General features: G+C 45.6%; 2 protein-coding genes across 2 annotated transcripts; both read left to right on the top strand.

Annotated features, from left to right (window-relative positions):
• The first annotated feature begins 12,131 nt into the window (after nucleotides 1–12,131).
• Nucleotides 12,132–13,775, top strand: ITPRIPL1 (ITPRIP like 1). The gene has a single exon (XM_065891625.1). It carries the CDS (start codon nucleotides 12,132–12,134, stop codon nucleotides 13,773–13,775), a length of 1,644 nt encoding a protein of 547 aa, XP_065747697.1.
• A 5,751-nt stretch (nucleotides 13,776–19,526) lies between these two features.
• NCAPH (non-SMC condensin I complex subunit H) lies at nucleotides 19,527–55,398 on the top strand. The gene is made up of 18 exons (XM_065891143.1): nucleotides 19,527–19,545; nucleotides 28,937–29,117; nucleotides 29,262–29,352; nucleotides 30,053–30,145; nucleotides 30,466–30,604; nucleotides 31,082–31,206; nucleotides 37,861–38,050; nucleotides 39,132–39,223; nucleotides 39,973–40,178; nucleotides 43,950–44,098; nucleotides 44,726–44,832; nucleotides 45,402–45,524; nucleotides 47,957–48,067; nucleotides 49,499–49,672; nucleotides 50,638–50,751; nucleotides 51,981–52,069; nucleotides 52,561–52,636; nucleotides 55,339–55,398. Exons 1-18 carry the CDS (start codon nucleotides 19,527–19,529, stop codon nucleotides 55,396–55,398), a joined length of 2,139 nt encoding a protein of 712 aa, XP_065747215.1.
• Nucleotides 55,399–71,665: the final 16,267 nt, after the last annotated feature.

The following is a 71,665-nucleotide window of genomic DNA, read 5'->3' as shown; positions in this document are numbered from 1 at the left end:
AAGCCCGTGTGCAGCAACGAAGACCCAATGCAGCCAAAAAATAAAATAAATAACTTTATTTTTAAAATATATATATTGCTCAGTTTTGAGAAAACGGGTAGCAAGCACAAACCCAGCTGTGCAAAGAAAGGGCAATGTGGTCCCGATAGATGGAGGCACCAGGAGAAGGTCAGATGAGGCAGAATGTCTGCATGAGAGGCTGGCCTCAGCTTCCCTGGGCGTCTACCAAGCAGGCGAGGCCACAAGGAGGCCTAGAAGCACAGGCAGTTGGGCAGCCAGCAAGGTGGTGGTTTCAGCTTCTTGAAAAGGGGTACAGGGAATTCCCTGGCAGTCCAGTGGTTAGGACTCCGTGCTTCTACTGCAGGGGGCCTGGGTTCGACCCCTGGCCTGGGAACTAAGACCCCACAAGCTCTGCAGCCAAAAAAAATGAAAAAATAAAAGGTATGAAACTAATACTCAACAGAGTATATAGTAGGTGAAGTGCTCAAAGACTGGTAGAATTCAACAAAAAAAAAAAAGAAAGAAAAGGGATACATGGGAGGTTGTGTTTTCTTTTTAAACCTTATATGGCTAAAACCCTCTTTATTCCTACTCTCTTGTTTGGTAATTTGCCTGAGCATAAAATTCTAGACTTGGAAACCATTTTACTTCAGAAATTTGAAGGCATTGTTCTTTCATCTCTTTGCTTCTAATGCTGTGCTGAGAAGTCTGACACCATTCTTTCTGATCCTGTGTATGTGAACTGTTTCTGTCCAGAAACTTGTAGAATCCTCTGTTTGTCCTGAGGGTTCTGAAGATACCTTGGTGTGGGTTTATTTTCATCCATGTGCTGGGCACTCAGCTTCAATCTGAAAACTCATGTCCTCCAGTTATGGGTACTTGTTTCATTATTTCTTTGATGAGATTTCCTCCTTTCCTTTTTCCCTGTTCTTTCTGGGACACCAAATTGTCATATGTTGGACCTACTTGGCTGACCCTTGTAATTTTTCTCTACTCTTTTCCAGCCCTTTGCATGTTCACTCTAACTTGGGGAGATTTCTTTGGTTTTATTGTTACGTCTCTCTATGGAGTTTTTCATTTCATTATCAAGTTTTTAATTTCCAAAAAATCCTTTTGGATTCTAATTTGTTTTTAATTGAATATAGTTGATTTACAATGTTGTGTTATTTCAGGTGCCTAGCAAAGTGATTCGGTTATATATATACACACATACACATATATATTCTTTTCCAGATTCTGTTCCACTACAGGTTATTACAAGATATTGAATATAGTGCCCTGTGTTGTACAGTAGGTCCTTGCTGTTTATCTGTTATAGTGTGTACCTGTTAATTCCAAACTCCTAATTTATCCCTCCCTCCCCGGGACTCTAATTTTTTAAAGGGTATCTTGTTCTAGTTTCATGGATAAAATGTCTTCTCGGAAATCTTTGAGGGTATTAATGAGAGTTCTTTCATGAAGCATTCCTCTCACTGCTTTGTAATGAATTCAGGATTAATTGAAATATGTAATAGTGGTTCAGTTAATTACATTAATCTATAGAATATGATATTACAATGATTACATTTATAGAAAAGACTAATAACACAGGATTATCATGGTACATCTTAGAGCAGAAACAGCAAGTTATCCATCTATCCAACCCTCTATCCATCCATCTATCCACCTTATTTTTTGATGCATTTTGAAGTAAATTACAGGCACCAGTATACTTTCCCCTAAATACTTCAGCATGAACACCATTAACAGTATTTCAATATTTGCTTACCGTTTTTTGTTCATTTGAAATGAAATTTACATGTAATGAAACGCACGGACCTTAAGTGTAAAATTCTCGGTGTTTTGACAAACTCATAAATCTGTGTAAACTCAACCCCCCACCAAGGTATAGAACATTATCATTACCCCAGAAAGTTCCCTCGTGCCCTTCTTAATCAATCTCTGTCCCTAGGGGGATTCACTGTTATGATTTTTTTCTACTATAGGTTAGTTTTACCTGTGATAGTATTTCAGGTTGGTTTTTTTTTAAATTAATTAATTTATTTTGGCTGTGCCGTGTCATAGTCGTGGCACAGGGGATCTTCGTTGTCGCATGGGGGGATCTTTTAGCTGCAGCATGCAGACTCTTAGCTGTGGCATGCATGTGGGATCTAGTTCCCTCACCAGGGATCGAATCTGGGCCCTCTGTATTGGGAGTGCAGAGTCTTACCCGCTGGACCACCAGGGAAGTCCCAGGATTTGTTTTAAAAAAAGAAGAGAAAAAGAAAATTTATGTTAACATGCATATTGTTTTACCATATGCCAGGCATTGTTCTAAAGTGCTTTAGAAATATTAACTCACTTACTTATATCAATACTTTGAGCAAGGTAGTAGTATTTTCTCTATTTTACAGATAAAGAAAACTGAGATGTAAAGTGGCCAAATAGCTTAGCCAAGGCCTCATGACTGAAGAATGGGGGTAGGGCCGGCCCTACAGCCACACTGTTAGCGACACTTCGGCCTCTGTGTGAACATCCTTCAGACCTATGTCAACTTCAAAACGCTTACAGCAGTTATCTTGGGTGGTAGGGTTGTGGGTGATTTTTATTTTCTTCCTTTTGCTTACCTGTATTTTCTAAGATTTCTTCAATGAACATATATTACACCTCTTGCTTGTATACCTAAAACTCCAAAAGTTATTTTAAAATATTCCTGATATGGCCCAACACTACTCTTTTCTAAGTCATGACACCCCTCTCACCCGATTTCTCTTCACACTCACAGCCAAACCCTTGAATATCGCCAAGCTGAAGTATGGTCACATTCTGCATCACAGACACAGTGTGTCTTCCCAAGGTTCACTTTTGTGTGATATTCATGTGATCGATCATTTCAACCAACAGACATGCAAACATCAAACATCCAGTGTCACGTGAGAGCCATGTCTGTTAGTTGACAGATGTCACCATGGGTGGGTGAGAGGCAGGAAGTGGCTAATTCAGCGTGGTTTCTGAATGTTTGCTCTTAAAATGAAGCATAGAGCAAGAGGGAGGAAGTATGGAGATATATGGATATGTATAGCTGATTCACTTTGTTATAAAGCAGAAACTAACACACCATTGTAAAGCAATTATACTCCAATAAAGATGTTAAAAATAAATAAATAAATAAAGTCACAACTTCTACCTGAAATAAATAAAAATTAAACATAGAATTTCTCTAAAGTGTAACATGTTTGCTTAAGATGTGCTCTGCATTTTGAAATTAATACTTTAAAGTGTTAATATAGATAAAATTCATTTTTCTTTTTTAAAATTTTATTTTGAAGTAATTTCAAACTTAAATGTACCCTTTATTCACATTAACCAATTATTAATATTTTGCCACATTTGTTTTTACTATTTTCTATATGTTTCCTTCTGAAATAACTTAAAGTTGCATACATCATGCCCCTTTAATCCTTAATACACCAGTGTGGATTTCTTAAGAATAAGGACATTTTCTTACCTATCCATTTTCTCACCTAACAGTAATGTAATACTATCGCCATATTCTAATTTTGACAGTTATCTCAATAATGTCTTTTATAGCACTTTTTCAGCTTCCAATATCCAATGCAGAATTATACATTTCACTAATTGTGAATTTATATATATAGTGAAATATATATATAGTGAAATATATATAGTGAAATATATAGTGAATTTATATATATAGTGAAATTATCCATTTCACTAATTGTGAAGAGCTATTCTTCTCTCAGCATTTTTTTTTTTTTTTTTTTTGGCTGCACCATGCAGCTTTCAGGATCTTAGTTCCCCAATCAGGGATGGAACTCGTGCCCCCTGCAGTGGAAGCTCAGAGTCCTAACCACTGGATAGCCAGGGAATTCCCTTTTTTGTCTTTCTTGACACTGTCATTTTGAAGGGTAAACACCACTTATTTTGTAAAATATATTTATATTTGATTTTATGTTTCCCCACAGTACGGGTTATACAAGTTATGCACTTTGGGCAAGAATATTATGTGGGCGATGTTGTGTCCTTTCTATGTCCCAGGAAGCACATCATGGTGATGTTAATTTTGATCTCTTGACAGATCTCTCTGCTGTGAAGCTACTATTTTTCCTTTTGTAATTAGTAATCAATTTGTGGGGAGATAGAATGTCTTTGACCAGTATTTACTTGATAAAAATGTTTATGCATTTTTTGAATGTTTGTTTTATTCAAAGGCTTAAATATTTAAGAAATGTATAAATGGCTGAAAATCTACGAAAGAACTCTAAAAAACTTTGGGAAAATGCTAATGAAACACGAGAAGAAAAAGTAAGTAGATCAGAATATGGAAAGAAAACTCTGTAATGATGAAGAACAGAACATTAGGAGAGAGAAGTATGGTAATTAGCAAACTGAGAGCAAGATGGGAGAACAAACTGGAAATATGTGTGTATAGGTGAGATCCTTGCTGAGGACTTAGATCCTGTTCTCATACCTTTCATTGTATCTGATCCAAACATACTTTCCATGGTTATAAAATATGCTCAAATAAATATTTTTGAACGAATGAACAATTCATCATGATAGACTTTGGACAGAATCTGCTTACATCTTGAAATCTCCATTTAATCATTAGCATCTATTTGTTGTACTCCCAGCAGTACAAGTGCTACATCTGAGAGGAGAGAGCCTGTTGTTTTTCTGAAGAAATATATGAGAAGTAAATAATGTGCAATGATATGCCATTCAGATTGATTGAGCAGGAGTGGTACATTTTTTTTTTTTTTTTTTTTTTGCGGTACGCGGGCCTCTCACCGCTGTGGCCTCTCCCGTTGCGGAGCACAGGCTCCGGACGCGCAGGCCCAGCGGCCATGGCCCACGGGCGCAGCCGCTCCGCGGCACGTGGGATCCTCCCGGACCGGGGCACGAACCCGTGTCCCCCGCATCGGCAGGCGGACTCCCAACCACTGCGCCACCAGGGAAGCCCAGGAGTGGTACATTTTATGCACAGGTAGCAGCTCTTCTATTAATAATTCTCCTCCTCCACAGGGCATTCCTGGATGACTGAAAACAAGGAAGCAATTTTCGACTTCCCCTTTCCATTCGGAAGCATCAACAACATACAAGTCTGTCCACACAGGCCTTGACTGCACAGCAAGCTTCGAAAAATGTTTGTCACCAGAGCAAGATAATTTTTGCAACTTGTGATAATAAGAAGCTGGTTTGATGAAAACCTTGCAGTTCTGAAAAAAAATGATTTTTCGAAATTTGTGGTTGATAAAAATGGTTTCTCACATAGTTGTTTACTGTATCCCCGTTATCTTGCCTTGGTTTCCATGATCTACCACCCATAGCCCCCAAACCAAATATTTTATTTAAGATCTAAATGTTTGTATATTTGCTTATCTAATTCTTGGCCATAGACCCAATTTCTGCATCATCCTGGTCAGGATTCTGTGTGGATCCTAGGTTTGCTTCCTGTAAGTTATCTCTAACTTCCAAACAGCCTATAAAAGCAAAAAGGTATGATCCCTACGCTACCCAAAGACTCTCCTATTTTTCATGGCTGAAACACTGTATCATTTATTCAAACCTGTGTCATTCATTTATTCCATTCGTTCATTCAAAAACACTTAGCTGTTGCACAACCAGAACTGAACTAGGTCTAATTTTAGTCTTTGCCCTTGAGGTTCTCAGAATTTCATTAGAGATACCAACAGATAACCAACTCAGGAAGGTGCAGATTTCTGTGGTAAGTGCCGTATTTTCTAATGTGAACACAGATGAGATACCAACACCCAGGAGGTGCGGGTGACTAATCCGTGAGCAAGGCCCTCTAAAATATATGGGGTTATTTAATCTGCACACTGACCTTAAAAGGAAAGGACTTTTATCGTCGTGTTTATCAGATGAGGAAGCTGAGGCTTTGGGAGGTTCAGAACTTTCCAGGCCCCAGATAGCAGGCAGCGAGACATGGCTCAGAGACCCGGTCCCTGTGCTCTTTATCCTGCCAACCTGGAAGGATGGATCATGCAAAGGAGAAGTTTTCTTTGCCCCCTCGGGGACTGGCAAGGGGACTCGCTGAGCTCCCAGCAATGTCCGGGGCGAGAGCTGGCGTCTGGATAGGGGGACCAGGTCCACGCGAGGGCTCTCAGTCCTTCCGCCTCCTCTTTCCTTGGTTCTGCCCGCAGGCCTTCTGTTGACCTGGGTTTGCAACCTGAGACTCCTCATTTCCAGATCCGGACTACAAGGGTCTTCCTTTGGGGGCGCAGGTCCCTCGGAGGAAGGACCCGCCCCTGCTGTAGCGGCTGCCCAGAAGAAAGCACGCCTTTTTTATCCTGAAATGAAATTTGTCGTTAGTTAAAACGCTCGTCCGGGCTTCCCTGCTGGCGCAGTGGTTAAGAATCCACCTGCCAATGCAGGGGACAAGGGTTCAAGCCCTGGTCTGGGAAGATCCCACATGCCGCGGAGCAACTAAGCCCGTGCGCCACAACTACTGAGCCTGCGCTCTAGAGCACGCAAGCCATAACTACTGAGCCCACGTGCCACAACTACTGAAGCCCGCGCGCCTAGAGCCCGTGCTCTGCAACAAGGGAAGCCACCGCAATGAGAAGCCCGCGCACCGCAACGGAGAGTAGCCCCCGCTCGCCACAATTAGAGAAAGCCTGTGCGCACAGCACCACCCAATGCAGCCAAAAATAAATAAATAATTTTTAAAAAACAACCGCTCCTCACGGACAGTATTTAAACGAAGTGCTAACTGCAACACAATGAGGACTAGAAGGAAAGTAATTTACAACAGCATAGTGAGAACTTCGACATGTCGCAGCCGAGGAAGATCGCCCGGAAGGCGCAGGGGCGAGCCGAGCTGCAGGGGTCGGGGTGGGAGCTGGCATTCCCGGGAAAGTCCGCGAAGGTTCCCCCGCAGAAGTACTCTGCTCGTTAGTGCAGCGCAGGGAAGTGATGGCTCAGACCCTCATTCACAGGCTCTCCACTTTCGGGAGGGTCGCGAGCTTCTCGCAACCATGCGCCCCATCACTGTGAGCCCCCAATCTCGCCCGCGGTGACCGATGTGTCCCGGAGGAGCGGACCCGGCTGAGAGCACGGAGATGGGGGGGCTTGGGCGTAGGAGGGTGCAGGCGCGGCTCCGGGTACAGTTGCCTCTGAGGGGCGAAGGGAGGGCGCTCGTGGAGCCCCCAGAACTGACCGGGAGTAGGAAGCCCCTTTCCCGGGTCTCCGGAACCGGGAGAACGCCGCTCAGGCACAAATCAGGTCCTGGATTACACATGCCAGCTTGGGCGCACCTGTTCCTTTAGAAAACGCATTTTGAGCTCCATTCGAGTAAGACACACCAGAGCCCATTCATTCATGATTTGGGCATTGTCTGAATGTTATCTTTATATTGTGAAAATAGTACCTGCTCACTGTTAAACAGTTCAAAAGCATAGAAAGAGGTAAAAGTCACCCGTAATCAATCCCTACACCCTTAGAAGATCACTGTAAATATTTTGGAATTCACCCTTTGAAACTTTTTTCCTAAGCATATCTCCTAGGTAGTATATACACACAACACGTAACACAGTGGTATTAAACCATAGCTTGCTTTTCTAACTGGCTTTCCCCCCCACACACACTTAATATATTATGGTCTATTTTCCATGTTGATGTAGATTTACACATTTTATTTTTTATATATACAGTATATTTGTATGTTTTTATAGGTGTGTGATGACCAAAACATGAGTGTAAGATTTATGTAGTGATATTATTTTTGGTAAACATACTGGAAATACGTGGGTGCCCCAGAAGACTCTTTTACGAAAACTTTATGGTTTGTGTATCATTTTAAAATATCTTCACAGACCTATGGCTCAGCTTATCCCAATGATCATAATTATCTTTTCACGAATAATCTGCCATCCACTCTAGCAGTGGGAGTCTTCTCCATGTGGCCTCTTTCCACCTTCTATAACATCACCCGAGACAGGCTAATAATGGCTCCCTCTCCTTTTTTTAAAAAATTAATTTATTTAATTTATTTATTTTTGGATCGGTTGGGTCTTCGTTGCTGTGCGCGGGCTTTCTCTAGTTGCGGCAAGCAGGGGCTACTCTTCCTCGCAGTGCGCAGGCTTCTCATTTCGGTGGCTTCCCTTGTTGCGGAGCATGGGCTCTAGGCTCATGGGCTTTGCTAGTTGCAGCACACGGGCTCAGTAGTTGTGGCACATGGGCTTAGTTGCTCCGCAGCATGTGGGATCTTCCCGGACCAGGGATCAAACCCATGTTCCCTGCATTGGCAGGCAGATTCTTAACCACTGCACCACCAGGGAAGTCCCTCAACTCTGAAATATTTTTGCCTCTAGTTGTCCCATGCAGACTATTCATAAAATCTACTTCTTCAGTAACTACAAACTCTGCTTTGGTTTCTTGAATAAACAGCAACAACTGAACAGTACTGGTAACATCTGTAGATTCATCAAGCCTAGGAAAACCACTCAAAACTGTTTGCCATGTTTTTTAATTGATGACTGATGTTTCTCCCAATGTTCTCAAGTCTTTGAGCAACCGTTCTCCCCAAAAGGCTAATAGTCTTCAACAAATTTTAGGTTTTGCAGACCAGGAGGCAGAATCAAGTAATTATGTAGGTACTTACTTTCCACGTATGTATTTTTTTGTGATGAAAATAAATTTATTAAATTTATTTTTGGGAAAACTACCATATTTGTTAAATTAGTGACCACTGCTATAGTTCACTCATGTGTCATTTGTGTACAATCACCAATTAGTGTGAATGACAAGGTGTCCGAATGACTTGGTTTCCTATTAATCCACTCACTAAGCCAACTTCATGTTGAAGAAGAAAAATCACCAGAAAACAGCCCAAGAAATGTCCACTGCTAGAGGGCTTTTTGTTTATTTAAGTGTAATCTTTCAACGGATTAGTAGTTCTCTAGCTTGGAGTCTCTAATTTGATATAGCAACCAACTTAATTTCTGTGCAGACCATGAATTAGCAAATGTCTTCTAACCCGACAATCACTTTAAAAGCAAACCCTTAGTTGATCATGAAAACACACCTTTAAACACATGGCTCTAAACACCATTGTTTTGCCCACCCTGAAATGTATTTTTTTCATCCTGACACTGTCATGTCATAACTTTTAAAATGATAATTTCATTATTATTGCTCAATTGCACTGAGGCTTAGTAGGAGTAGCCTGTGGTCTATTCTTCATCATGCAAGTTTATAAAAAAGTAAGTTTGAAACTTCAATCATGGTTAGCCAGAAGACGGTCTTTCTTTCCCCCTCCACAATTAAATACATCAGTATTTTTGGAAGTACTGTCCAAATTGTTTGACGTCCCCTCTGCATTGACCCTGGATAAGGAAGCGTGAAACTTGATTGTCTTTCAGCAGAAGGACTTTAATTGGTAATTATGGAGAGATCATTACTTCCTTTTCTCCTTGGATAGCTGACACAGGACAGGAAGGAAGGTTGGGGTTCTTTCTGAGACTCTAAAGATTCTTTTCAAAAAGTCCATTCCGTTGGCATTTCTTAGCGAATTAGCTCATCCGGTCTCCACACTTTGTAAAGTTCTCTTTTACACACACATCGTATCACCTGAGTCATCCGGTAGATTTAGGATTCTTATTCCCAAGTGGCTAGTAAGGCCTCAGGCCAGCTCTTTGGGTGCTGTCTGTTTTTTCATGAGAGTCACTTTGATAGGAGAAAGGGATTGGGGAAAGACACCTGAGTCTGGTGAGGTACTTTAAGGATGATGACCACACACCTCACCTGCTGTACTGAGACAGAGGGGACCTGGGATCCTTTGCTGCAGTGCTTGCACCTGCAAACATTTCCTCTGCAACAGAATACAAAGAAACTATAAGGAACTAAAAATAACTACATGCATGTGGCACTTGAGGCAAATTATAAACAAGATACAAAAAGACCAAAATCCCAACTGCCACTTCTGAGGTGTCCCAGCAAAAGCAGGGTCCTGGGCAAGATTCCTGCAAAAGGCACCACCAAGGGGGTGGGCAGACCACCCAAGCCCCCTCCCCCCAAACCCGCCCCTACCCTCACCCCATTTAAAAAACCAGCTCCCCCCACGCCCTCAGGGAATGAGCAAGGGAAACTGTTGCTTGTTTTCTCTCTCTCCTGCTGCAGCAGGAGTCCCAATAAAGCTTTCCTGAATTTCTCATCCGGCCTTTTACAAATTTCTATTGATTAAAGAGTCCAAGGACCCTAGTTGGGAACTACCATTTTGCGCAGGGCCAGCCTGAAGTGGGAATGACGGTCCCCCCATGCTTTCTTGGTTATGCAACCATCATCCTCCCTGTCAGTGTATTCTAAAATCCCATTAAGTGTATTCTCCATCGAACCCAGCTGAGTGAAGCTGACAGCCGGCCCCGCAGTGCCCCCTTGCGCGACTCTAGGGAGGCTGATCGCCTGCGGCGTGAGCGCCCCTCAGCAGCGAGTCTGTGGCCACAGCCCCTCCGCAGGGCCTTGGGAGGCAAAGCGGCGGACACACTGCGCGCGCTGACGAGAAGGGTCACCCGGCCCCAGGGTTGGACTCCTGCTGAGCGCTCGCTGCGCGGCGGGGATTTGGGTGGGCGGGGCTGGGCGGGGCTGGGCGGAGCCTGGACCGCGGGAGCGCGTTATCCGGCTGGCGCCCTCGGAGCGGCGCGCGGCACCGTGGGGTCTCGGGCCCGCCGCTCACAGACAATCGGACCCTTGGATAAACATGGTGTGCTCCCCGGGAGAGGGGAGCGGGGCCACGTACGCGGGCGGACCCGGCGAGGAACCCGGAGCCCCCACCGTGCGGGGGAGAAGGCGGGGACGGTCAGGCCGCGCGGGCTCTTTAAGACCGTGCTCGTGCTAACGCCTACCGTGAGTAACCTGGTCCCAGGTCCCGGGAGAAACGAGTTGGCTTGGTCTAAATAGGTGGATGAGAGCTCAGATCTCTAGGCGTGGAATTTGGGGAAGTTATGAATGGGGGGTGGGGAGGCACATGGCTTTGAGCCAAGCCCCCAGGTACGTTGTAAATTTTTTTTTTTTTTTTTTTTTGCGGTACGCAAGCATGTGGGATCTTCCTGGACCGGGGCACGAACCCGTGTCCCCTGCACCGGCAGGCGGACGCTCAGTCACTGCGCCACCAGGGAAGCCCCGTTGTAAATTTTAACAGGGCTCCTGGAGAGGGCGGTGAAACTAAGCAAGGACGAGTTCCAAAGGGAGGAGAGCCCCCCACCTGGCTTCAGCGCCCACGCGGCTGGTCCTTCATGATCTCGGTAAGCCCAGTAGCTTGTGAACAGGTGGGGTGAGTGCAGGAAGCATCAGGCCTTTGTGGTGGATGGGTAGGCAGAGGAACCCACTCCTGCGGGCTCTCAGGAGGCCTTGGGCATCCAGTTCTTCACGAAGTTTCCTGGGCCAAGAGGTGGAGCTGTGCCTGCCTTTGGGTCTGGCCCACCAATGGGGTATCCGGCAGCCCCGGTAGGACCTCAGAGAGCACAGCAGCAGGTGTGGAGAAGTGGCTGGTGGCACTGTGCCTCCTTGGCAGGCCCCCCCCCAGGGGGTTCGCCCACTGGGCGCGGGAGTGGAGGAGCTGCTGAGCCGTCTGATGACACAGGCTGAGCTGAATGAGGATTGTGGAGTCACAGAGGAAGTAGGATGCTACAGCATCCCCCTTGGCGTGGGGCTGACGGCCTGGCAAGAAGAAAGGTGTTGCCCAGGCAGACCGGTGCTTTCTGCCCATGGAAGGGAGCCTCTGGGATAAGCAGGGCACATCTGGTGCCCATGGTGGACTGATGAGTTGGGTGAAGCCACCCTGGAACAGGGTCCCCCTCCCCATCCTAGGAATGAAGAGAGTCCCATGTCCATATTCTGGAAACCTAAATACCACCCACACCATGTGGAAGGAAAGCAGTAGAGAGGCTGGGTGGTATATCCTGCTGCCCCCCTTTTTCCCCAAATCCTCCCAGGCAGGCCGCCCTTGCTCTGTCCAACCCCAGCTCCGTGAGCTTACAGTTCCTCCTGAGTAGCTGGCTTCCAGGATTTGGGGTTCCAGCGCTATGGGGAATACGCGCTGGAGAGCAGATGAGTCCCGAAGATCACCACTAACTCCCATCCTCCTACTTCTCTAGATGCAGAGGCCTCCAATGGCTGTGATAAGCCTTCTGTTCTTGGCAGTGATGTACGTTGTGCACCACCCTTTGATGGTCAGTGACCGGATGGACCTGGACACACTAGCCAGAAGTCGGCAGCTGGAGAAGCGGATGAGTGAGGAGATGCGCCAGTTAGAACTAGAGTTTGAAGAGAGGAAGCGAGCAGCTGAGGAGCAGCAGAAGGCAGAGAACTTCTGGAGAGGAGACACATCCAGTGACCAGTTAGTGCCGGGGAAGAAAGACAGGGGACGGCCGTTCCAGGCGGATGGCCACGAGGGGCCGCTGGGCTGGATGCTGGGAAACCTGTGGAACGCTGGCCTCTTTTGCTTTTTTCTCATCTTTGAGCTCCTGCAACAGAACATGCAGCACGAGCCGGCCTTTGATTCCAGCAGTGATGATGAGACGGAGGAGGTCCGTGTCGTGCCTGTCACCTCCTACAACTGGTTTACCGACTTCCCCCCGAGGGAGGTCCTGGAATCCTTTCACAAACACCACATCCAGAACGTCACCCGGGACCTGCCCTGCACCTGCGAGTTCGTGGAGAGCTTTGTGGACGACCTCATCAAGGCCTGTCAGGTGCTCAGCCGCCGGGAGGCTCACCCACAGTTGGAGGACTGCCTGGGCATCGGGGCTGCCTTCGAGAAATGGGGAACCCTCCACGAGACCCAGAAATTTGACATCCTGGTGCCCATTGTTCCCCCGCAGGGCACTATGTTTGCGCTGGAGATGAGGGATCTGGCCCTAGGCCGCCGCTGTGGCCGCGTGCGGGTCGAGTCGGAATGCGTGTGCAAGCGCGAGAAGCTTCTGGGGGACGTGTTGTGCCTGGTGCACCACCACAGGGACCACTCAGCCCTCCTGGGCAAGTGTAACAGCTCCATCAAGGCGGCTCTCTGCACCGGCTCCTACCTGGATGTGTGTAAGACCGTGCAGTGGTTCCGGAACATGGTGGGCAACGCCTGGGCCCTCGTGGCCCACAAGTATGACTTCAAGCTCAGCCTGCCGCCGTCCGCCACCTCCTGCAAGCTCAGGCTGGACTACCGCTCAGGCCGCTTTCTCTCAATCCGCCTGGTCCTGGGTGTGCAACAGGAAGACACCTTGGTCTACCTGGTGAGTCAGGCCCCTGACCAGGAACAGCTCACCAGCGTGGACTGGCCCGAGTCCTTTGCAGCCTGTGAGCACTTGTTCCTAAAGCTGGTCGGGCGTTTTGCTCCCGAGAACACCTGTCACCTCAAGTGCCTCCAGATCATTTTGAGTCTCCGGGACCTTCAGAGTCTACCCCAGGGAGCATCCCACCCCATCCTCACCTCTTACCACTTCAAAACAGCCCTCATGCACCTGTTGCTGCAGCTGCCCCTAACAGACTGGCGGCATGGCATGCTCTCCCAGCGGCTCCAGGACATCCTCTGGTTCTTGGGCCAAGGCCTCCAGAGAAGGTCCCTCCATCATTTCCTCATTGGTAACACCTTTCTGCCCCTGACCATCCCGATCCCTAAGACATTTCGTAATGCTGAGCCCGTCAATCTCTTCCAACACCTGGTGCTAAACCCCATGGCACATTCACAGGCAGTGGAAGAGTTCCACAACCTTCTGACCCAGGTGAAAGCTCTGCCCTGTGCCTCGCTGGCTGGGACACATTAATGTACAGGCCATTAGAAAGCGGGAGAAGGTATTTCTGATTCTCAGGCTGCAACAGACTTTATTTTTTCAGACACATCAGCAGTATACGTGATCTTCACCTTGCCAGAGGGGACTACGATAGACTAAGACACTTAGGAGTACGTGAAGTGGTCGTGAGGAGGGGTCCAGTCTGCAGGGCCTAATCGAGGCTGGGTCTTTGAAGTTTTCTTCTCCTGACTTAACTTTCATCATGACCCCAAGAGGGCCCAGGGTAACAGATGTTATGGGAGGATCTTGCTGCTAAAGAGTTGAGATCCAGAAGAGGCCTGTGGAGTTGGGTTTTGTAGCAACACTGGAAGTCAGAGAACCAGAGAATACTTCCATTCCAGCTGATTCCTTCTTTTGTGAACGACTCCGAGCACATCCCTTGTAAACTGGTTTCCTTATTGAACTCAGCCCAACTCATATCCAAGCTGATAGCACTCCATTTTATCCCAAATACTGTGATGGTAGCTTCTCGTATTTTAATCGAATTTTTCAGACCTCCACTATTTGAAGATATAACCAAGATGTTTATTTGCCATTTTCTTAATTTAGCCCTATTTTCATATGATATGTGCAAGATAATATAGCTGTTTTATGCATCTGAAAAGAACTCCAATACTACCCAAATAACTTGACTCACAGACAAATATTAAGTCAACAGTGGCCTGTCCCATAATTGAAATAATGGATTTACTAAAATTAATTACATCGTCAACATCTGATGACCTCCTCAGTGCCTGGAAACATTATAAAACCCTTAAGGAGGACAGTCTTTTGGGGGGCTCTGCGATGAACAATTACGGTTTCTGAGGGGAGCCACTTATTTGTTAAATGGAAAGAAGGTTTAGCTACCACGTGCGGCTGTGCTTTTTCTCAGTCTGGTAATGCCTTTGTATTCTCTTTTCAAAGAAGACAAAGGGATTATTTGAACTGCGTGTGTGGGTTTGCAAAGCGGGGTCATCACAATCCAGGCCCACTGCCAGGGCTGGACAGGAAGGGACTGTGAATCAGTTCAGCTCTAACAAAGTCATAATTCTGGCCATATGATTGGTATATTTCCCCCTCTTTCAAAACCCTGGGCATCCTGGGGAGGAGTGTTAAGAAATGTGACTCTAGTTGTGGGTGTGGTTGTTTTGGAAATACCAGTGCTGTTCCTACCCAGCACTGCCAGGAAGATCTTCGGGGGAGGAGAACCTTGCCCCACATTTAATGTGACCTCATGGGGGGTTTAGGTGCTGGCCTCGTAGGCTTTGGTTATAGAATCCACACCCTCCCCGCAGCAAAAATCAATTACAAGTGTCCCAGAAGCTGATGCCAGCCAATATTTGGGGCTCCCACTGCTGCACGAGAGCTGCTGTGTTCTCGCGTTGTCAGCTGCTATCTGCCAGGTACAGCTTTCAAGTGCAGATGTGATGATGGTTGGTTCTATGCTGGTGGGATTTTGGTGTTTTAAAAACATCCACGTGTTTTTTGGGATTTCCCTGGTGGTGCAGTGGTTGAGAATCTGTCTGCCAATGCAGGGGACACAGGTTCGAGCCCTGGTCTGGGAAGATCCCACATGCCGCGGAGCAACTAAGCCCGTGTGCCACAACTACTGAGCCCACGTGCCACAACTAGTGAAGCCCGCGCGCCTACAGCCTGTGCTCCGCAACAAGAGAAGCCACCGCAGTGAGAAGCCCGCGCACCGCAACGAAGAGTAACTCCCCTCACTGCAACTAGACAAAGCCCACGTGCAGCAACAAAGACCCAACGCAGACAAAAATAAATTAATTAATTTAAAAATACATATGCTTTTTGTTTAGAAAATAATTTGCTGGTGTTTTACTTCCAAATCAATAAAGAAGATTATTTTCTGTATCGGTTGGAACCTGCAATACCAGCAGATCAGCATTCTCACATGCCTGTTCCCAAGAAGTTCACGTTACCCTGATTGCTTCATCCAGTACATCCTGGTGTTTCTCAGTGTACTTTGAACCAGTCTGCCCTGTGGTTTCCCAGTGGCATGGCCAGTAACCAGAAAAGAGTAATTCAGAATCTTAAGGAACACCTAAGTTATTCGTTTTCATGGTGTCCAAACCAAAATATCAGCCAAATTAAAAGGTCTTAATGTCTACAAACAACATATATAAACTCCAGAGGGCACAGGCCTATCAGGTAGAAAGAAGGTGGTATGATCTAGGACTGGGTGGTTTCTAGTCTAGTACAAGACAAGGAAGAAAATGTAAAGTTATGAGTGGGCGGAAGAATACAAAGGGAACAGTCAGCAAAGCTTGGGTGGGGCAGAGAGTATAAGAAAGAGTATAGAGAAAACAAGTATTAATGGGAAGAACAGAGCTGTTGTGCTCTGGGAATACTCTTACAATGAAAGGGGAAGCTTCCAGATACTCAGGAAGCTCAATTTTATTCTAAACAATACCTGGCTGGCACCCAGGATATAACAGCGATTATAGTAATGGGAATACTTAGCATTCATCGAGCATTGCCAATGGTCCAGGCACTGTTCTGCACATCTGGTAACTCATTTAATCTTCACACTATAACCCCACGAAGTGGGTGCTTTAACCCCTCCATTTTGCCTACGAGGAAACAGGCTCAGAAGGAGTATACATAGCTCATAAGTGGCAGAGCCTGGAAGAAAGTACCCGTCCTAGCAACCTTCCAGCACGATCTTGGGAATAAGATGTAGGGGTTACAGTGTTTTGAAAAGCATTATATTAATTTTAAGATAAACTATATTAATTTTAACATAAAGGGTGGTATGTTATTGTCTGGGAATTCTGGAAGATAGAAATTGTTGGTTCGTAGTCCAGTCCTTAGGAGGTCAGGAATTTTATATCACATACAAAAATTAAAGGCATTTGCTCAGAGGCCAAAACAAATGCAAAGCCATTTCAACTACATGCCCTGTTGAACCCCAGTGACTTGGTGGTTTATATCATGAACTACATTGATATAAGCCAGCTGCAGGCTGGAAGGTCAGGGCAAATTTCAGCCAAAAGACTGTTCAGGTAGCCAGCTGATAACACTATTATTCCTCACCTAAACTAAGGCTGTTTGGCATCCATTTTGGGGAATTAGAATCTGGGTGAGGAGTGAAAAATAGGGAAGGGGAATGGCTCCAGCACTTTTCTGGCAGATGAGGGGTGGAGGAGGGGCCCCACTACTTTTGTGGACAGAAGAGTTGAGCTTTGCAGGCCACTGATACCAGTGTTGAACGGATCTCTTGGCACCCGCCTAGTAGTCCTAATCCCCGCAGACAAAGAAGACATGCAGAACGGGAGGTGAAAGACCTGCCTGCACCAGGCGGGCCTGGCCTACAGAAATGCAGGGGGTGCAGTTGGCACTGCACACGGAGTCCCAGGCACTCAGCTCAGGAGGCTCCACTACAACCACCGGACAGCTTCACACGTCAGCCAATGGCTGATGGGTCTCCTAGGAGCCTTCCTCTGCTAAGAGTTCCAAGCCAGTTAAAAGCCCAGTGCGGGCAGGGGGCGGGGGGAGGTATTATCATCACTGTTTTATAAATAAGGAAGAAAATGGGGCCCAGAGAGGTTAAGACGCCCAATCCAGGATTAAGCTTTTCTTCGAACTTTGCTCATTCAGTACATATTTAAGCACTTGCTGTATCCGGCGCTAGCATCAGGCCCTGGGAAAACAATGGTGAGCAAAGACACGCTTTGTCCTCATGGGGCTGACAGTCTATGCAGGAGACAGATATGAAATAGTCCCCCCAGCAGATGTAAAAGGTTACCTATATGGGAAGAGAATCTAAAAAAAGTGGATATATGTATAACTGATTCACTTTGCTGTACACCTGAAACTCACACAACATTGTAAATCAACTATACTCCAGTGAAAATTAACAAAAAAAACAAGGGTGACAAGTTCCACTAAAGCCTCCAGTAAGGACACTTGAGCCTACCAGGGAAGGCCTCCCTGAGGAAGTGATATGAGCTGAAATCTGACAGGAGTTAACTCGGTGAAGATGAGGATGGAGAGGATCCTACGTAGAAGATGTGGCACATGCAGAGGCCCCGTGGTGAGAGCTGGCACCGTGAGGGCTAGTCTGAAAGGAGGCCCAGTGACTGGAGGGCAAGGAGAAAATGGAGGCAAGGTGCAAAGTGAGGCTGGAAAGGCTGTGGGGACCAGGCCCAGGAGGGCCTTGTAGATCATTTTAGAATCTCCCTGAGCAATGGCACCTTTGAAGCATTTTGGACTTTGGGAGGAAGCGACAGGTCGGTTTTGTACTTAGCAACCACCACCCTGGGCCCAAGGAGAAGCGGGTCAGAGCACGTTTGGGGCTGCTGCGGACCAGCGAGAAGGAAATATGGATGAAAAGAGATGCGGGATAGAAGAGATTTTTAGGAAGTAAAAAGAGCTCAGCAATGGATCATGTGTGAAGAGTGAGGGAGAGGGAGGCGTCCAGAATGACCCCTGGGTGCTGATTTGGGTTCCTGGGTAAATTTGTTTTCTTTCTTCTATCCCACACTGCCTTACACTAAAGATTTGAAGGTGGTCACTGGGAGAACAACTTCGTGCAAAAAATAAATAGGCTGGGCTTCCCTGGTGGCGCAGTGGTTGAGAGTCCGCCTGCCGATGCAGGGGACGCGGGTTCGTGCCCCGGTCCGGGAAGATCCCACATGCCGCGGAGTGGCTGGTCCCGTGAGCCATGGCCGCTGAGCCTGCGCGTCTGGAGCCTGTGCTCCGCAACGGGAGAGGCCACAACAGTGAGAGGCCCGTGACCGGCAAAAAAAAAAAAAAATAGGCTTAAAAAGTCGTTTTCAACAAGGTGGTACTTCTTTGGTTGCCAAAACGATTGAGGGGCACCCTTGGCATTTAGCGAGAAAATCGTGTCAGGGACGCTGAGCAGGAGTCCCACAGGCCAAGCGTTGTTTCACCCTGAATGCCAACAGCACCTTGGAGAAGAAGCACGGTATAAAATGCCATACGTGTGTTAAGACATTATAGGATGTTCGAGGGATATTTGGGGGAACGGCCCTGGCCTCTGCTCCTGTAATACAGTTTTTGGGATGAGATGAAGCAGAATGAACAGATGGATGGCACATTATACTCGTCTCACTTCCGACCTTAACCTTATTTTTTTTGAAAGGGAGGAAGATATCCAGGAATCTTTTCGCAAGAATCAATAAAAACGATGGTCTTCATTTAAAAAAAAAAATGTACACACAACATTTTGCATCTGTTCTTTCCCTGCCTGGAACACTCCTCATTCCGGTGTCGGCTACCTCTCACCTCCCTCCCACACCCCATCATCACTTTCTACCTCCTAGTGTTTTGCTGCCCTTATAGCACAGGTCGCGATGGGAAAATCAACCTTTGTTTCCTCAGTCACCTGCCTCCCCCACTAGTATGTAAATTCCGTGAAAGTAGAGCCCTTGCCCGCTCCGCTCCACGCTGGGTGGGTCCTAGCGCCCAGTTCTGCGTCTAGCGCTCGAAAGGAGGGAGTTTTCATACTATTTCCCGGGAGGTGGCGGGGGCGTCCATGGATCCATTACAGTCCCCCCAGGACCCGAGCTCGGAGCGCTCAATCCCTGCCGTCTCACTTCCACGCGGCGCGTCACGACCCTTTTCGCGCGGAGGAAGGACCAAGGCGGTCTGCGCAGGCGCGCCTCTGGCCCCGCCCACGGTGGCGTCATCACGGCCGTTATTACGCTCAGGCGTCTCGGCGGGCGATTTAAAACCAACTCTGGAGACGCGGAGGATAAGATGGGACCTCCCTGGCCCGGTGAGGCTGAGTGGGTGGGAGGCGGGCGGGAAGGGCCCGGTGAGAAGAGGTGCTCCGGGTGGCGGGGCTGGCGGGCTGGCCTGAGCCGGAAGAGCAGCTATTCTCGGCCTTGTCGTTGGCCTTGTTCTCCGCCGGCTGAAGTAGAGGCAGGCGGGATGGGGGAGAGGAGGGCCGGCGCAGGGTGGGCGGGCGGGTGCGTTCGGCCAATCAGGACGCGGCTTCGGCCCGCGCCGCTCTTGCCGCTGTGAGCCGGATGTGGGACGCCTTACTCTCTGGGCTCCTACATTTTGCGCGGTGTCTCTTTAAAAGGAGGTTTTCCTGGAAGGCACGTTAGTTCAGGGCCATGGAAGTATTGTGGTTACTGCTGTATACTTAATACGCATGTATTTATTTTTACATTCATTCAACTAGTATTGAGGGCCCCCTTCGGGCCAGAACCTTTTTCTTTCTTTCTTTCTTTTTTTTTTTTGCGGTACGCGGGCCTCTCACTGCTGTGGTCTCTCCCGTTGCGGAGCACAGGCTCCGGACGCGCTGGCTCAGCGGCCATGGCTCACGGGCCCAGCCGCTCCGCGGCATGTTGGATCCTCCCGGACCGGGGCACGAACCCTGTCCCCTGCATTGGCAGGCGGACTCTCCACCACTGCGCCACCAGGGAAGCCCCGGGCCAGAGCCTTTGTCAGATGCATAGATATAGCAAAGAACAAAACAGATAAGATCCCACCCTCTTAGAGCATGTATTTTAGTTCGGGAGACAGACAGGAAACGAAATAATTACAGATGAGGCTGAGTACTCAGATTGAGAAAAGCAGAGTCGGGGGAGGGTCCCTTTAGATTAGGGAGTCAGGGAAGATCTTTAAGCAAGATTCTGGGGAACGTGTTCAGGCAGAAGGAGCAAGTACAAAAAACGGGCAAAAGAGAAAGAGACTGACATGGGCGAGGACCAGGATTTTGTAACTGAACAGTGAGTGAGGTCGGGCAGGTAGTCAGGGCCTTTGTAGGTCTTGGTAAGAGGTTTGGAAATTTAGTTACATTTTGGATGTGGTAAGTGACTTACCTGAGTCAGGTGAAAGGGTCAATAATCACGTGGCTAAGAGCTTGACACTCAGGGCAGTGATATGGGCTGCTCAGGGAAGTGGCCTGTGGACTGAGAAGTAAATTTGGTCATCATCATCATATAGATGGCAGAACCATGGGAACAGGTGAGAACACTAGGAAGATCCTGTAGAGAAAATACTTGGGACCAACATTTAGAAGCTGGTTAGAGAAGGAAGAGCTAGAAAAACTCAGAAAAGAGTGGTGTTGTAGAAGCCAAGAGTGTTTCAAGTGCTGTTGACTCTCAAGAGGGATGAAGCCCGAAAAGTGACGATTGGTTTTGGCAACATGAAGCTGTGGTGGTGGGCGTGGGAGCCAGATCAGAGGGGTTGAAAAATGAGTAGGAGTTGAAATGGATACCGAAAGTGTTTTTGAGTTCAGTAACCATCTGCTGAATGAATGAATGTATAATGGGAAGGGAAGGAGAGAAATGGGGAGGGAATGTAAAGGGAAGGAGAGAAATCAGGGAAAGACAATTCTGAGAAATAAGGTGTGCCTCTAATTCCCATTCTGAGTTCCCCTCTTAGACAAATTCCTCCTTTAGTGCTTTCTATTTCTGTTTTTCTCTTGTCCCAAGGTCCAACTCCCTTCCTTACGTTGGTTGCAGTGCCCACATTCAAGTAGTCACAAGTCCTCTTGATTCGGTCTCTAAAAATGTCTGTTGCCTCCTTCCTATTTTTACTTTCTTCTTTTTTGTTTGTTTTGACCTCAGCTGAGAGTTATGTTAATCATACTCTAGCTTGTGGGAAGCTATCAGGGAAACATGTGAAGTTGTTCTTGTATTTTTAATTCTCTTTTATCCCCACTCTTCATTCTTTCCCTTCCCCTTACATGGGCAACCTTATAGTGTTTTTTGTGTGTCGCTATTTTTAATGTGTTCCTATAAAATGTGTGTGATATTATGCATATTTTTTTCATATCACCAATTCTGAACCAGCTGAGATATACATTCTTATTCTCCTTTGGAGGATGAAGAAGCAAACCCTTAGAGCATTTACTTAAAATTTCTCCAGTTAGTAAGTGAAGGAGCTGGAGTTTGAAGCCAAGCCTTCTGATTCTTAAATCTGGAAACTCTCTCCCCAGGTCTCTCAGTTCCTTCATCTCTGCCTTCCGAGGATCTTGTTTCTTGGCCTACTCTCATAGGCCATAGCCACTCTCCACCGTGGTCACACCCTAGACCTTGTCGCTGCACCACTCTGTCACCTCAGTGCACCCCGCCTCAATCACTCCTGTCTTTCCAGCTTACTCCCTCTTGTTCCCCGACTCCAACAATCCTTTGACCCAGCAGACCTGTATTCTTCTACTTTTCACTGTCTCTCACCTCTCTGCCCTTGTTCCCCTCCTTACTTAGCTTACATTCAGTGGTCGTTTGGTGTAATCACTCCCTTTCATATGCCCAAAACCCCTTGCCCTCTTCTTGCCTCCTTACACTTGCTTGACAAAATCACAACTCTGGTTAATCCCTACTCTGCCTACTCTGCTTGCACCCAGTGGTCTCAAGGGGACCCTAAAGCTGCCCAGCATTCATGCTGTATTCCCTGGTTCATCCACTCTCCTTTTAGATGATGATTTCATATCTTCCTTTCTCTCCTGAAATCTCCAATACCTCCTCCCCAGCCCTCACCCTTACCTGCTGAGTTTTTGGTTTTTAGCTGCTTCCTTTAATTTTTAAAAGATTATTTATTTATTTATTTGTTTGTTTTGGCTGCTCCGGGTCTTAGTTGCGGCATGTGGACTTCTTAGTCGTGGCATGCATGAGGGATCTAGTTCCCTGTCCAGGTATCAAACTCCGGCCCCCTGCATTGGGAGCGTGGAGTCTTACCCACTGGACCACCAGGGAAGTCCCTAGCGGCTTCCTATTTTACTAAGAAAATAAAAGCAATCAAAAGATATCCACGGGCTTCCCTGGTGGCGCAGCGGTTGGGAGTCCGCCTGCCAATACAGGGGACACGGGTTCGTGCCCCGGTCCGGGAGGATCCCACATGCCGCGGAGCGGCTGGGCCCGTGAGCCATGGCCGCTGGGCCTGCGCGTCCGGAGCCTGTGCTCCGCAACGGGAGAGGCCACGGCAGTGAGAGGCTCGCGTAACACAAAAAAAAAAAAAAAAAAAAAAAGATATCCGCAAGTCCACCAGTGCACCTTCTCCCCTACCTGCGTCTTTGCCTGTGTTCTTAGTCTTCCTTCCTTTTGCTGTGGATGGACTCTATGCTCTCAGCAAGGCAGCCCCTTTACCTGCTTGAGTACATTGTTCAGCAACTTTTACCCTTTCTTCTGCATGATCTCTGTGAATAACGGCCCTCTCAAAGATATCTGGAACCTGTGAGTATGTTGTTTTACATGGTAAAAGGGACTTTGTGGATATGATTTTTTAACATTTTTTAAATTAAATTTTATTGGAGCACAGTTGATTTACAATGTTGTGTTAGTTTCTGCTATACAGCAAAGTGAATCAGTTATACATATACATATATCCACTCTTTTTTAGATTCTGTTCCTATACAGGTCATTACAGAGTGTTGAGTAGAGTTCCCTGTGCTGTACAGTAGGTTCTTATTAGTTATCTGTTTTATATATAGTAGTGTGTATATGTCATTCCCAATCGCCCAGTTTATCCCTCCCCCCCCCACATTTCCCCCTTGGTAACCATAAATTTGTTTTCTACATCTGTGACTATTTCTGTTCTGTAAGTAGGTTCATTTGTACCATATTTTTACATTCCACATATAAGCGATATATGATATTTGTCTTTCTCTGTATGACTTACTTCACTCAGTATGACAATCTCTAGGTCCATCCATGTCACTGCAAATGCCATTATTTCATTCTTTTTTATGGCTGAGTTCTGGTTTGGTATTAGGGTGATGGTGGCCTCTCAGAATGAGCTTGGGAGTGTTCCTTCCTCTGCAGTTTTTTGGAATAGTTTGAGGAGAGGTGCTAACTCTTCTCTAAATGTTTGATAGAATTTGCCTGTGAAACCATCTAGTCCTGGATTTCTGTTTGTTGGAAGTTTTGTTTTGTTTTGTTTTGTTTTTCAGTCAGTTGAGGTGATATGAGTGCCAAAGAATAGAATTTAGAGCATACATTTATTCAGGGGCAGGAGAAAGAAGGAAAGACAGGAAATGAACAAGGGAGTGGCAAAGAGGAGGAGGCAGTGCCTGAGGCTCAAGGAAGCTGGAGACTGTACGAGGGCCACTCACTGTTGTGGCCTCTCCCGCTGTGGAGCACAGGCTCTGGACATGCAGGCTCAGCGGCCATGGCTCACGGGCCCAGCCGCTCCGCGGCATGTGGGATCTTCCTGTACCGGGGCACAAACCTGTGTCCCATGCATCGGCAGGCGGACTCTCAACCACTGCGCCACCAGGGAAGCCCTGTTGGAAGTTTTTAAATCACAGTTTCACTTTCATTACTTGTGATTGGTCTGTCCATATTTTCTATTTCTTCCTGGTTCAGTCTTGGAAGGTTGTACCTTTCTAAGCATTTGTCCGTTTCTTCTAGGTTGTTCATTTTATTGGCATATAATTGCTTGTAGTAGTCTCTTACGATCCTTTGTATTTCTGTGGTGTCCTTTGTAACTTCTCCTTTTTCGCTTCTAATTTTATTGATTTGAGTCCTCTCTCTTTTTTCTTGATGAGCCTGGCTAAAGGTTTATCGGTTTTGTTTATCTTCTCAAAGAACCAGCTTTTAGTTTTATTGATCTTTGCTCTTGTTTTCTTTGACTCTATTTCATTTATTTCTGCTCTGATCTTTATGATTTCTTTCCTTCTACTAACTTTAAGTTTTGTTTGTTCTTCTTTTTCTAGTTGCTTTAGGTGTAAGGTTAGGTTGTTTATTTGAGATTTTTCTTGTTTCCTGAGGTAAGATTGTATTGCTACAAACTTCCCTCTTAGAACTGCTTTTGCTGCGTCCCATAGGTTTTGGATTGTCATGTTTTCATTGTCATTTGTCTCTAGGTATTTTTTGATTTCCTCAGTGATCCATTTTTTAAAATAACTTATTTCTTTTTATTGCTGAATAGTATTCAGTCTTATGGATAAACCACATTTTGTCTGTCCATTCACCAGTTGATGGGTATTTGGATTGTTTCCACTATTTGACTATTACAAATAACACTGCTACAACATTCAGAGAGGGAGAAGGTAGTGTGAAGACAGAAACAGTGAGAGATTTGAAGACACTAAGCTGTTGGCTGGGAAGATGAAGGAAGAGGCCTATTTCTTACATGATAAGAAATGTAAGAAACGCACCCCTAGAAGCCAGAAAAGGTGTTCTGCCCTCAGAGTCTCAGGAAGGAGCCAGCCCTATGAATACCTTGACATTATCCCCAGAAACACTGGGATACACATTTCAGACTCTAAAATCCAGAACCGTAAGAGAATAAATTCGTGTTGTTTTAAACCACTAAATTTGTGGTAATTTGTCCCAGCAGCAAAAGGAAACTACAGTAAGTCCCCTACATATGAACGAGTTCCGTTCTGAGAGCGTGTTCGTAAGTCCAGTTTGTTCGTAAGTCCAACAAAGTTAGCCTAGGTACCCAACTAACATAATCGGCTATATAGTACTGTACTGTAATAGGTTTCTAATACTTTTCACACAAATAATACATAGAAAACAAAAAATAAAACATTTTTAGTCTTTTCTCACTTGAAAAGTACAGTAGTACAGTACAACAGCTGGCATACAGGGGCTGGCATCGAGTGAACAGGAAAGAAGCGTTACTCACTGGAGGAGGGAGAGAAGGTGGGAGATGGTAGAGCTGCAGGATCATGAGCAATAGGAGACAGAGGGCAAGCTGCAATTTCACTCATGCCTGACATTGATGGCACAGGTTCTTGTTCCTTGCTGGAACCAGATGCATGTTTGCATCTTTGAAAGTTTGCAATGTGAAGGTTTGTTTAGTAACATATTGTTTAGTCTCCATGTGTTTGTGTTCTTTACAGTTTTTTCCCTGTAATTGATTTCTAATCTCATAGCGTTGTGGTCGGAAAAGATGCTTGGCATGATTTCAGTTGTGGATTTGATTAAGTTAAGGATCTTGAGATGGGGAGATTATCCTGGATTATCTGGGTGGGCCCAACGTAATCACAATGGTCCTTATAAAAGGGATGCAGGAGGGCCAAAGTCAGAGGAGAGGTGATGACAGAAACAAGAGGTTGGAGTGATGGAAGGAAGGCACCGTAAGCCAAGGATTGTAGGTGGCCTCTAGAACCTGAAAAAGGCAAAGAAACAGATTATTCCGTAAAGCCTCTAGAGAGAATGCAGTCCAGCTGACACCTTGATTTTAGACTTCTGACTCATGAATTGCAAGAGAATACATTTATGTTCTATGAACCATTAAGTTTGTGGTAATTTGTTATAGCAGCACTAGGAGACTAATACGGTCTGTTTGCTTCATTTTTTTCTACCAAGCTGGGTTTTATTTTTTTCATTTTAAAATTAGTTTCTTGACCTCACTTCCCTTTCAACTGCCTTCCTCCCATTTCCCTTCTTCCTTTACAGCATGAGTCCTTGAAAACCATGTCCCCATTTTCTCTCTCCAATTTCTCTTCTCCCATCTCCCTTTTTTTGTCCCTCCTATCTTCTCTTGAATCTGTGCCTGTTTGACTTTCTCTTTGTCACCCTGCACTCAAGGAAAACTGCTCTTCTCAATAACCTCTGGGTTGCTAAATCTAATGATCAGTTCTCTGTCCTCATCTCATTTGACCTGTCAGCTGCATTTGACATAGTTCATTACTCCTTCCTCCCCTGAAATATTTTCTTCACCTACTTGTGGAATGCCACACTTGCCTTCACTAGTTACACATTCCCCATCTCTTCACTGATTCCTCGTTTCCTTCTCTTTAAACTTTTGAAGTATTCTAGGACTCAGCCTTCTGCTTTTTTCTATTTGTCCTCATTTTTTGGTCTTCTCATCTAGTCTTACGGCTTTGAATACCCTCTCTATGGTTACAACATCCACGTTTATATATCCAGCCCAGAACTTTCCCCTAAACTCTAGACTTAAATATCTGGCTCTCTACCCCAGTTGGATGACTAGTAAGTCTCTCAAATCCAGCAGGCCCCAAACTGAGCCCTGACCTTGCCTCCTTTCCCCACAAATATGCTTCTCCTGTAGTCTTCCTCTCTCAGGTCCTGGCAACTCCATTTCATCAGTTGTTCAGGGTAGTGTTGTAGTTATCCTTCATTCTTCTGTTTTTTCTCATGCCCCACATTTAATCCATCAGGAAATCACGTTGGCTCTACCTTGAGACTATATCCGGTGTCTGACCACTGCCTACCTCCACTGCCCCCTCTCTGGTGTGAGCCACCAGCATCTCTTATCCTGGTTGTTGGTAGTTGCCTTCTAATTGGTCTTCCTGCTTGTCCTTTCAGTTTTCAACAGAATAGCCATAGGGATCTTCGTGAAGCATAAGTTAGATCACTTTATTCCTCTTCTCACCACCTTCCAATCACTTCCCTTCTCACTGCTCATGAAAGCCCAGGTCTTTACAGTAGCCCATAAGTAAGGCTCATACACCCCTACCGGCCGTCTCTCCCTTATTCTGACTGATTGGTGCTCCTGCCCTACCAGGCCCCGCAGGTCTGACATCCTGTGACCTCTCTCACTTCCGTGCTTCCCTCTCACTGCTTCTGCCACACTGGCCCCTCAAACGTGCCAGGCATGTTCCTGCCTCTGTACTTGCTGTTTCCCCTGCTTCCATGTAGCTTCCTGCAAATATCTGCACGGTCTTGATTCTGATGTTACCTTGCTGAAACGTTTCCTTGACACTATATTAAAAATGACCTCCCACCTCCATTCCCCAGTCCTCCTTATTCCCCTTCCATGCTTTACTTTTCCCCATGGCTTTTATCTCCATCTAACATGCCATCCATTTTCTAACTTCTTATTATGAAAGTGTTCAAACATACAGGGACGTTGAAAGACTTAGACAGTAAATAGCCTCACACTCACAACTTAAACCCAATTGTTAACATTTTGCCATATTTTTCCTCTCTATCACACACACACACACACACACACACACTGTTTTGACTGATTCATTTGAAAGTTGCACACACCATGTCATATCACCCCTAAGTTGTTCCCTATGCATCTTCCAAAAGTAAAGATATTCTTTTACATACCATTATATCATTATCACACCTAAGAAAATAAAAATCAATTCCCTAATGTTCCCTGATATCCAGACTATATTCCAGATTTCGCTGTTTATCCCCAAAATGTTGTTTATAGTTAATTTTTTTGTTTGACCAAGGATTGGCTGAAAGTTCAGAGGTTATTTTTGGTTTGTATGACTCTTTGGTTTCTTTTGCTCAAGAAGAATCCCCTACTTTTTTTTTCTTTTTTCTTTTTTTTGACATTGACTTTTTTAAGAGCTAACTGTCCCATATTCTGGAATTGTCTAAATGTTTGTTTCTGATATCATTTAACTTGTTCTCTAGCCCTTATATTTCTTATAAACTGGAAGTTAGATTTAAAGTCTTGGTTAAATTTAGGTTAAGCATATTTGGCAAAGTATTTTACGGATGATGCTCTGAATTTCATATTTTGTCCCGTAAGGAGATGAGTAAGTTTCAAGTTGTCTCATTTTTAGAGAGGCTACATCTGATTGTTTGGTTAACGTGGTGACTGCTAGATCTTTCGTTGTAAAAGACATTTTTCCCTTTGCAGTTAGCAAGTAATCTGTGGGCAGTTCTTTGGAATATTTATTTAGTTTACAAATTTGTGTTGCTTATTCTGTCTCCCTGCTGGGATTAGAACCTAGTCTGTCTGACATGATAGCCCCCTCACCCTTATGTCAGCATCTTATCTTTTCTCTCTTGCCTGTCATCATGGTTGTATGTATCTGTTGTTCTGCTGGTTTGTGAGCTTACCAGAGGCAGCGACTTGTTCTTACCACTGTTACATCCCATTTAGTGCTTTAGGTTGACAGTAGCTGCACAGGGGATATTTAGTGCTTTAGGTTGCACAGTGGATATTTGTCACAGTGGATATACTGTCAGTTGACAGTAGCTGCACAGGGGATATTTGTCCAGATTGGCAGGAGCATCAGAAACCCATCACCCCCCAAGAAACCCGAACTACAGAGGTTCTAGCCATACGATATTAGAGTTGGAAAAGATCTTGGTGGGAAATGTGCTGTGAACTTCCACCCTAGGACAGGTCCCAGCCCCTGTTTAGACGTAGGAAATGTCCTGCTTAAGGTTTCCTGAGCAAGTGTTTTGTTCCACTGCTGTCAGCCACAATGAAGAACTCTCCTTCAGGGACCCGTGAATGCCACCACAGCACCTCCTCACCCTCAGAGCAGGTGTTCTCCATGGCCCTGCCCAGGAAGGCCCCTCTCAATACTCCTGGCACCCCAGTCCTTGAAGACTTTCCTCAGAATGACGATGAGAAGGAGCGGCTGCAGCGGAGGCGCTCCAGGGTCTTTGACCTGCAGTTCAGCACAGACTCGCCTCATTTGCTGGCCTCCCCCTCCAGTAGGTGAGTGGGCGCTGGGCTGCCTTGTTGTGGTGGGTTACGTGGGTTTGCATTACCACAATACCTTGTGGATTCTGGGTCTAGATTTTGAAAAGATCCAGTGTCGTTGATCCTTGCCAGAGTTGTTTTTTTTTTTTTTTCCTTTAGGAATGTTGATGTTTCAGCTACGATTCCTAAGTTTACAAACACGCAGATTACTGAGCATTACTCCACCTGTATCAAACTGTCTGCTGAAAACGTGAGTATCTGCGGGTTTAAGCAGTGACGATTTTGCAGCTTGATCAGAGAGGAGATCTAGTCCTCTTGATTCTGTAGAGAATGCATGATCAGTGATTGTGCACTTTTATTCTCTAGTGACTCTTCTCAGTGCTGGTGTTTTCAATGTGGTTTTACTGTTTCTTATAGACCTTTGGTGTCCCTCTGACAAGTTGCCTGCCCCCTGTGGTGTGTCACGAGGCAGCACACTAGGGGTTAATAGTGTAGTTTTGGAGCTAGATAGTAGATAGATAGTAGGGTTGTGGGCTAATTGTGAGCCCTAGATCTAGCCTGAGTTGGAATCCTGTCACTTACAAATCTGCGTGGCCTTGGCAAGTCACTCAGCCACTGTGCTGCAGGGTGGTCCTCCTCTGTAAAATGGGAATGAGAATAGTCCTTGCCTGAGAGTTGTTCTTAGGGTCACTGAGCCCCTCTGTGTCAGTGCTTAGAATAGGACCTGCACACAGGAACACTCAGGAATTGTGTGCTGTCACTCCAGACCTTGAGAATGAGGAAGTACACACGTGGATTTAGCTGTATCACCAGATGTTTGTGGGAATGGATATCTGTGTTGAGATGTGGGATATTCCTGTTTAAAAGTTTAGCTTCCCATGACAGGGTAGCATTATTTATGTAAGCATAGGCTATAAATAAAAAACCTTTCTAAAACTTTCTGTTTTCAGAAAATCACCACCAAGAATGCTTTTGGCTTGCACTTGATTGATTTTATGTCAGAGATTCTTAAACAGAAAGATGCCGAACCGACCAACTTTAAAGTAAGAAGGATGTTCACCTTCTCTTGCATCTGCATTAATGCTAGTGATTGCTAATCCTTAGCATAGCACAATAATTGAATTCTACAAATACATGAGAGCCTTCCTTGTTTAAGACATTTTATTAGCTACTTTACTTTCTTTCCTTAACTGATGAAATGTAGAGAAAATATCTGTTATTTTTTTTTATTCCCTGTGTTAGGGGAATCTTTTGCATTTTTTTCTTAAGGGCTAGTACATATTTTATGCAGATCACTTTGTTTTGCCGTTCAGCTGCTCCTTTTTTATGATCACCGTGAGTACAGCTCTGCTTGTTTGACTAGGTGGCTGCCGGCACTCTGGATGCCAGCACCAAGATCTATGCTGTGCGCGTAGATGCCGTCCATGCTGATGTATACAGAGTCCTTGGTGGGCTGGGCAAGGATGCACCATCTCCCGAAGAAGAAGAGGGCCATGGTGCAGGTACATGGGTTGGGATCTGGATGTAAGGGGCTTTTTTAAAGGGTGTTGCAGGTAGTTATTTGAGTAACATACTGAAATGAAGTCACAAGAATTCACTTCTCTCATTCTGTTGAAGACATGGGTATTTTCAGAATTATATTTGAGAAGATACTCAAACACTAGATTTGTTCTTCTTTGGAAAAGAGAAGGACCTTATAAAAGCTTTTAGATTTTATTTAGACAAGATTGAGTAAACATCACCAACTAGGGAGCTTCTGATTTGGGGAGTCTTTGGAAATTGACTTGTATCAGAAACCAAATACTTAATCTAGTAGTTTGGTTTCTCCCTAAGCTGCGGATTAGACGTGCCTGCTGCTTTGAGCGGATGGCATGTGTTTTAATTACGATCACTCTCTAGAGTTTTGAAGAACTTGAATTGATAAGTTCAGTTACGTGCTCCGAAGCAGCCCCTGCAGTGCACGGTCTTACTCCTTGTAGATGGAAGTGCAACCGAAACAGGAACAACCAAGAAGGCTCCAAAGCCAAGGAAGAAGCACTTGTACAAAACCATCGAGCCGAATATAAACAACCTCAACGTCTCCGAAGCAGATCGAAAGTGTGAGGTGAGAAACTGTGTGCCCAGTGTAGTCTCTGACTAATTCAGAGGCTCAGTGGCAGAAACTTGCTGCTATGTGCTTGTTCAGGCCTCCAGGGAGTAAAATATTCAACTGGTGTCTCTGCATTGTCATCCTTTAGCTTTACAGCGAAGACTGACAGGGTTAGGTCCCTGCTTTTCCCTCAGTATTTCAGAATGATTGAGTAGAACGAGATGGCAAATTACTGAGAAAACCCATTGATTAAAATATTAATTTTCTTCTGTAGTATATGCAGCAGTGGTGATGACAGCTAACATTTATTGTGTGTCTACCAGGCACACCGTGCTGCCCAAGGCCCGTGTCCTGTGTTAACCCATTCTGTCCTTACAACATCCTTGCTACATTTTATGAAGAGGTAATTGAGGTTCAGGGCTGTGGAGTAACTTGTCCTAGATGACGTAATTAGTAAGTAAACTGGGATTTGAAACTAAGTGGTCTGGCTCCAGAGTCCATGCTCTAAACAACCTTACATGATTTAGCAAATCCTGAGGAATCTTCTTAAAGGCATGGTACCAGAGGCCTCTTTATAAATTAGCAGTTAATTTAAAGCAAACAGATGTTGCTACAATTAAAAAAATTTTTTGCTATTAAAAACAATTTCAGTGAACATTCTTGTACCTGTTTGCATTCTTCTGGGAGTATATTTGTAAGAAAATTCTGAGACATGAAATTTCCATTGCCCTCACAAAAAGATTACACCAACTTACTCTCCCACCAACGATGAACTAGATTATTTCTTTCTCTAACCTGCATCCCACCAACGATGGACTAGATTATTTCTTTCTCTTACCTTTCTCTTTCTTTCTCTTACCTTAGTAATTAAAGTCACGAGACTGGAATTGATCACCAAGGGAATAAGTGTATGTGGAAAAAGGACTGGGCCCGGATACCCCTGTCTTCACAGTTCAGAGAGCTGAATAAGCAACGTCCAGTAGGTGGGGGAAGACCAGGAGAGTGTGGTATTGAAATGAGTGTTTTAGGGAGGATGGAGTGGTCAACCGTGTCAAATGTGGCAGCCTGAGGCCATGGTGAGCTTAGTGAAGGGGCCCTGGGAAGCTGCAGCTCAGACCTCCAAGGAAGGGGTGCTGCTTGGCTGATGCTGGTGTCCCCGAGTTTGGAGGAGGGGCTTGGGGGCCCAGGACCCAGATGTCTGATGAGGGAATGCCCACTGGTGCTGGTGTCTCTTATTGACACCCAGCGAGGTTGGTTCTGTGAGTATAAGGAAAAAGTACAAGTTAAATTCAGCTACTGCCCAGGTAGGACCTGCTGCTGCTGGGTTGGTGAATCACTGCTGGGTGACACTCCCAGGAACAGGAATCCTGCAGAAGGAAGTCTGTCCCTTCTCCTTCCTCCAGCCCTGCCATCTCCCTCTAGTGCCCCCTTTTGGTGGAGCCCAATAGGGAGCTGCTGGCACAGCTGAAGTGTGGTCTCCAGTCCAGCATCACAGAGCAAAGTATAGAAGGTAGGTTTGGAGCTGAGTGGCAATAGCTTAATAACTGCCAGAGAGGCAAAGTCTTGCAATATCTACTTCCAAGAAGGTTGGAAGTTACTATGTATAAAATAAATAAGCTACAAGAATATATTGTACAGCACAGGGAATAGAGCCACGTTACCTGTTACCTGTTACATGTTACCTGTTCCCAACAGGTAACATTTTTCATATTTGCTTTACAAATATGGGATTACAGGGAGAAAGCAAATATGAAAAATGTACAGGGAGAAAGCAAATATGAAAAATGTTACCTTTTGGGAAATCTAGGTAAAATTTACACAGAGATTCATATTACTATTTAAGCATTCTTGTAGGTTTGAAATTTTTCAAAATGAATTGGGCAGGGGGAAATAAATGGGAAGGGAGGCAGTTTTTTAGAAGAGTTTTGCTATAAATTGGGGCAGAGTAATGGAATGGCAAGGGAAAGTAAGGTCCTGAGTTTTTGTGTTTTTTTGGTTTTGTTTTTGTTTTTTTAAAGAATGATGTAGTATTTATTGACATGAGAATATTTGCACAGTATATTCTTTTTTAATTTTTAAAAATTATTTTTGAGGTGTAGTTTATTTACAATGTTATATTAGTTTCAGGTGTACAACACAGTGATTCAAAGTTTTTATAGATTATACTTCATTTAAAATTATAAAATATTGGCTCTATTCCCTGTGCTGTACAATATATTCTTGTAGCTTATTTATTTTTTACATAGTAATTTGTACCTCTTAATCCCCTACCCCTATCTTGCCCCTTCCCTTTCCCTCTCCCCACTGGTAAACACTAGTTTGTTCTCTATATCTTTGAGTCTGTTTCTATTTTGTTATATACATTCCTTTGTTTTACTTTTTAGATTTCATATATAAGTGATAACATACAGTATTTGTCTTTCTCTGTCTGGCTTATTTCACTAAGCATAATAACCCCCAGCCATGTTGAGGTCCAGCCATGCTGTTGCAAACAGCGAAACATCATTTTTTTTTTATGGCTAAGTAGTATTCCATTGTGTGTGTGTGTGTGTATATTTTCTTACAAATATACTCCCAGAAGAATGCAAACAGGTACAAGAATGTTCACTGAAATTGTTTTTAATAGAAAAATTTTTTTTTTAATTGTAAAATTTTTTTTTAAATTGTAGCAACATCTGTTTGCTTCCATATCTTGGCTCTTGTAAATAATGTCTCTGTGAACATTGGGATGCATGTATCTTTTCAAATCAGTGTTTTCGTTTTCTTCAGATATATACCCAGGAGTGGAATTGCTGGATCAAATGGTAGTTTTGTTTTTAGTGTTTTGGAAACCCTCCATAGTGGCTGCACTAATTTACATTCTCACCAACTATATACAAGGGTTTCCTTTTCTCCACATCCTTATCAGCATTTGTTATTTGTGGTCTTTTTTTGTTTTTAATTAATTTATTTTATTTTTGGCTGCATCGGGTCTTTCTTGCTGCACACAGGCTTTCTCTAGTTGCAGTGAGTGGGGGCTACTCTTCACTGCAGTACACGGGCCTCTCATTGCAGTGGCTTCTCTTGTTGCGGAGCATGGGCCCTAGGCATGCGGGCTTCAGTAGTTGTGGCCCACGGACTTAGCTCTGTGGCATGTGGGATATTCCTGGACCAGGGCTTGAACCCGTGTCCCCTGCATTGGCAGGCAGATTCTTAACCACTGCGCCACCAGGGAAGACCCTGTTTATCGTCTTTTTTTTTTTTTTTTGCGGTACGCGGGCCTCTCACTGTTGTGGCCTCTCCCGTTGCGGAGCACAGGCTCCGGACGCGCAGGCTTAGCGGCCATGGCTCACGGGCCCAGCCGCTCCGTGGCATGTGGGATCTTCCCGGACCGGGGCACGAACCCGTGTCCCCTGCATCGGCAGGTGGACTCTCAGCCACTGCGCCACCAGGGAAGGCCTCTCATTTTAGTTTTGATTTGCATTTCTCTGATGATTAGCAGTGTTGAACATCTTTCCGTGTGTCTGTTTGCTATCTGTGTGTCTTCTTTGGAAAAATGTCTGTTTACATCTTCTGCCCATTTTTTAATTGGGTTGTTTGTTGTTTTTGATTTTGAGTTGTATGAGCTGTTTAAATATTTTGGATATTAACCCCTTATCGGTCATATCATTTGCAATTATTTCCTCCCAGTCAAGTAGGCTGTCTTTTCATTTTGTCAGTGGTTCCCTTTGCTGTGCAAAAGCGCTTGAGTTTAATTAGGTCTCATTTGTTTATTTTTGCTTTTGTTTCCTTTGCCTTAGGAGACAGATCCAAAAAAATAACTGCTACAATTTGTCAAAGAGTGTTCTGGCTGTGTATACTTCTAGGAGTTTCATGGTTTCCAGTCTTACATTTAGGTCTTTAATCCATTTTGTGTTTATTTTTGTGTATGGTGTTAGAAAGTGTTCTAACTTCATTCTTTTGTATGTAGCTGTCCAGTTTTCTCACCACAACTTATTGAAGAGATCATTTTTTTCTCTATTGTTTATTCTTGCCTCCTTTTTCATAGATTAATTGACCATAAGTGCATGGGTTTACTTCTGGGCTTTCTATCTTGTTCCACTGATCTATGTGTCTGTTTTTTGTGCCAGTACCATACTGTTTAGATTACTGTAGCTTTGTAGTATAGTCCGAAGTCCGAGAGTGTGAATCCTCCAGCTCTGTTCTTCTTTCTCAGGATTGTTTTGGCTATTTGGGGTCTTTTGTGTTTCCATACAAATTTTATAATTATTTGTTCTAGTTCTGTGAAAAATGCCTTTTTGTTGTTTGCTTTTTTAAATGGGAGAATTATCAGCATGTTTACTTGTTGATGGCAACAGTCTAGTGGAGTAGGAATTATTGATGGCACAGAAAAGGGAGGAGAAATTCTAGGGTGGTGTTTGAGCAGGTGAGAAGGGCAAGGATTGGATGGCTTGGATGGGGCTTGTCTGAGGAGCACAGTGGCTGATGAGAGGTGGGGCTTGAGTGTGTGCACATGGGTGCATTCTGGATATTCACTTCTGGTTGTGCTTCCCCTTCCACCCCCCACTCCCACCCCCATCAGTGAAATAAGCCAGATCTTCAACTGACAGTATAGAGGAGGAAAGTGTTGGAGGTTTGAAGAGAGGATAAGGTAGTAGGGAGTCATCTAGGAAGATGGGAGAGTGGAGGGACTAGGGAAATGTAGTTTGATGGCTAGACAACACTTAGGGTTTCCCTGAGGGCACTGGAGGATGGATTTATAGTGAGGTCAGTCAGCATGACTATATCTTTTTTTTTTGGCTCTGTCGGGTCTTTGTTGTGGTACATGGGATCTTCATTGCAGCATGCGGGTCTTTCGTTGAGGTGCGCAGGCTCTTCGTTGTGATGCATGGGCTTCTCTCTAGTTGTGGCGCACAGGCTCCAAAACACATGGGCTCAGTAGTTGTGGCACGCAGGCTTAGTTGCCCCGCAGCATGTGGGATCTTAGTTCCCCAACCAGGGATGGAACCTGCGTCCCCTGTATTGGAAGGTGGATTCTTAACCATTGGACCACCAGGGAAGTTCCATGACTTTGTGTCTTTCTCCAGCCATGACTGGCTGTGTGGGTGCAAGCATGGAGTAGGCAGAAAGTTAGATTTAACAAAGGATTGTGTTTAGCTGAGTGAATGTGACACAGCTGAAAGGGGCGCTGGAGCTGAGAGTGTAGGCAAGGGGGTGGTTGTGATCATTGCTTGTGGAATTTTAGCTGGGAAAAGAGGTGTGTGAAGGACAGCCATGTGACCAGTAGACTGTAGGGCCTGATGGGACCAAAGGCATCTTGGCATTGGAGAAGGTGTAGTCTGGAAAGACAAGAGGTGGTTGTCAGAGAGGGGCACTTGGAATTGGTCATACAGAGAGGTTGCAGTCCTGGTTAATGATTCAATTCAGAAAACAGGCCAGGGAGCAAAAGGCAGAGGAGGCAGGGGGTCATGCTAGGATCCCATGAGTCTTGGGGTTCTTAGGATGAAGCACAAGACCACGCAGGCTCAGTGGCCATGGCTCACGGGCCCAGCCGCTCTGCGGCATGTGGGATCTTCCCAGACCAGGGCACGAACCCGTGTCCCCTGCATCGTCAGGCAGACTCTCAACCACTGCGCCACCAGGGAAGCCCTAGTTATCTATTTTATACATAGTATCAATAGTGTATATATGTCAATCCCAATCTCCCAATTCATCCTACACCCACTTCCCCCCCGGTATCCATACTTCTGTTCTCTACGTTTGTGTCTCTATTTCTGCTTTGCAAATAAATTCATCTATATCGTTTTTCTAGATTCCACATATAAGTGATAGTGTACAATATTTTTCTCTTCCTGACTTCACTCTGTATGACAATCTGTAGGTCGATCCACATCTCTGCAGATTGCATAATTTCCTTCCTTTTTATGGTTCAGTAATATTCCATTGTATATATGTACCACATTTTCCTTATCCATTCTTCTGTTGATGGACATTTAGGTTGCTTCCATGTCCTGGCTATTGTAATTAGTGCTGCAGTGAACATTGGGGTGTATGTATCTTTTTGAATTATGGTTTTCTCTGAGTCTATGCCCAGGAGTGGGATTGCTGGGTCAAGTGGTAGTTCTATTTTTAGTTTTTTAAGGAACCTCCATTCTGTTCTCCATAGTGGCTGTATCAAGTTACATTCCCACCAATGGTGTAGGAGGGTTCCCTTTTCTCCACACCCTCTCTAGCATTTATTGTTTGTGGATTTTTAGGTGATTGCCATTCTGACCAGTGTGAGGTGATACCTCATTGTAGTTTTGATTTGCATTTCTCTAATAATTAGTGATGTTGAGCATCTTTTCATGTGTTTGTTGGCCATCTGTATGTCTTCTTTGGAGAAATGTCTATTTAAGTCTTCTGCCCATTTTTTGATTGGGTTGTTTGTAAACAAACAGATTGACACGGTATAAGCTTGTCACCATTTACTGTGTACATTTATCCATCTGACCATGTACAGCCCTCCTTTTGAACTGGGATGGGATTTTACCTGATCAGTTAGAAAGGCCCTCCCCCTTTTTTGATCATGTGCAGAGACATTTCAATCCAGTATATGCAGCTGCGAATGAGCAGGGTCCAGTGAATGAGATTTTCTATTTCCTATGGCTACATCCCATAATTCTGGGTTCCCTCTGTTTTTGTGCTCAGATTGATCCCATGTTCCAGAAGACAGCAGCCTCGTTTGATGAGTGCAGTACAGCAGGGGTGTTTCTCTCCACCCTCCACTGCCACGACTATAGAAGTGAGCTGCTCTTTCCCTCCGATGTCCAGACTCTCTCCACTGGAGAACCTCTTGACTTGCCGGATTTAGGTTGGGTGGAAATGACCGATTTAAAAGGTAGGTCCACGTGATGCCTTTTAGCAGAGCAGTTCCGTCATCAGAGAAGTTTCTACATAACCATGGGTGTAGTAAGCCCATCATGCTCTTCTGTTGCTTATTTGCCCAGAAGGTTCCTCTGGAATGACAAAGTGGGCATTTTTTCGGGAGAAACTAAGTTTTCAGCCTGTCTGCAGCATGGAGTCTTCAACAGTAGTAGCCAGTGCTCGTGGTCTGTATGTGCCACGTCCTTCAGGTGCCCTGCTAGCAGTCACCCTGGAGTGTCAGAGTTTTGGACTTGGGAGGGGGGCTTTACGAGACTTGTTGAGCCAGAGGCCTGTTACTAACCCAGGGGATCCTGAGGAGAAGAGGGCTTTGTGAACTGTTTTCAGAATCCTCCGTGGTGGTCTAAGAACAGATCTGTCTTGTTGTCAGTCCCTCATACAGGCTTGGCAGTGACTTTACCCCCCTTCCACACCCCCCTCTGGGAGATCCTCTGAGGACAGGCCCAGGGTGGTGTGAGGGCCAGGCGCTGTTCTCCCGTGGAATGATTTTCATGTGTACATGAAATGGTTCCTCCCCTCTGCAGGGCTACGCAGATGTTACGGGGCCCATTCTCCTGTTTATTCTTGTCTAAAATTTGCTGAGTATAACTATTTTGTACTAACAATTGTCCAGGTGTATGCACTCAGCTGAGGTAGGTAATCTATACCTAGTTTAATTTGGGACTAGAATGAGTGGCATTGCACAATTGGCTGTGCACTTACTATGCTTTAAGGATGGGTTTTTGATTTCCCAACTCTAGCATAGGGCACAGAGTCGATTTCAGAGTCAAAGTCTGTGCTTTGGGTTTCTGCTCTAGTGTTTTCCTCATTCCTGGGATGCCAGTGTGGAGCCTGCCTCTAGTGTGGGCATGTGCCTGAGTGCGCGCCCTCTGCTAGGAGAGTGGTCTGCAAACAGATCGGCTGCCAGCCAGCCTCTTCCCGAGAAACAGGAGGTGGCCGTGCCCCTCCCTCCATGGTGCTGCCCTGGTCATCTTGAGGGGGTGAGGCGTGTCTCCATCCTGCTCTGAACCCTCTTTGTGATCTTCCTGTCCTCCCAGCGCCCCTGCAGCAGTGTGTGGAAGACCGTCAGATCTGCCCTTCCCTGGCGGGGTTCCAGTTCACTAAATGGGACAGTGAAACACATAATGAGGTGTGGTCAATTTCTGGACTTCTGAGGGCTCTGGGCATTTCTCCAACAGCTCGTGGTTTCAGTGAGATGGCCTAAGATTAGTTCTGCCCAATGGGAACCAAAACTGTGGCATCGTTTTTATTTAGCCAGCAGTACAGAAAATATTTCCCTTGGCTCCTCTGTGCGGACTAAGCCCTGGGGCAGGGGTGGGAGTGGTGTGTGCTGCAGCAGGCTCACTAGCCAGCTGGGATTAGAGTACTGGGATCAGCTTCATGTCTGCTTCCCCAGGGTAAGGCAGTCCTTCCACTCCTGGGTGCACGATTTTTATCAGATTTACTCTCAAACATGGTTGTCCCAGTGGCCTCTGGTCTCTTAGGCTGCTGTCAAGCTTGAGGAATTTCCTCCTCTTCAGGGTTGAGTCCCTTGGCACAGAGTTTCCTGAGAAATTATCACGTGTAAAGCCTTCCTCTGTGTATTTTTAGCCTGGCCCCCTTTAGCCTACTTACTACAACCTCCAAAATAAATGGTTTCCATGGAAAACTGTCTTCTCTAAACATGTAGTTAAAGGATGTAGATTCCTGTTCCATGTTTTACAAAATGTGCCTAACGACAATACAGCTTCGTCCTGTGCCACACAATATAAACTTCCTCAGCGCTTTGCTGTCGTGAGAACACTGGCTCCGGGGAGTGGCGGGGGGGGGGGTCCTCCAGCAGTGGCGGGGGTGGTGACGGGAATGCAGAGAACTGGGGGCTCTCTTTGTCCCTTCCAGTCGGTGTCGGCCCTGGTGGACAAGTTTAAGAAGAACGATCAGGTGTTTGACATCAATGCCGAGGTGGAGGAGAGCGACTGCGGGGACTTCCCTATTGGGGCCTTGGAGGACGACTTTGATGCCAATGATGAACCGGACTACACCGCAGTTGGGGATCACACCAAGTTCGGGAGCTGGAAGGAGCCCTGCCACGTTCAGAGCTGCCAGTAAGGCGCTCAGGGCCACTGGAATGTTCCCGTAGGAGTTTTCCCAGATTTCCTGCTGGGACACTCTAATTTTGTCTCTCTGATTGGCTGGGCTTCTGTGCTCTGTTGTCACACAGGCTGAGCCATTCTGACTCACCATGGAATCAATCTGCCTTTGAATGTCAGCTCAGCCACTTATTGGTCATAATCCTGACATTGCAGGAGTCCATAAGCATAGAACTAAAATACATAAAGTGCTGGGTTATAGTAGCTACTTCATTGGTGGCTGTCCTCACCACCTCCATTTTGGTAGCATGGAGGGTGCTCCCTTTTGACACCCTGCACATGGTCTAGCTTTTGGCTGAATCACTCCATATCAGTTATAGACAGAAAACAGGCTTATGTGTTGATTACCAGAAGAAAGTGGCCCCTGCCTAAAGGGCAGAGATGGGTCTGGGCAGTGTTGGTCATTAGATAGGTAGACCGGGGATGAGCAAAGCAAGGAAAACTAAAAAAGCATGTAGAAATGAGCATATGGGGTGTGGGAGATGGTAGGATTGGCCTCTAGTCATTTAGATTCTTGATTAGTCTAATAGCGCCATAAGGCAATCTGAACTTTGTTGGCCTTTATTATGTGTACTTAATAGGTTAGTATTATTTTAATTTTGAATATGATCTGCAAGCAGGATCCCACAATCCTGCAGTGCCGAGGGCCTCTAAAGGTCTTGAATGGGCCTGGGTGTAGCAGATTCCACGAGACTAGAACAGACAGATCCTCTGATAACCCTGTGCCTATAGCAGCAGCTTGGAAAACCTGGGAGTGGGGACAGGCAAGCTGGTTTAGTATGTGCGAAACTTTAGAAGTTGTCCAGTATAATTTCCCACCGAGGCAAAGATCCCTTCAAGAGCGTTGCTTGAGTGTCTCCAGGATGAGATTGCTTTCTTGAGCTCACTTTGTCTGCCCATGGGGGGAATGATTAGGTCGATAATGCCTCTTTAGATCTGAGTAGAAGTCAAGGGGCTGAAAGTTTGGACCTCAAGGAAAAATTACCCCCCTAGGCCCTTTTAGAACCCTCCTCTCCTGATTTTTACTATTACCAGACCTGTGATTTTGTCCCTTTTCCCATCCTATCTTCTGAGAAGTGGGAAATGGTAGGCAGTTTGGAGGGATGAGCTCTTTTAATACCATTTTCAAATGTCAGAGAAGAGCTATCACTTTTGCTAAACAATGAGGTGACATCTGAGGAACTGGTGTAGTGAAGGACTTTAGTCACTTCCATTTTGTTATTTTGTTGTAACCGTATAACCATAGATGGTTATTTTGAACAAATTTTGAACAAAAGTCTCCATTTCTCTCCCCAGTTCCAGACAGAAAAAAATCTTAGACTCCATCCTACTGAGCGAGCACATTAGGGGCAGGGGACTTAGGTTCTAGTCTAGGGTTTTGTCCATCTTGAAATCCTTACCCGTGGCATAAGGATAGGGAGCTTCCTGGGAGCTCAGCAAGTGTTTGCACTGCACGAAGCCTGACCCTGCTGTGGATGGCTGTGAGATGTGGGACAAGTGGCATGATCTTTGGGGTCTTTGTTTTCTCACGCATAAAGTGAACGGTTGGGACTAGATGATAATAGTAGTATCTGATGTTTACTGAGCTCATTATTATCCTGACTTCGTGCCAGACACTCTGCCAGGTGCCTTACCTGAGTTATTTCACATAATTTATATAATATATAAAGTACAATCACTTAATCCTTACAACAACCCTATAATTAGGTCCTGTTATCCCCGTTTTACAGGTGAGGAAACAGGCTTAGAGAGGGTAGGAAATGGGGTGGAGCTGGGAATTGCCCAGCACCCTTGGCCAATCCTGGCTGCACGTAATGAGCTGTGGATGGAAGGATCCACCCCGGAGCACTTAGCTGGGGAGACCTTTAACCTGCGGGTGGTAGTGCAGCGTGACTGAGCTGGTGTTACATTGAAGGAGGGGACTTGTGGTTGTGGGGGTGGGTAGAAGAAACAAAGACTCCCTCCAGAGGGCAGAGAGAAGCCTGCCTGATGGAGGGCTGGGCTGTGGATTAAGTTAGTTGGTGAGTGGGGGAGTTGGGACCAGTAGGGTGCCTGCCACATAGCATTGTGTATTGAAAGAATTATTAAAAGGCTAGAGTTCAAGCCCCAAGGGCCTCAGTCTGGTTCTGGCCCACAGACTCTCAGAAGATGGGAGCCAGGCTCTTTAGAGCTTTGCCCGTAAGTTCCCAATAAATTGCCCTCCCAATTGCCATTGCTTTAACGGGAGAGTATCTGAGAATTGAGTGGGGATGCTCCTGAAGCTGTCTTCCTTCTCCCTCTGGGGGAAATGCAGTACAATGCAGTAGTTATTACTTAACAACACAGGCTAGGCAGTTACAGGCTAGAAGTGGGGATTTTTAAGTATATTTTAACTTAATTTTTAAATTAGTAACGTGGCTGCGCTGGGTCGTAGTTGTGGCACGCGGGCTCTTAATTCGGGCATGCGGGATCTCGTTCCCTGACCAGGGATCAAACCCGGGCCCCCTGCATTGGGAGCGAGGAGTCTTAACCACTGTGCCACCAGGGAAGTCCCTAGTATAGTTTAATTTTAAAAATTAAGTTTTCATCACACAGTAAATATACAAATACAGTTTACTGGTTTTTTAAAAAAAATTCTATAGATAAAGGCAAATTCCTTCTTTTAAAGCATTTTTAGCTTATTCCATAGGCTTGATGTAAAGGAGATTTTTATATACGGCTCAATACAGGTGAAAAGGTCCTCGCTGTGTGAAGTTTCCTCACTGCCGTTACCCTTAGAGGGCATTACAGCAGCACTAATAGGCTTCCTGACCTGGCAGGGGCCTTCAGGTGAAAGCTACCTCACACATTCTAGTACCTTGCAGAGAGGGCGAAAAACCAACCCCAAATTGCCATGCTAGACGGGCCAGTTAGGCACTTCACACACAGCAAAGAGTAAAGCTAGATGGTTTAACAGATAGATTATAAGGGGGGCCCCCAATCATGTGGGGAACATAAATTAGAATAACATGTTTTTCACTTTCAGTAGGAACTACAGCAGTGTTAGTGGAGCCCTCATTTATGGAAGCATGGTGAAGAAGGAACGTGGTTACCATGTCATGCGGCAGGAAGCCTTGTGTGTAGAAAGACCCTGAGGCTGGGATTCAGGGGATGGTGTCCAGCTCCCAGTTCTGGCTTTTACTAGCTGTTCAGTCTTATATAAAAACTCAATTTCTTTCTGTTTTCTTGTCTCTCAAATGGGTAAACTTCATTTTATGAAGCACTTTGAAACATCTAAAGTACTTATATAGACATGATCGTATTATAAAATGAAGAGAAGCAAGAGCACTGATGAAGTAAAAACTAATGGCTTGGGCTTCCCTGGTGGTGCAGTGGTTGAGAGTCCGCCTGCCGATGCAGGGGACACGGGTTCGTGCCCCGGTCTGGGAAGATCCCACATGCCGCGGAGCGGCTGGGCCCGTGAGCTGTTGCCGCCGGGCCTGCGTGTCCGGAGCCTGTGCTCCGCAACGTGAGAGGCCACAGCAGTGAGAGGCCCACGTACCGCAAAAAAAAAAAAAAACTAATGGCTTATTAATGATGAAGTATTTATGTTGGACTTACTCTTAGAAATGTTGCCCATTTGTGGAAAAGTAGGTAGAGTCTGCAGCTGCGTCACATGCTGCTTTACGTGTAAATACACAGTTGTCTTGTATATATCAACACGTGCATGACTGGACATGTTAAAACATGATTTCACATGTGTTGCAGAGAAGAAATGACTCCCCTCGGGGATGGAGACGTTTGGAGCTTGTGTCCCCTTCTATCCATGAAACCTGGAGAGTATTCCTACTTTAGCCCCCGAACCATGTCGATGTGGGCTGGCCCGGATCACTGGCGCTTTAGACTCCGGCACAAACGTATGTACTTCTAGACAGAACTCTAAGAAGAGATAGTGCAGATGACCAGCAGTCAGCAGTTCAGCCTAAGAAGGGAAATGCCAGTCACTGTCTTGTACCTCCTGACAAGCTGTAGAAATACACAGATACGCAGCCTCCTGGTTGGACAGCCAGTTGGCCTGGCCTGGGATGAGGGGTCAGTTAAGACTGAAGCCTGTGAGTGGGAAGAGTGAGTGGACCCTCCCCAGAGTCAGGAGAGCTGGCTTGTGACTTTGTCCTCCCCCGGCACCCATGTGACTTCAAACAGTGGCTAGAGGTGGGAATGCACCCCCAGGCTCCAGAGGGCCATGTGAGTTACTGCACCGGCAGCACTCCGCAGCCCTCTGCAGTGCTGTGCCAGTGTTAAATGTTTGCATTCTCTCTTTGAAAAGAAGTGATTAATTAGCATATCTTTTTAGTATTATTTTCTTGTCAAAAACACAAATTATAGGGATAAATATTAGGTGTATGATTTGCCTTTCCTAGTGCTGATATGATGCTCAGACACAAATGCTGTCTTGTGGTTGGTAAGGCTGTCAAGTGATCTTGCAAGATGAGTAAATAGGCCACAGAAGTGAGCAGTGTTGACATCTGTGTTCGTTTCTGTAGAAGATACTACCTCGCACTCAGAGAACAGAAAGAAGACCACAAAGAAGGACTTTGAAATCGACTTTGACGATGATATTGACTTTGATGTATATTTTCGAAAAACAAAGGTTTGTGCTGGATTTATTATCATTTGTGCTTTCTTAAATTACTCTTTGCACTCCTCTTTCCCTTTTAGATGTGGTTTTTAAAAATTCATTATAGGGCTTCCCTGGTGGCGCAGTGGTTGGGAGTCCGCCTGCCGATGCAGGGGACGTGGGTTCGTGCCTCGGTCCGGGAGGATCCCGCATGCCGCAGAGCGGCTGGGCCCGCGGGCCGTGGCCGCTGGGCCTGCGCGTCCAGAGCCTGTGCTCCACCACGGGGGAGACTGTGGCGGTGAGAGGCCCGTGTACCGTAAAAAAAAAAAAAAAATTCATTATAAATTTAACTCTTAGAGTAAATGGATGGCTTCATTCTCCCTCAATCCCTGAATGAATTAAGAAATAGTCCCAAACTCAGTGGCAGAGAGAATCAATATGAATAAGGTCTAACAGAATCACTCCTTTATACAGAAGTAGGAAGATTAGTGCTGCTCAAACCCTTCCCAAGCTCCTTCCAAAAAAATTAAAAAAGTGTATATATATACCATTTTTATTAAAGATGCCAAAAAACTACCTTTTTTTTTTTTTTTAATTAATAGGCTGCTACTGTTCTGACCAAGTCCACTTTGGAGAACCAGAATTGGAGAGCCACAACTCTTCCTACAGATTTCCACTATGAGACTGAAAATCTTGTCCAGCTGCATCTCAAACCAGGCACCAGGGTAAGGCTATTCTTAGGTTGTTGAACCTGTTCTTAGCATCAGAGGTATCAAGTGGCGGGTAGTGTGATTGTCAGCGCCCTTCAGGAGAAGGAGAACACGTGAGAAGGAATTCACGTTAGCCCAGGGGAGTTACCGGGAGATCGCATGGGTAAGGCAGAGCCGGAGGGAAAAACGCACAGGACAGATGCACACTCAAGACTTGGAAATACCTCACCTGGTTGGACTTCTGGACACTCTGGCCTACTTGCCAAAATGCAAGGGGGATAAACAACCTTTTGTTCAGGCTTTTTTACAAGCTGTTAGTTGTTTCTTGATTCTTTCACCTTCTCATGATAGTTGTGGATTTACTAGCCAGGTGCTTTCCCCAGCCCACATTGCCTCCCCATGATCAAGGTGTAGACGTGAGCCCACTGTGACACGCAGGGCGACGTAGGTGCCAGTCCTCGGGGGCTCCCTAGCACTGCACAGCCTGCCTGCTCTCCTTCTATGACTGTTCAGGTGAGCTCTCTAGACTAGCCAGTGTGCACCCCAGTCGCTATTCACTTCATTTGCCTGTGGCCTCTCTGGGGATGCCAAGCAGCAAGAGGGTGTTCCCGTTGCCAGGGTAACCGAGCAGTGGGTCATGCTAAGTTCTGTTTTATCTGGACCCTCTACTCATTTGCATTCCTGGTTGTTTTAATCTTGTGGTATCAAGTATACAAACAGTCTACAGTTTCCTCTTCCTTATTTTGCCTGTTTCTCCACAAGGCTTAATGATATGTATACAGTTCCCTGAATTCGCTGATATCTCACATTCTGTTTTTATAATCCAACACTCATAATTTTCTTTATAATCAATACTGTTCACTTAGCAAAAATACTCTTAAAAATGCAGAAAGAACTAATTTACTGTTACATGTCAATTATACCTCAATTTTAAAAAAGAAAAAAAATGCAGAGAGATACAGAGTTGCAGCAGTAGTAGTAACTGTGGTCATGGTTCAGTATCGGTTAGATGCCAGCAGCTGCTTGCTGTAATCAGAGAATAGAGCCCTGGGGCGGAGGAGCAGAGCCAGGCTGCTGGGCAGCTGAAGGGAGAGGTAGGACCCTTCCACCAAGCCCGGCCCAGCTCCAGCTGCTTTCCATGGCCACAAGCCACCTTCTCCTTCCTCAGGCCCGTACTATGAACATTGAAGAATGTGGCTTAGGTGGTAATTTGCATATTCAGATGTGAAGGTTGTAGAACAAAGTCATTTGATCCTTGCACTCCAGGAGTTTTCTGTGTTTTTTTTTCCATAATTGTTTCTTATAGAGGAAAGAACTGCTTCTGATTTATCCACAGGGACAAATTTCCCTGCATGTGTAGTAGGGCAGCCAGGCAGCAGGATCCCGAGATTCCTCACCTCGTCCTTCCAGGAGGTGTCCTTCTTGGACGATGGCTAGTAAACACTGGAAAGTAAACACTGGACTATTAAACACTCAGTCTGGCTAGAGACTATACAGGTCAACCACCCATCCAGTTTAATATCTTAAAGGGTGATTCTAATGGCAACCAGCCAATACATGAGGGGGGTCACGTACCCTTCCTGAAACATTTCTTGTAGACTATGGACAATTTAGAGTGTTTCCAGAGAAGAGTATTATTCTAAATGGAGAGGGATCTAGAAGTTGTGTCATATGAAGGAAAGTGGAAGAAAGTGGGCATTTCTTAATAAATATCTATTGTTTATTTTTGGATTTGTAATACAAAACCACTGAGGGGTTTTGGGGGGCTACTTTTGGAGTATATATTTATATTAAAATATTCAATGTGCTTCTGTGAACTGTACACACCTTTAATTCCATTTCCTTCACCCCAAAGACACACACCCCAGATAAGGATCAGTGGCCTAAGGGCCTGCAAATCTGAAGGGCTCTGGTCGACAGGCACTTCCAAAAGAGGAGGCAGACTTGCTCTGTAAGGCCCTCACGGCCAGAACAAGAGCCGCAGATGTGGTGGCAGGGAGCAGAGCTGGGGTTTCTCCCTGTAGCTATGTGGGGAACAGTGATGGCCCAGGAATGGGACCAGCTGCCTGTGAATTAAAGTAGTGATTGAGTTTTCTGTCAGAATTCTTCAAGCAGCAACAAGTGGACTTCTCTTCAGATAGTTGTAGGTGGCTTTGTTTTTAGTGAAGGAACACTTTCAAATAAAGTTGTGTGCAGACCTAATTGCAAACCGGCTGCTCTGGTGTATTTGGGATGGAAGGTGGCTCGGAGCCTTGCTGCACTGGGCTTGCTCTAGAGTGGAGTTGTGTGGTTAGTTGGAAGTTGGCTGGATTAGATGACCTCTCAGAGCCCTTAAAACCCTAATGTTCTGGGACATGATCGTAGGAACTAAGGTTATCTCCCCAACCTAGTTTACTAGCTGCTTTTCTAGAAATTGCTTTCTGCAGTTGTTTTTTCCTTCATTCTAGTTACTTAAGATGGCCCAAGGCCAGAGGGCAGGGACCGAGCATTGTGAAGAAATTGACGACTATGATTACAACAACCCTAATGACACCTCCAACTTCTGCCCTGGACCACAGGTAAACGGGGGCAAGAGTTCTGTCCTCCCTTCTAAGCAGTAGGGTGTTTCTCTCCTGCTTCCCTCCTTGCCCTTTCCTGTATGGCAGATGACTATAGGAAATTCTGAATCAGGTGGGGGTTTGTGGATGCTTGCCCTGCCCCAGGCATCAGAGAACTGAGCAGAGCGGAGGCAACAGCCAGAACCTTGGCCTGCCTTACTCTAAACTCTGTACACAGGAAAAAAGTGGACATACTCCAGTAAACCGTCAAAATGTGGATGGAATCTTGAGCCTGTACAAAGCACTTATCTTGGCTCTTTTGGGATTTCAAAGGGAAAGAAACACTTTTCTTACTCTTACAAGCTAATATTTTTTGGCTGGGGAGACATAACACATAGACATGTGAAGACGGTGTGTCCTAATGGGGAAAAAGAAAGTGTAGAGGGTGGATCTCAGGGGACCAGGTTTGTAGCTCTGATTTTGGTTCTCACATTGTGAACTTGTACAAACTACTCCCCATCTTTAGATCTTAGTTAGACTAAATAATCTCAAAATCCCTTCTATGACTCTATGAATGAGAGAGCAGATGGAAATATAACAGAAAGGGGGGAAATATTAGGTTCCATCTGTGTCCCTGCAAGTGAGGAGAAGGGAAAGAATTGGAAGAATAGCTTATTCACCTTATTTTCTTGCTTGGAAGAGAATCAGGTTGTTACATTTTAATTTTTTTTTTTTTTTTTGCGGTACGCGGGCCTCTCACTGCTGTGGCCTCTCCCGTTGTGGAGCACAGGCTCCGGACGCGCAGGCTCAGTGGCCATGGCTCACGGGCCCAGCCGCTCTGCGGCATGTGGGATCTTCCCGGACCGGGGCACGAACCCGTGTCCCCTGCATCGGCAGGTGGACTCTCAACCACTGCGCCACCAGGACAGCCCGGTTTTTACATTTTAGTAAAAATCCAGACTGGCCTCTCGCCTGGTGCTCCTCAAGCTCAGTAGGCCTAAGAGTCACCCAGAGAGCCTGTTACCCAGTTCCTGGGTCCCACCCCAGAGACCTGGTCTGTTCCTGCTGGGCTCAGTCCAAGAATGACTTTCTCACTGGCTCCCAGCAGGACCCCTGCTTGTGGCCAGCCGACAGGTCACGTCTCTGGTATTTCAGGAGTGCTTTCTGTAAAATGAAATCCTAAATCCATTAGAAGCAGAGGGACACTGGCTGTTGTGATTACTGAATTCCTTTTAGCTCTCACTCCAGAGGGCTTAGTTAACAGATGCCTCTCTAGTAGGGTGTATGTGCAACAGGAAGATGACTAGAGGACCTAGAAGTCCATTCTAGGTTTGACTCAATGTCACGAACTCTCGGGTGCTCTGCTCTTGCTGTGTACGGAATCTGTTTCAAGGATATTTCTAAGCCCCTCAAACAGCTCTGCCGAACTTGAAGAGCTATTTCCTTGCTCAGGCTGCTGACAGTGACTATGAAGAGTCAGATGACTTATTTGTGGGACCAGTTGGGACCTTTGACCATTCTGGCCATCCACCTATGACAACACAAGACAACGATGACGCGCCTGAAGTCCAAGGATTAGATATCACCACTTACGGGGAGTCAAATCTGGTAGCTGAGCCCCAGAAGGTAAAGAGGAAGCCAAGAATTATATCTGATATTGTTTGCCTGAGATCTGTTTAATTTGTATCTTTCACGAGAGTCACATTGGTCTGAGCTTGATTGTTTTCCTTCTCGATTTTAACCCATTGCTCTCTAAGTGGCTGATTCATTCATTCATTCATTTATTTATGTATTTATTTATTTATGGCTGCATTGGGTCTTCATTGCTGCGCGCAGGCTTTCACTAGTTGCAATGAGCAGGGGCTACTCTTAGTTGCAGTGCATGGGCTTCTCATTGCAGTGGCTTCTCTTGTTGTGGAGCATGGGCTCTAGGCGCAGGCTTCAGTAGTTGTGGCTCGCGGGCTCTAGAGTGCAGGCTCAGTAGTTATGGCACACGAGCTTAGTTGCTCCGTGGCATGTGGGATCTTGCCGGACCAGGGATCAAATGCGTGTCCCCTGCATTGGCAGGTGGATTCTTAACCACTGCGCCACTGGACTAATTATGCTAATTGTGTTTGTGTGGAACTAGCCATCTCTCCAAAGATTGTGATAAGCCATATGACTAGGGGTGAGCCAGTCACACAAGCAAACTATGTGAATGAAGGGTGCAGGCAGAGAAAATGGGTTTCTATGCTGGTTGGGTAAGGCTAGCTATTTGGCTCTGGAAAATCTTGGCCAGATTCAACTCATATTAAATTATCATACATCAGGCATCTATTCCCTACCAAGTGACAGGCTTGGTGCTTTCATATACATTTGATTCACTTATCTCTTACACTGGAATTCCAGGATATCCTTAACGAAGACTGTACTTGATCAAAAATAAATTAGATTGAAATGAAGGACTCTGTATGTCCAAAGAAAGCTCTATAACTTTGTGGTATAAACTAGATTTTTTCATTATTTGAACTCCAGACTTTCTTTTTACAAAGAGCTGGTGGTAAATGCTTCTTTCTTATGCTTATTTTTTACTCGTCACATACCTATTTCAGGTAAATAAAATTGAAATTCAGTATGCTAAGGCTGCCAAAAAGATGGACATGAAGAAGTTGAAGCAGAGCATGTGGAGTTTGCTGATGGAGATCCCCAAGCAGGCAGATGCAGAGGTAACGGGTTCCACTCATTCTGTAGGTGCCCAGCATGGAGGAGGGTGCGGCTTGTGTCTGAGCTCCTAGATGAGTAGCGCTAACGTGGAAAGCATTCACTCAGAAATACAAGAAAGACATCACACCTCTGAAATGAACCAAGTATATGAACAGGCAGGTCACACAAAAGGTGATACAGATGGTAAACTAGTGTATGGGACATTACTCAGTCTTGCTCGTAATCAAAAAATACAAATGATGGCATCTTTATGCTGCTTTAAAATAACAGCTTTAGCAATTAAACAACATTTTTCACTATGGAGTTAGAGGAAGAACTGGAGTACTTATTCGCTGCTGGTGCAAATTAAGTTGATAAATAACCCTTTTGGAAAGCAGCTTCTAACATCTCAGGTACCCTAAAATGTTTAAGCTCTTTGATCTAATAATTCTGATTTGGGAAAGTAGGAAAGTAGTTATATATATTATGTATACATATATATGTATATATATGATGCTGTCAAATTGTCTCTCCTTTAGAGCAAAGTGAAACCCTGATTAACTTGTTCCAACTAAATGGAACTCTCTGGCTAACTAGAATCCTTCCATCTCCTCTTCTAGACATCTGCTCAGACAATGTTCTGAGCTTTCCAAACTCAACACATTCTATTATACCTTCCCCTGCTGGTTGAGAAGTGAAAATGCATGATTTGATTAAGGACCCTGAGCTGTAGTCTTGGATGTCAGATAAAGCTTCAGTCATATTCATAGGGTTTTATCAATTAAAATGGGATGGGATGCAAATATAAGAGAAATGTACTTTTTAAAAAGTAGGAAGAGGGTTCTGTTTAACCTTTGAATTTAAATGACTCCTAATACCCTGTCCTCCAGGGATTCTGGTTATTATAGATTTATTTAAACAAACTCTTTCTAATGACAATATTCAAAAGTAGAGAGAAAATAGTATAGTCAATGACCACTTCAGTGCCCATTATCAATGTTTCATCTATATTATCACCCAGTCCTGTCCGCCCGCCCACCCCCCACCCCTGTCGATGTCAGTGTTAGGGTCTAGGGCTGAGGTACTGGGTCCCTCTATGGATCCTTTTTCTTCAAAATGTACCGAAGAAATTGTTTTGGTTTCATTCTGATGTAGGCTTTTCTTTTTAGAGATACAGCTTTATAAGCTTATGTTGCTCTCTCAAAAGTGAACTGGGTCTAGTCTGATCTCTAAGTGTCCTTTCTTCTGTCAGGCAAACCACAGAGAAAATGGAGAAGCAGGGGACCCAGTACAGGTGGCTGACAAGAAGCTCAGTGGGCTCACAAAGGACCTGCAGAAGAGGTGCTTGCCAACAGACTCTTCCCCTCCCCCTCCCCACTCCCTTCCCCCTCCCCACTCCCTTCTCCTCCCCACTCCTCCTCCCCTCCCCTCCCCACTCCCCCCCTTCCCCCTCTTCCCCCGAGCCCCCTCCTCCTCCGAGCCCCAGCTGAGGGAGCGCCAGCCCAGGCTGTTGGTATGACAGACCCCTCTGCACACAACCTGCCATTTTCACACTTCTCACAGTTTTTCTGTTTCTTCTCTGCATTGATAAATGAGTTAATGTAGCCCACCTTTAAAAAGGCATTTTTCTGCACCAGTGGCTGGAATGGAACAGGAAATATTTTATTTCCAAATAAGAAACTGGAAAAACCTGCTTCTAAAAGGCATCTGAAATGTTTCTTTATTTCTCACTAGTTTATTCACTGACCATGTGTATTCATACTTGATGAAAGAGCCTTTGTTCCTGGAATTGCAGTGACAGCTAAATACTTACTAGCTTCTTTGTTTTACAGCCTGCCTCCCCTCATGGCTCAGAACCTCTCCATACCTCTGGCCTTTGCATGTCTGCTACATTTAGCCAATGAAAAGGTGGGTAAATCTGGTAAGCGTGGGCGTGTTCTCTGTGTCAACCTGCTGGAGCTTTCTATTATTCATGAGCGGCCTCATAGGACATCTTAAATACAGCAACTTATGTAGTACCTTCAACCCACAGGATTAACCAGACACCTAAAAAAAACATAAAAAGGCCAACAGATATGATTAGAAATGAAAATTATGAGGAGGACCCAAATGGGAAAATTTTAGATGCCGAAATTGTGATCTTTCAGTTCCCAACTTGAAACATAAGGTGCTTTTGCATCACTGGGCGTCAAAGGCTTTAAAGGCCAAATCCTGCCAGTGCTAACGTCAGGACACGCGGGAAACGTGGCGGAGAAAAGAGGGGAGAGATGAGGCTGGATGGAAACAGACTCAGGGAGAGAGCAGAAACGTAGAGGCAGCGCCAGCAATGCTGAGCCGCCATGGGCTGTGAAGGATGTCTCGGGACTAGAGATGTCTTTCGCAGGAGGGAGACAGCAGGAGTGCTGACTGTGACAGTGTGCCGGCTCCTCCTTGTGCCGGGCCAGCCGACGGCTGAGCGGCTGTGGGGCAGTCACTGAGGAGCAGGCGAGACCCATCTTCTCAGGGGCCGGTGGACGCTTCCCAGGAGGCACCCCAGCGAGGCAGCCAGCAAGCACACGCGTTTGGTGCTGCTTGAGACTTGGTGTCCTTTAGTGTCCCCAGGACTGTGGGCTGGGCTGTAGCATATGCCGTGAGCATCACCAGTGCTGGGGCTAGACACGTTCAAAGTAACGCTGCTAAGCTTTTTGTTGTTGTTGTTATAAATTTATTTATTATTTATTTTTATTTTTGGCTGCATTGGGCCTTCGTTGCTGCGCGCGGGCTTTCTAGTTGCGCAAGTGGGGGCTACTCTTCGTTGCGGTGTGTGGGCTTCTCATTGTGGTTTCTTGTCTTGCTGCAGAGCATGGGCTCTAGGTGTGCAGGTTTCAGTAGTTGTGGAGCACGGGCTCAGTAGTTGTGGCTCGCAGGCTCAGTAGTTTTGACGCACAGGCTTAGTTGTTCTGCGGCATGTGGGATCTTCCCAGACCAGGGCTTGAACCCGTGTCCCCTGCCTTGGCAGGCGGATTCTTTTTTTTTTTTTTTTTTTTTTTTTTGCGGTACGCGGGCCTCCCACAGCTGTGGCCTCTCCCGTTGCGGAGCACAGGCTCCGGACACGCAGGCTCAGAGGCCTTGGCTCACGGGCCCAGCCGCTCCGCGGCATGTGGGATCCTCCCATACCAGGGCACGAACCCGTGTCCCCTGCATCGGCAGGTGGACTCTCAACCACTGCGCCACCAGGGAAGTCCCAGGCGGATTCTTAACTACTGTGCCACCAGGGAAGTCCCTGCTAAGCTTTTCTGAGTGAGGTTGGAATCTCACAGCATCCTAGTGGGCATAGGTGCTGGTGGACTCTCCCACTGGGTGTGTTCCCCTAGCCCACGCAGTCCCCTAAAATGTCGGGTGCCACCAAAGCTCAGAAACTTACCCTGAGTCCAAATTCTATGTGTTAGTGACTTCACTCAGTCGCAGCAGCTGGAGGATCAGTGCTGCCCTGGGCCGCGTGTCTCTGCTGTGAGAGAGCAGCTTCAGCACCTCTGCTCAGTTCCCAGTAGACTGGGGCCAAGCAGACACACGGCTGGAAAGCATGAGGGACTCGAGGCTTCACTGAGGTCCGTGTGCTCTGGCTCTGGCACCACCCCGCCTCCCCCAGCGGCAGAGCCAGCTTCTCTTGCTTTGCTGCGACCAAATCTCTCTAAGGGGCCCCAGGGGGCTCAGCATTTGAAGAATAAGGAGATGGCCCATAGACCATGACCTGTTGGGCTGAGCTTTGGGCTATTTGAGATCTGACTGGTAACGCTGGCCAACAGTCACCAGATAATCTGCAGGGATCTGGGGTAACTCAGAGCTTAGAGCCACCAAGAGAAATCTTACAACACCTTGTGCCAGAACGTGACCCCTTTTAGGCCTGCCTGCTCCCAGGTTTTCACGCCCATCTGGACTCTTCATCTACCGCTCTGGTAACGAGCTCCCCCTCAGCTGTCACCTGGGAGGTGAGGTTTGTGCTTTCCATCTTTAGCAGGAGAGGAAGGTGTGCCACCACACCATGCCTACCTCCAGTGCCAGGCAAGGGAGCGATGGTCCTGGTGCAGTTGGGCTTCCGTGTGAGGAAGGGCTTCTGACAGCTCTTTAGTCCTGAGGGGATGGTTGCCTGGGGCTGGTGAAGGATCCGGGGGATGGGAGGATCGGGGAGGCAGTGGGAGCAGGGAAAAGGCCAGTGCAGAGATGGGAGGGAGAGCGTGGCCGTCATGGCCATCGCCAAGGGTTGAGGTTCCCGAGCAGTGAGGGAAGGGCCTGGAGAAGGTCATGCACGGCAGGGCTGATACACGTGTGCCATGGCCCCTCGTGGCCTCCCTATCGCTTCCCACAGCTCCTTCCAGGGCCGAGAGCTTAGCTCTTAGACCATTGACGGAGATTGTTGTGGAAATCAGAGCAGGCTTGCTTTTTTCCCCCTGCAGTTGGCAAGGATTTGGAACCAGCTTTTTCATGCAGATTATATTTGCTGTGACAGTTTTACTTATAGTCATGGGACAAACCTCGTTCTTTGTAGTCACCACCTCGTTACCCCCGAGTTTGTTTTCTGATTCTTGTACCCTGTGGACACCAAGGTTCATGTGTGTTTGATCTTCCTTCAGAATCTAAAGCTGGAAGGAACTGAGGACCTTTCAGATGTTCTGGTGCGGCAGGGGGATTGAGTCCGCGGGGAGAGAAGCCCGTGCTTCCTCAGTGGCCAGGATGCCTGCACTTGGTGCTTCAGTGCCGTGGGCTGGTGGCAAGGCTGCAGCTGACTGCGCTGTGTGTCTGCTGCTCTTCTCTTCTCTCCTTCACTGTCTGGGAACCAGCTGCCTGATGCTCTGTCCTTGATTAAAGTTTTCTGTTCTGTGGTGACCACCTAGGAGGGAGGAGAGAGTCCTTACTATCCTTGATTAGGCAACTGTGTTCATTCTTTGTATCCATGTATAATAGTTTGTCTCCTAAATTGCTCTGTTTCCATACTTTATTCTTGTAGAAAGGAATTTCCCAGTAGGCACTTGTCCTTTAACAGCTACCAAATCCATGTGTATAAAATACATCATAAGTGTGCTTATAAATGTATATATAATGCTTAAAAATAAAATCATTTGGAATAATTTGCTTGGTAAACTATTTGAGTGCCCACTACATGAGTATCAGACCATGTCCTTATGCTCAAGGGGGGGCAGACTTGTTAGCTGGACAAGAGACCCATGTGTCAGTATAAGGCAGGAAGTGCTTAAGGGCTGAGGTGATTTGTCTTGTAGCAGAGTGGAGATTTCAAGATTGGGTCCATTGGGCCTATCAATTCTGCTAAAGGGTGATAATAGTAAAAATTGCAAACATTAAGTGGCTACTAAGTACCTTCTGTGGATGACTTTTTTTGGCCTTCTTAGCATCCCTGTGAGGAACGTAACTGTTACGGCTCCCATTTTACAGAGGAGAAACAGGTGCACAAAGGTAAAGTAATTCACATAAGAGCAGACAGCTGTCAAGAGGTTGGCCTTGAACCAGGAAATCTGCTTCTAGATCTTTACTCTTAGCTACTACACTATATGTGCTCAAGTCACAGGCTCAATACTTGTAGATGTTGATCCAAGTATCCTGTCACCATTCATTGGGTAAACAGAGAGCTTGGATGATAGGTCAGAAGCAGTGAAGGATATAATTGGTAATTACTCCCGATAATAAAGAACTTGCTCCTAGGCCAAAAATGACACAAAACAAAAACCAATCCCTTCCCCTTAGGAACGTGCTTTCCAAATCGTGGCCAAAATATTAGCCACTCTGCTGTATTGAGAGGATTAGACTTGTGGACATGCTTTAGTAGGAAAAGCAGTGATGCCGAGTGAGAATCCATACCCTGTCCTGGACTTCCCCGGTGGCACAGTGGTTAAGAAACCACCTGCCAATGCAGAGGACACGGGTTGGAGCCCTGGTCTGGGAAGATCCCACATGCCGCGGAGCAACGAAGCCCATGCGCCACAGCTACTGAGCCTGCGTTCTAGAGCCCGTGAGCCACAACTACTGAGCCCACGTGCCACAACTGCTGAAGCCCACGCACCTAGAGCCTGTGCTCTGCAACAAGAAAAGCCACCGCAATGAGAAGCCTGCGCACTGCAATGAAGAGTAGCCCCTGCTCACCACAACTAGAGAAAGCCCGCGCACAGCAATGAAGACCCAACGCAGCTAAATAAATAAATTCATACCCTGTCCTGCTGGCTGAAGCCTCCAGCATCTTTTCCCAGGCCGGGGGAGTGCTGGTCCTCTTGCTTTGCTCTTATTCCCAGGATTAGAACTAGCCAAGCCTGCCCCTTCTCTCACTCCAGCATACTTCTCCGTAGCAGGGTCTAGGCAGGGGCCGAGCTGCCGATAAAACTGGCAAGAGTGGTAACAGCTTCTTCAGTGAACTCCCCTCCCCTCCACTCTGCTTCTCGCAAGCTTCTCCCTCATTTATATGGTTGCTGTGTCAGAATTCATTTGGCTGCGTATAATTAAAAACCCAAGTAAGTGGGTATGTGAGATAGTGTATTTCATGTAAAGTACATTAGGAGGTGGGTAGTCCAGAGCTAGTGTGGTGGTTCCATGAACTCATAAAGAGACCAAGGATCATTCTAGCATTCCAGCTTCTTCTCTGCCATCCCTAATGTGTAACTCTCATCCTTGTGTGTCAATGTGGCTGCTGGAATCTAGCCATCACATTATATTCTAGGCAGCAAGATAAGGGGTTGTGAGGGGAAGTCAACCATTAACCTACTTTCTGTCTACAGATTTGCCTCTTCAGAACATTTCATGTAAATAAAATCATAACAATATGTGGTCTTTTTTTAACTAATTTTTATTTTTGGCTGCCTCGGGTCTTTGTTGCTGCACGTGGGCTTTTCTGTAGTTGTGGCGAGTGGGGGCTACTCTTTGCTGGGGTTCGCGGGCTTCTCATTGGGTGGCTTCTTTTGTTGCAGAGCATGGGCTCTAGGCGCACAGGCTTCAGTAGTTGTGGCACTCGGGCTCAGTAGTTGCGGCTCACGGGCCCTAGAGCACAGGCTCAGTAGTTGTGGCGCACGGGCTCATTTGCTCCGCGGCATGTGAGATCTTCCTGGACCAGGGATCGAACCTACGCCCCCTGCATTAGCAGGTGGATTCTTAACCATTGCGCCACCAGGGAAGTCCCTGAACATACTTTCTTTTTAATTCTTTCAACATATTTGTAAAAGCTACTTTGAAGTCTTTGCGAAATCCAACATCCAGGCCCATTTAGCATTAACTTCTATTGAATGCTCTTTTTCCTTAATATAGATTATATAATCCTGTTTCTTTGCATGTTTAGTACTTTTTGGTTGAAAATCGAATATCATAGATAAAACGTTGTAATGACTTTGGATTCTATCATGTTCTTCTGAAGATGCTTAGATATTTACTCAAGTAAGAGTTGGATTCAAACTGCTAACTTTGTATCCCCTATGGTATGAAGTTATTGGTATCTGTTCTTATAGCTACCCACTGTTGCTTTTAAGGCCTGATTCCATAGGTCTTCCCTCTGCCTGCAAAATTTGGAGATTGACCAAGGATCTGGGCAGAGATGGGATCATCCTCTCCGTGACTTCCTTGTTAGGATAGAGATTCCCCCATCTTCGAGCTCCTCCACCCCCTCTGGGCTCTGTCCTTCCAGCCCATCCAGCTTCAGATTTTTTTCCAGGTGAGATGCAAGTAGTTGGGAAATGCACCAGGGGGAGGAGCATCAAACTCACAGCTCTTGCTCCACATAGCTCTCTCCCAAGCGTAAGCTTCTCTTCACCAGGTGTCCCCCCATAGACACCTAGTTGAACTGTCAGCTGGGGAAGGCAGCTGATGCTCAAGCGTTTCTATCTTTTTTCTGCTGAGGGTCTCACACTGCCAGGATTTCTCCCTTTCAAATTCCCATCTGCTTTCCCTAAGCCTAAACTCTGAGTTCTGGCCCCTTTAGCCAATAACACACCATCTTCCACAGCCATAGCTGTGCAATCAGGCAGCTCCCTTGGGCCAGTAAACCACAAATTTGCAACACGTACATTTTCCAGGTGCAGTTGGGTTTTTTTTTGTTTTGTGTTTAATTAAAAATCTCTTCTGATTAATATTGTTAAAATGGCCATGCTACCCAAAACAATCTACAGATTTAAAGCGATCCCTATCAAATTACCCATGACATTTTTCACAGAACTAGAACAAATAATTCTAAAATTTATATGGAACCATAAAAGACCCAGAATTGCCAAAGTAATCCTGAGGAAAAAGAACAAGGCAGGAGGCAATAACCCTCCCAGACTTCAGACAATACTACAAAGTTACAGTAGGCAAAACAGCATGGTATTGGCACAAAAACAGACATATGGATCAATGGAACAGAATAGAGAGCCCAGAAATAAACCCACACACCTAGAGTCAATCTTTGTCAAAGCAGGCAAGAATATACAATGGAGAGAAGACAGTCTCTTCAGCAAGTGGTGTTGGGAAAGCTAGACAGCCAATGTAAATAAATGAAATTAGGACATACCTTCACACCACACAAAATAAACTCAAAATGGATTAAAGACAAATATAAGACATGACACCATAAAACTCTTGGGACATAGGCAAAACATTCTCTGATGTAAAGTGAACCAATGTTTTCTTAGGATAGTCTCCCAAGGCAATAGAAATAAAAGCAAAAATAAACAAATGGGACCTAATCAAACTTACAAGCTTTTGCACAGCCAAAGGAAACCATAAACAAAACGAAAAGACAGCCTACAAACTGGGTGAAAATATTTGCAAACAATGCTACCGACGAGGTCTTAATTTCCAAAATATACAAACAGTTCATACAATAACAACAAAACACCCAACCCAGTCAAAAAATGGGCAGAAGACCTAATTAGACATTTCTCCAATGAAGACATACAGATAGCCAACAGGCACATGAAAAGATGCTCACCATTGCTAATTATTAGAGAAATGCAAATTAAAACTACAATGAGGTACCACCTCACGTTGGTCAGAATGGCCATCATCATTAAAAAGTCTACAAATAACAAATGCTGGAGAGGGTGTGGAGAAAAGTGAACCATCCTACACTGTTGGTGGGAATGTAAATTGGTGCAGTCACTATGGAGAACAGTATGGAGGTTCCCTAAAAAACTAAAATAGCGTTACCATATGATCCAGCAATTTCACTCCTGTGCATATATCCAGAGAAAACTATAATAGGAAAAGAGATATGTACCCCAGTGTTCATTGAAGCACTATTTACAATAGCCAAGACATGGAAGCAACCTAAATGCCCATCAACAGAGGAATGGATAAGGAAGATGTGGTGTGTATGTATACAATAGAAGGAAGATGTGGTGTGTATGTACACAATAGAAGGAAGATGTGCTGTGTGTGTACACAATAGAAGGAAGATGTGGTGTGTATGTACACAATAGAAGGAAGATGTGGTGTGTATGTACACAATAGAAGGAAGATGTGGTGTGTATGTACACAATAGAAGGAAGATGTGTGTATGTACACAATAGAAGGAAGATGTGGTGTGTATGTACACAATAGAAGGAAGATGTGGTGTGTATGTATATACAATAGAAGGAAGATGTGGTGTGTATGTACACAATAGAAGGAAGATGTGGTGTGTATGTACACAATAGAAGGAAGATGTGGTGTGTATGTACACAATAGAAGGAAGATGTGGTGTGTGTGTACACAATAGAAGAAAGATGTGGTGTGTATGTACACAATAGAAGGAAGATGTGTGTATGTACACAATGGAAGGAAGATGTGGCGTGTATGTACACAATAGAAGGAAGATGTGGTGTGTATGCATACAATAGAAGGAAGATGTGTGTATGTATATACAATAGAAGGAAGATGTGTGTATGTACACAATAGAAGGAAGATGTGTGTATGTACACAATGGAAGGAAGATGTGTGTATGTACACAATAGAAGATGTGGCGTGTATGTACACAATAGAAGGAAGATGTGGTGTGTATGTACACAATAGAAGGAAGATGTGTGTATGTACACAATAGAAGGAAGATGTGGTGTGTATGTATATACAATAGAAGGAAGATGTGGTGTGTATGTACACAATAGGAGGAAGATGTGGTGTGTATGTACACAATAGGAGGAAGATGTGGTGTGTATGTACACAATAGGAGGAAGATGTGGTGTGTATGTACACAATAGGAGGAAGATGTGGTGTGTATGTACACAATAGGAGGAAGATGTGGTGTGTATATATACACAATGGAAGGAAGATGTGTGTATGTATACAATAGAAGGAAGATGTGGTGTGTATATATATACAATGGAATATTCCTCAGCCTTAAAAAGAATGAAGTGATGCCATTGCAGCAAAACGGAGGGACCTGGAGATCGTCACACTAAGTGAAGTAAGTCAGAGAAAGACAACTATATATCACATGAGGAATCTAAAAAAATGATACAGGGATTTTCCTGGTGGTCCAGTAGTTGGGGGCTCAGGTGTTCCCAATGCAGGGGGCCCAGGTTCGATCCCTGGTCAGGGAACTAGATCCCACATGCATGCTGCAACTAAGAGTTTGCATGCCGAAACTAAAAAAGATCCCACATGCTGCAACTGAAGGATGCTGCATGCTGCAACAAAGATCCTGCACATGGCAACAAAGATCCCACATGCTGCAACTAAGACCCAGTGCAGCCAAATAAATATATATTTTTTAAAAATTAAAAAATGATACAAATGAACTTATTGACAAAACAGAAATAGACTCACAGACATTGAAAAGAAACATATGGTTATCAAAGGGGCAAGTAGGGAGGGATATATTAGGAGTCTGGAATTAACAGATACACACTACTATATATAAAATAAACAAGGACCTACTGTATAGCACTGGAAACTATATTCAGTACCTTGTAATAACCTATAATGGAAAAGAATCTGAAAAAGAGTATGTGTATGTATATGTATATATTATATATATATTATATATATGTATATAATCTCCAAGTCATTTTGCTGTACACCTGAAAGTAACACAACATTGTAAATCAACTATTCTTCAATTAAAGAAAAAGAAACGTACATAGTAGTACTCAATAAATGTGTGTTGAGGGCTTCCCTGGTGGCGCAGTGGCAAAGAATCTGCCTGCCAATGCAGGAGACACGGGTTCGAGCCCTGGTCTGGGAGGATCCCACATGCCGTGGAGCAGCTAAGCCCGTGCACCACAACTACTGAGCCTGCGCTTTAGAGCCCTCAAACCACAACTACTGAAGCCCGCGTGCCTAGAGCCCGTGCTCCTCAACAAGAGAAGCCACCGCAACGAGAGGCCCACACACTGCAACGAAGAGTAGCCCCCGCTCTCTGCAACTAGAGAAAGCCCGCGCAGCAACGAAGACCCAACGCAGCCAAAAATAAACAAACAAACTAATGTGTTGAATGAATAAGTGATCCCTTTGTAAAACTGAAAAAACAAAATGTGACAATCAGTGAACAACCATAGAACACAAGACGCGTGTGTGTGTGTGTAATCATAGCTCTAAAAGGACCCAGCAATGGGAAGCTGGACCAGACCCCTAACCTCTCTGTGCCTCAGTTTCCTCAACTGTCAAATCGGCATAATCATCCCTTCTTTGCCTAATTCACAGGCCTAGTATGTAGAGAGGTGGTCTGGGGAAAGTTGAAATTGTACAAGCATAATATGATACCTATTAGAGGACCTTCTGCAATAATTTTACAGACGTAATACTTTTTTTTTTTTTTGTAATATTCTTTCTTAATCCCCTGCTGAGGCAAACAGGAAATTCATTGCTTCCTACTAGAATTTGCTACACATTTGCTATTCTGTAAGACTAGGACTCCAGGATTGGAGTTTCCAGGCCAGAGTCCTGTTTCCTAGTGATGTTTCAAAGCAGAGAGGAAGTCTCCGTTTACTCATCAGCACCTCAGATGCTCTGGGCGCACTGTTGACATCTGACTAAAGAAGCAACCCGCCTTCCTCTGGACTCCACCATCAACACACTGTTCACCTTGGATTCTTGTGACAGCCCTGACTTCATCACATTTTTTTTTTCATTAAAAATGATTTATGAGGGGGCTTCCCTAGTGGCGCAGCGGTTGAGAGTCCGCCTGCCGATGCGGCGGACGCGGGTTCGTGCCCCGGTCCGGGAGGGTCCTGCGTGCCGCGGGGCAGCTGGGCCCGTGGGCCGTGGCCGCTGGGCCTGCATGTCCGGGGCCTGTGATCCGCGGCGGGGGAGGCCACAACGGTGAGTGGCTCGCGTACCGCAAAAAAAAAAAAAAAGGGAAAAATTATTTATGAGGGATTTCCCTGGTGGCGCAGTAGTTAAGAATCCGCCTGCCAATGCAGGGGATGTGGGTTCGATCCCTGGTCTGGGAAGATCCCACATGCTGCAGAGCAACTAACCCTGTGCGCCACAACTACTGAGCCTGTGCACCGCAACTACTGAAACTGCGTGCCGCAACTACTGAAGCCCACACGCTCTAGGGCCCAAGTGCCGCAACTACTGAAGCCCATGTGCCTAGAGCCTGTGCTCCACAACAAAAGAAGCCACCGCAATGAGAAGCCTGCGCACCACAACCAAGAGTAGCCCCTGCTCTCTGCAACTAGAGAAAGCCCGCACGCAGCAACGAAGACCCAATGCAGCCAAAAAAAAAAAAAAGATTTATGAAACAAAAGGTTGGGATTGCATTTCTATCCCTTTGTAAGATTTTCACATGAATAAATCCTCAAATCAGGGAGGGAAAAACTCTTTGTCAGATTAAATGGGACAATACCACATTTGTATCTCTCTAGCAGAACTCTCACAGGCCATGCAGGGCCTCTCTCTCAGTGGGTTGATATCTCAACCCTGTTCATTCTGGATTAAATGTCTCTTCTTGTTTATGATATCCCTGCCCCATCTCAACAATGACACTTCAGACTGTGTGGAGCTGCAGTGGGCAGTTGGGGTCACATTTCCAATGCAGATAAACTTCGTTTCTTGGGGATGGTTGGCTGGAAAGTTTCCTCCTGGAGCTCTACTACACAAGCTTATTTTATTTCCCCAGGAAGGAAACAGAACAGTCTTCCAAATTTCCCTGCTTGCCAGGAGGCTCTGGGGCAAATTGTTCAGATCTTCTGAATCCAAGCCCAGAGTTATTTTTCCTAACAGAAATCTTTCTCCTAGAGATACTTTTCCCTGGATGAGAATGAATGGACTTCGTATACAACTGGGTTTGCCCAAGTGGGATCTGGTGCCAGTTCCTCAGGAATTAAAAATATTGCAGAACCAGAGAACAGGGGGACCCTGCCCTGGAGGGCAAGGTGGAGGAATCAGAGCTGCCCTCCCTCTTAACGAAGGAGCAATTGGGGCAGGAACACAGGTCATGGGGAGAGAGTGGGCACCTGTAGACATGAAGGTGGAAAGTCCCCGTGTGCCAGTAGGAGAGGCGGCCAGTGTGGAAAGAAAGGAGGACGCTGAGATGGACATGCTGAGCTACACGGTGGGCATCCTTGCTACACTTTGTCAATATGGAGGCCCAGCAGGAAGAGGGATAAATCGGGAGACTGGGACGGACATATACACACTACTATATATAAAATAGATAACTAATAAGGACCTACTGTAGAGCACAGGGAACTCTACTCAATACTCTGTAATGACCTATATGGGAACAGAATTTTAAAAAGACTGGATATATGTATATGTATAACTGATTCACTTTGCTGTACAGCAGAAACTAACACAACATTGTAAATCAACTATATGCCGATAAAAATTAATTTAAAAAAAAAAGGAAGCCCAGTCGGGAAACCATCTCTCTGTTCTTACAGATGAATAAGAGCACTGAATTCATGGTACAGCCTCTGGATCTCAGTCACCTCCTACGTTAAAATCGAGATGGGTGTTGTTTCAGCAAGTGTCTAGTCAGGAGACAGAAACCTGATACATGTACAGGGAACTTACTTGTAACAAGAACTGCTCACTGGGTATAAAGAGTTGTTGATATTGAAAAGGTAAAAAGAGAACTCACTCTAAGGTATCGGGTAAGTAGCAACTCCCAGAAGCAACCACCCCAAGGGCTGGGAAAGCCAGGGAGGGGAACAAAGAGAAAAACTCAGAGACTTCGAAGAGGGGCTCCACAGAGTGGAGACTCTGACCCCCGAGGGGTGCTGCTCGGCTGATGCTAGTGTCTTCCACAGGACACGGTGAAGCTGGGTCTGAGGGTTAGAAAAGCTGCCAACTGCAGCCTCAGGAAGGAACAGCCGCTGCTGGGGGTGGGTAAGAAGGGTGGCTGGGGACCCTCACAGGGTGGGGAGGTGGGGCAGGGGGCAGGTCCCTTTCCCTCCAGCCCTGCAGTCTCCCTCACATGCCTCTCCTAGGCATCAGCTGACAGGGGTGGCTGGCAAGGCAGCAACGTGATTTGCAGAGCACCAGACGCAGCATCACCCAGCAGAGGATAGGCGGTGGGTTTGGAGCTGAGAGATGGTTACTTCATATCTGACACAGGGTGGGTCTCATCTCTAAGGATTTCTAAAACCCTTCCTTCTATTGCCAAAAAATTAATCAACAGTCGATCTAAATAGAGTATCTTACTGGAGCCAACCTGGGGATTGTAACCTGGGAGACAGTCTTTCAGAAAACTCTTGAAGACGGTTCCGCCTGTTAGAAGTCGAAGGCACAATCGGATACATTTTCAAGACAAGGGATTGTACACCAAAGAGCACACTGACATTTTACATAATGTTCACTAAAGACCAGATCTGCCTGTACAAGGTGAAGTAGGTGACCATGACCCCTTACAGGATTAGGAAGGAAAAATTCATCTTGTAAGGAGTTAAACTGCTGGCATGAGAAGAAGGATAATAAAACACTGATCTTTTCGGGGGAGCAGGCATTCCCACCTTTGAGGTCTGATTAACGCACAATGCAGACGCACGTTAGGGAGGGCCCAATACGGGCAGGGAATATGTTATGCTTAAATTTTCTTGTCCTGCGGTAAAATATAAACTTTATTCCATCACTTGCTACTTTTGTTTGAAATAGTATTTACTTGTATTTGTTTACCTACTCTTGACCACGGAGAATAGGTATAAGTATACATCTTGGGTTGGCCAAAAAGGTATGGAGAAACCCAAATGAACTTTTTGGCCAACGCAATATAAATAAAGATAAATGCCCGTCTGCCTTTGCCGGGCAGAGACTGGCCAAGGGTGTTCCAGGCTGACAGCAGGAGCAGAGGCACTGAATGAGGGGTGCGGACCTGGCTGGGGCACTGCAGCCCTTTGCCATCCCCATCCCCAGGCACAGGCTCCTTCCCTCTTCCAGCTGCCCCACCCTCTTCCCTCATCTTTTCAAGCCTAGAACATCTCTCCTTTTAATCTCCACTACTGCGCCAGCAAAAAGCTCCACCTGCCCGGCCCCGATTCATCTGGGTTTCCCTTCCGGCCTCTCTCCCCCGGATCCCCTCCGCTCCCTCTTACACTCTTGTGCTTCTGAGAAGCCTGTCTCGAGGCCCAGACAGGAGCCTTGTGGGCCCTGTGCCCCCTTGAGCCACCCACCCCTCCCCCACCTCAGAGGCTCTCCTGGTGAAGGCGCCCCCGGGGGACCTCAAACACCTCCACCGTATGCCTTGGTTCCCCAGCCTCCCTCCGAAGGACTACTGCCGTGCACCGCAACTCCAGGGAGAGCCTCAGGCCCCCGAGGGTCCCGCTGGGCCCCACCCACATTCCCTCCCAGCCTCTGCTCTAATCTAACCTCGCCTTCCACTGCCCGGGGCTAGGGGCCTGGGACTACGTTATCTGTTCTCAGCAGTCACGCCCCTTTACTCCGGGTGCAGAGTGTCCCGGGGGCTGCTCTCCTGCCCCCTCCATCCTCCTCCCCAAAGGCCTTCTCATTGCTGGGGTGCTGGGGCCCATGCAAGCATTGCTGCTGTCGGAGGGAACCCTGCTCTTGAGACAGGAAGGAGGTGCTGTCGGAAGTGGAAGAGCCCCTTCCTTGTCACCCGCCGTTACCGCCAGGCCCCGATCCAACACGCCTTCAACTCTTTCCAGTTTCCTCATTCTTTGAGAACGGGACAGGATCCTGGGGCAATGACTGCTGTCACTTACCCATTACCCAGCCCCTCTTCCTGGCAGTGTACCCAGCTGGAAAACTACAATTCCCAGACTCCCTGCACCTAAGTGGGTCATGTGACTCAGTTCTGGCCAGTGTCTTGTCAGTGGGACCAACAGAAAAGTTCTTTAAAAGAGCCTGTTCTGAAGACGCGGAGATCACCTTCCTCCCCACAACTACATCATAAATACATCTACACGTGGAACAACTCGTACAGAACACCTACTGAATGCTGGCAGAAGACCTCAGACTTCCCAAAAGGCAATAAACTCCCCACGTACCTGGATAGGGCAAAAGAAAAAACAGAGACAAAAGAATAAGGACGGGACCTGCACCAGTGGGAGGGAGCTGTGAAGGAGGAAAGGTTTACACACACTAGGAAGCCCCTTCGTGGGCGGAGACTGCGGGTGGCGGAGGGGGAAGCTTCGGAGCCACGGAGGAGAGCGCAGCAACAGGGGTGCGGAGGGCAAAGCGGAGAGTTTCCCGCACAGAGGATGGGTGCCGACCAGCACTCACCAGCCCGAGAGGATCGTCTGCTCACCCGCCGGGGTGGGTGGGGCTGGGAGCTGAGGCTCGGGTTTCGGTCAGAGCGCAGGGAGAGGACCGGGGTTGGCGGCGTGAACACAGCCTGAAGGGGTTAGTGCGCCACAGCTGGCCGGGAGGGAATCCGGGGAAATGTCTGGACCTGCTGAAGAAGCAAGAGACTCTTTCTTCCCTCTTTGTTTCCTGGTGCGCGAGGAGAGGGGATTAAGAGCGCTGCTTAAAGGAGCTCCAGAGACGGGTGCGAGCCGCGGCTAAAAGCGCGGACCCCAGAGACGGGCATGAGACGCTAAGGCTGCTGCTGCCGCCACCAAGAAGCCTGTGTGCGCGCACAAGTCACTCTCCACACCTCCCTTCCTGTGCAGCCCGCCACTGCCAGGGTCCCAGGATCCAGGGACAACTCCCCCGGGAGAACGCACGGCGCGCCTCAGGCTGGTTCAATGTCACGCCGGCCTCTGCCGCCGCAGGCCCGCCCCGCACTCCGTGCCCCTCCCTCCCACCGGCCTGAGTGAGCCAGAGCCCCCGAATCAGCGGCTCCTTTAACCCCGTCCCGTCTGAGTGAAGAACAGACGCCCTCTGGCGACCTACACGCAGAGGCGGGGCCAAATCCAAAGCTGAACCCCGGGAGCTGTGAGAACAAAGAAGAGAAAGGGAAATCTCTCCCAGCAGCCTCAGAAGCAGCGGATTAAATCTCCACAATCAACTTGATGTACCCTGTATCTGTGGAATACATGAATAGACAACGAATCATCCCAAATTAAGGAGGTGGACTTTGAGAGCAAGATTTATGATTTTTTTCCCTTTTCCTCTTTTTGTGAGTATGTGTATGCTTCTGTGTGAGATTTTTTCTGTATAGCTTTGCTTCCACCATTTGTCCTACCATTCTATCCGTTTTTTTCTTAATAATTATTTTTTATTTTAATAACTTTATTATATTTCTTATTTTATTTTACTTTATCTTTCTTTTTTTCCTTCCTTCCTTCCTCCCTCCCTCCTTTCTTTTCTTCTTTCTTTCTACTTCTACTAATTCTTTCTTTCTACTTTTTCTCCCTTTTATTCTGAGCCGTGTGGATGAAAGGCTCTTGGTGCTGCAGTCAGGAGTCAGTGCTGTGCCTCTGAGGTGGGAGAGCCAACTTCAGGACACTGGTCCACAAGAGACTTCCCAGCTCCACATAATATCAAACAGCGAAAAATCTCCCAGAGATCTCCATCTCAACACCAACACCCAGCTCCACTCAATGACCAGCAAGCTACAGTGCTGGACACCCTATGCCAAACAGCTAGCAAGACAGGAACACAACACAACCCATTAACAGAGAGGCTGCCTAAAATCATAATAAGTCCACAGACACCCGAAAACACACCACCAGACGTGGACCTGCCCACCAGAAAGACAAGATCCAGCCTCATCCACCAGAACACAGGCACTAGTCCCCTCCACCAGGAAGCCTACACAATCCACTGAACCAACCTTAGCCACTGGGGACAGACACCAAAAACAATGGGAACTACGAACCTGCAGCCTGCAAAAAGGAGACCCCAAACACAGTAAGATAGGCAAAATGAGAAGACAGAAAAACACACAGCAGATGAAGGAGCAAGATACAAACCCACCAGACCTAACAAATGAAGAGGAAATAGGCAGTCTACCTGAAAAAGAATTCAGAATAATGATAGTAAAGATGATCCAAAATCTTGGAAATAGAATAGACAAAATGCAAGAAACATTTAACAAGGACCTAGAAGAACTAAAGATGAAACAAACAACGATGAACAGCACAATAAATGAAATTAAAAATACTCTAGATGGAATCAATAGCAGAATAACTGAGGCAGAAGAACGGATAAGTGACCTGGAAGATAAAATAGTGGAAATAACTACTGCAGAGCAGAATAAAAAGAATGAAAAGAATTGAGGACAGTCTCAGAGACCTCTGGGACAACATTAAATGCACCAACATTCGAATTATAGGGGTTCCAGAAGAAGAAGAGAAAAGGAAAGGGACTGAGAAAATATTTGAAGAGATTATAGTTGAAAACTTCCCTAATATGGGAAAGGAAATAGTTAATCAAGTCCAGGAAGCACAGAGAGTCCCATACAGGATAAATCCAAGGAGAAATACGCCAAGACACATATTAATCAAACTGTCAAAAATTAAATACAAAGAAAACATATTAAAAGCAGCAAGAGAAAAACAACAAATAACACACAAGGGAATCCCCATAAGGTTAAGAGCTGATCTTTCAGCAGAAACTCTGCAAGCCAGAAGGGACTGGCAGGACATATTTTAAGTGATGAAGGGGAAAAACCTGCAACCAAGATTACTCTACCCAGCAAGGATCTCATTCAGATTTGATGGAGAAGTTAAAATGTTTACAGACAAGCAAAAGCTGAGAGAGTTCAGCACCACCAAACCAGCTTTACAACAAATGCTAAAGGAACTTCTCTAGGCAAGAAACACAAGAGAAGGAAAAGACCTACAATAACAAACCCAAAACAATTAAGAAAATGGGAATAGGAACATACATATCGATAATTACCTTAAATATAAATGGACTAAATGCTCCCACCAAAAGACAAAGATTGGCTGAATGGATACAAAAACAAGACCCATATGTACGCTGTCTACAAGAGACCCACTTCAGACCTAGAGACACATACAGACTGAAAGTAAGGGGATGGAAAAAGATATTCATGCAAATGGAAACCAAAAGAAAGGTGGAGTAGCAATTCTCATATCAGACAAAATAGACTTTAAAATAAAAACTATTAGAAGAGACAAAGAAGGACACTACATAATGACCAAGGGATCGATCCAACAAGAAGCTATAACAATTGTAAATATTTATGCACCCAACATAGGAGCACCTCAATACATAAGGCAAATACTAACAGCCATAAAAGGGGAAATCGACAGTACCACATTCATAGTAGGGGACTTTAACACCCCACTTTCACCAATGGACAGATCATCCCAAATGAAAATAAAAAAGGAAACACAAGCTTTAAATGATACATTAAACAAGATGGACTTAATTGATATTTATAGGACATTCCATCCAAAAACAACAGAATACACATTTTTCTCAAGTGCTCATGGAACATTCTCCAGGATAGATCATATCTTGGGTCACAAATCAAGCCTTGGTAAATTTAAGAAAATTGAAATTGTATCAAGTACCTTTTCCGACCACAACACTATGAGACTAGATATCAATTACAGGAAAAGATCTGTAAAAAATACAAATACATGGAGGCTAAACAATACACTACTTAATAACGAAGTGATCACTGAAGAAACCAAAGAGGAAATCAAAAAATACCTAAAAACAAATGACAATGGAGACACGACGACCCAAAACCTATGGGATGCAGCAAAAGCAGTTCTAAGAGAGAAATTTATAGCAATACAATCCTATGTTAAGAAACAGGAAACATCTCAAATAAACAACCTAACCTTGCACCTAAAGCAATTAGAGAAAGAAGAACAAAAAACCCCCCAAAGTTAGCAGAAAGAAAGAAATCATAAAAATCAGATCAGAAATAAATGAAAAAGAAATGAAGGAAATGACAGCAAAGATCAATAAAACTAAAAGGTGGTTCTTTGAGAAGATAAACAAAATTGATAAACCATTAGCCACACTCATCAAGAAAAAAAGGGAGAAGACTCAAATCAATAGAATTAGAAATGAAAAAGGAGAAGTAACAACTGACACTGGAGAAATACAAAAGATCATGAGAGATTACTACAAGCAACTCTATGCCAATAAAATGGACAACCTGGAAGAAATGGACAAATTCTTAGAAATGCACAACCTGCCAAGACTGAATCAGGAAGAAACAGAAAATATGAACAGACCAATCACAAGCACTGAAATTGAAACTGTGATTAAAAATCTTCCAACAAACAAAAGCCCAGGACCAGATGGCTTCACAGGCGAATTCTATCAAACATTTAGAGAAGAGCTAACACCTATCCTTCTCAAACTCTTCCAAAATATAGCAGAGGGAGGAACACTCCCAAATTCATTCTACAAGGCCACCATCACCTTGATACCAAAACCAGACAAGATGTCACAAATAAAGAAAACTACAGGTCAATATCACTGATGAACATAGATGCAAAACTCCTCAACAAAATACTAGCGAACAGAATCCAACAGCACATTAAAAGGATCATACACCATGATCAAGTGGGGTTTATTCCGGGAATGCAAGGATTCTTCAATATATGCAAATCAATCAATGTGATAAACCATATTAACAAACTGAAGGAGAAAAACCATATGATCATCTCAATTGAT

This window comes from Phocoena phocoena, chromosome 14 (assembly GCF_963924675.1).
Source record: "Phocoena phocoena chromosome 14, mPhoPho1.1, whole genome shotgun sequence".
Taxonomy (NCBI): domain Eukaryota; kingdom Metazoa; phylum Chordata; class Mammalia; order Artiodactyla; family Phocoenidae; genus Phocoena; species Phocoena phocoena.
Note: the sequence above shows the minus strand (reverse complement) of the source record. Positions and strands in the feature narration are given on the sequence as shown.

Coding starts and splice junctions, on each gene's coding strand:
- ITPRIPL1 (XM_065891625.1), top strand. CDS start 12,132: ATGGCTGTGATAAGCCTTCTGTTCTTGGCAGTGATGTACGTTGTGCAC.
- NCAPH (XM_065891143.1), top strand. Junction 30,146..30,465: donor CCGAACCGACCAACTTTAAA/GTAAGAAGGATG, acceptor TTGTTTGACTAG/GTGGCTGCCGGCACTCTGGA. Junction 49,673..50,637: donor TGGTAGCTGAGCCCCAGAAG/GTAAAGAGGAAG, acceptor TACCTATTTCAG/GTAAATAAAATTGAAATTCA.